Source organism: Antedon mediterranea, chromosome 2 (assembly GCF_964355755.1).
Source record: "Antedon mediterranea chromosome 2, ecAntMedi1.1, whole genome shotgun sequence".
In the NCBI taxonomy this organism is placed as follows: Eukaryota; Metazoa; Echinodermata; class Crinoidea; order Comatulida; family Antedonidae; genus Antedon; species Antedon mediterranea.
Window position 1 is genome coordinate 24,376,869 of NC_092671.1, and position 60,948 is coordinate 24,437,816.

Sequence of the window (60,948 nt, forward strand, 5' to 3'; positions counted from 1 at the left end):
AACACACATGGCGTGTCATACATATTCAAGAATAATTACAATTCTGGCGACCGAAATTAACAATACATATTTTGTCCTTTTTGGCGTTTCATGAATTTGGCAATTCCATAACCGGCGGCCGAAATGACTGGCGGCCGAAATGATCAGACACCAGATCGAAGACCGAAGACCTCGAAAGCGAAGACCCTACGAAATGGTAGTGTGCACAAAATCCGACCAAAATCATACAAAATCGTGATAACACCTTGAATTTACAGATCCTGAAAAAATATTTCAATTTTAATCGTTATATTAAAAAAAATCATGACTTTATCTATGAACAAGCTCACATGTTTTCGCCAATGGAGTTAATATGTGATATAGTTTTACGAACAAACACATCGTGCTATTTGCAAGGCGACGGACGCACAAGAAGGACCTCGCACATGAAATGTCACTTGTTCCGATAACAATTTAAAATCATAGCCAATTGTTTATAAGTATAGAAATAAACTACAGTAAGTAAATTGTAAGAAGTAAAGGATGGCGGTAGGCCCGGTATTTAGGTTTATTTTAGAGCCTATAGGCCTATAAAAAGTGTCCGTATCATAGATTTTACACTTGCTTTTAAATGTTAGGTACAGAGATCTTTTTTGCATTTAAATACTGATGTTGCTATGTGTTTTTTATCTATAATATTTGCCTATTGTTTATTATCTAAATGTATGAATAAATACAATAAGATATTCATTTTCCTGTATTGTATTTAAACTTTTACATTTTCCCATTGTAACTATTGCTATTTTACTTAATCGCCAGTTTCAAAATGTTTTCTAATGTATTCATAATAGACAAATAATAGGGCCTACAGGTATATCAGTATCAGAATATTTAGTGTGGTTGGAGAAGCGACAGATGATGTAAAGAAAAATGTAAATTTTTTTTTGGTTAATGAAATATTTATTTTCCTTAAAAGGAAAATAAATATTTCATTAACCAACGTATGAACCACTAAACCAAAAAAATTCTGCCGCAACGTATCGTTGGCGCGCGCAACAGAAAATCTATCCATCTATCTTCTATCTATTTTGCATCCCCTCTTACTGTACGATCGAGAATCATGATGAACGTAATAAAGCAGAAATAGTGTTGAACACATCGGTTTCCACTTGTGATGACACGCAACGTTATTTTCTTACGGCGCACTTTGCGTCGATCTGAAAACCAATTACAGCTCTTAAAATATTTCCCGGGCCAATGACAGTTCGTCCCAATAGCTTACCGTGAACTAACGGAACTTTATTTTATATCTTTGTATTGTCAAAGTAAAAAATAATACTGTATTCAAATTATGATTTGACAAAAGGCTAATACTGTAGAACGAACGATAGACATCACACTCTGAAAATTTTTCTTGATCGTTAACCCGTTATAATAGTATAATTCTGTTAGATTTGTTTGTATTAGTGTCAATTCTATATTTAAATGGTCAACAACCGGTAACCTGTTTCTTAATTAAAATTTTATGTTTTCTTTTTTTAATGGACACTCATGGCAGGGATGCAAACATTTAGAAGCGGGACGTCGACAATCTGTTGAAAATCGGGAGACTGTTGAATAGTCGTCTCAACCACAAGCCTGTGAGATAGAAGGTTGGGGGTTAGAGTGGTTAAGCCCGATAAACATTCACCATCACTTAATAAAGATTTATAGAGAGTATCTCTTTTTGTATTCACCACGGGCAATGCTTGAAAACAAAAGTCAGTTTTTTATTTGATGATGAGGAAAATTGTGGTTGGCGGGACTGGAACTTAATTAAACTAATCTTTTGACAGTGTCGGTAAACGTAATACCGATATGAATAAACACCCGTTTTAATATTTAAAAAAAATTAAACGTGAACACACTATCGTCACTAATCACATTGCAACCGTAACAAAATCGGCAACTTGTAATTTTGGAGGGAATATTTTTTATTTCAATCTTTGTTTTGAATGGCTTTTGTCTTTGTGAACGTTGACATAATGGCATAATTATTCGGAATTATGGAAGCCGTGAAACAGATGATATGTCGCAGGAAACGACCGATTTATAACCAAAATTTGCAGAACGCTGATGCCTATATCGTTCGTTCTTTTTACTTCTTGTCAAATCATAATTTGAATATATTCTGACAAATTTGGCCCGGGAAATATTTTAAGAGCTGGAATTAGTTTCCAGATCGACGCAAAGTGCGCCTTAAGAACAAACTTGCGTGTCAACATAAGTGGGAACCGACGTGTTCAACACCGACTGCTTTACGTTCATCATGATTCTCGATCGTAAGAGGGGATGCAAAAATAGATAGAAGAGTATTTTCTGATGTTGCGCGCGCGTCAATACAATACGTTGCGGTAGGATGTTTTCGTTTAGTAGTTCACGTTGGTTAATGAAATATTTATTTTACATTTTTCTTCTTTACATAGTACTGTCGCTTCGCCAACCACACTAACCGATACTGATAATATTATTTGTCCATTATGAATACATTAGAAAAACATTTTTAAACTGGCGAATAATTAAATCAGTAATACTGTAGTATTGGCTACAATGGGGAAAATGTACAAGTTTAAAATACTATAGGCCTATACAGAATAACTAAAGGAAAATAAATATCTTATTGTATTTATTCATACATTTAGACAATAGGCAAATATTATAGATAATAAACATACATCAACATAATAATATTTAAATGCAAAAAAAAAAGATCTCTAAGTTGTATTCACGCGTACGTATAACATTTTTAAAAACAAGTGTAAAATCTATGATACGGACACTTTTTATAGGCCTAGGCCTATAGGCTCTAAAATTAGGCTAAATAAGCATATGGCCATCCTTTACTTCTTACAATTTACTTACTTTAATTTATTTACTTTACTGTAGTTTATTTCTATACTTTTCTATACAGTTGGCTATGGCTTTAAATTGTAGGGGACGTGTGCTACAATGCTAAGTTATCGGAAAAAGTGACATTTAATATTGCATTCAATTCGAGGTCCTTCTTGTGTGTCCGTCGCCTTGCAAATAGCGCGATGTGTTTGTTCGTAAAACTATATCACATATTAACTCCATTAGCGAAAACACGTGAGCTTGTTCATAGCTAGATAAAGTCATGTTTTTTGATAACATAACGATTAAAATCGAAATATTTTTTTAGAATCTGTAAATTCAAGGTGTTATCATCGATTTTGGTCGGATTTTGTGCACACTACCATTTCGTAGGGTCTTCGCTTTCGAGGTCTTCGGTCTTAGATCTTCGCTTTCGAGGTCTTCGCTTTCGACACACCCCCCGTGGATGGGCGACGCGGGAAGCCACCCAACTGGCTACGATGATAAACAGTCCGAGTACCACATCGGCTAGTCTGACTCTCCAGGTAGGAGAGTTAGACAAACGAGTCGAAGCTTTGGACGCCCTCCAGAGCCAGGTAGAAGAAAAGCTATCGGACGATCAATTAAATGACAACATTGGTGAGGCCTACGATTTTCGTTCTCGTTTGTTAAGGACAAAACTGGAAGCAATAAATAGAATAGCTGAACCTTCCGAGCAGTCACAGTTACACGTGAGCTCGAGTAACGATAATAATGACACTACCAACGGTATTGGCAGTCGTCTTAATAATACAACAAAGCTACCTAAATTGGAAATAAAGAAATTTTGTGGTGAAATATCTGAATGGCAGACATTTTGGGATCAATTTTGTGCTGCAGTGGATAGCACTACCATTCCCAAAGTTAATAAATTCACATATTTAAAAAACCTTTTGTCAGGAGAAGCTTTGAACAGCATTGCAGGTTTAGCGCTGACAGACATAAATTATGATATTGCAATTCAATCACTAAAAGCTCGGTTTGGTCGACCGGAGCGTATAATCTTTTTACATATTCAGGCACTCATTAATATCAATGTCAATACAAGTCAGGCTTCAACCGCAGCGGAGTTGTGGTCTATTCGAGATGAACTTAATGGACATGTCCAATCATTAGAAGCACTAGGGGTCAATGGAGAAAAATATGGCATAATACTGACTCCCCTTATTTTATCACGCTTACCTCCAGAAATCCGCCTTGAATGGGCAAGATCAGGAATCGGTAAGGAAGCAGACTTAAAATATTTACTGGAATTTCTTTACACGATAAGTAGCGCTTCTCAATTGTGAGTGCGTAAACTTTCGGACGTTGCACCACTTTCCATCTACAGAAACAACGAGATAGCGATCTCGTGCACAGGTCTTGCGACGATCTGTCCACAGGTAGACTAAATCACCAACCGTAATAGAAACGACAGGTGCTGCACACGCGACGGGTGCCTTAGACTTTTCACTGTGCGCGTGACTAGAGGCTCTGGGGTGCTGTTGGCTGATAATCAACTTGCGGTCAGAAATAAAGATTTGGTCATGAGTGAACTGATCTCGCTGTGTCCACATTTTGCGAGACGACAATCCTCGTGTTCGGATACGGGAGTTAAGATGAGATGTGGCGACAGCAAGCACTGTCGATGAGATTGGACCGCCACCAGGCTCTTGCCGAAGTAACTCTTCTGACAATTCGCGTACAGCTTTCTCTCCAACCGGGTTTTTGTTGATGTTCTTAACTCTGCCAATTTCGATCGAAATCCTATGTTTCAGTAAGACGGGATCGTGGACGAGTGCCATGAAGCCCGGGGCAGGGTCTGTGCGGATGGTTGCTGAAGGGCCCTCCACGGGGCACATGCCAATGCATAAGAGAATTAAGGTATCACGGAGAGTATTGTGCTTCTCATCGCTGATTAAACACGAAAGGGTGTAAGACGTCACCGTCTCTCTGACAACAAGAATAAGTTGACGCTCGCGTTTTAGGACATCGGCGGCAAAGGTGACTCCGAGCTTCGACGGAGGATCATCAGTGGACTGTTCAATTGCGGTGGTGGGTACAGTACGGATCGAGGCACAGTGATGACACAATTCTGACACCTGTTCGATGGTTTTGTCCAAGTCAAGCGCAAAGAAGTGGTGGCGAACGGATAACTTAAGTTGGTGGCTAGTTGGGTGATCTAGCCGGACGTGATGTCAGCAGTCCGTTTAATACGGGGCGAGGGACAATGATACATTCATGCTTAAATGAGAGTGGTTCAGTGCGGTTGACTACAAGGAGACCATCTCTTCCAATGGAACAACAGTTAAGGTACCGTTTAATGTCCCTGACATTGGTTAACTTTTTAGATGGACGCGTTCCTTGAATAAGATGAGCTTTTACACGCCGAAGGTCTGGACACTCGGATTGGATGGCTAGCCAAGCTGGCCGACTGGTGAACGGAAGTTTGACGTCTCCAGTAATGAAATCACGTATCGATGAACGTAGTACCATTGACTCTATCGCGCCGTTGACAAATGAGCAAACCTGACAGTTGTCAACTGAGCATGGTGGAGCGTTGCGACTAGCAAAGTCGGATGTGACGTTGGCTGAGCCTGCCAGGTGCCGAATAGAAATCTGGTACCTGCTAGCGGTGGACAGGAAGGTGGACACACGGGGACTGACTGAGAATTCTCCCCTGCATAGCTTTTCGAGCGCTTGGACGCATGGCTTACTGTCAGTTAGGACACATGTGTTATGTCGAGACTGGAAAATAAAAGGACTAAAATGTTTAATGGCTGCCGCGATAGCCAAAGCTTCGATCTCGCAGGGTAGCCATGTGACCTGACGTGCACGGAGTTTGGCACTAAAAAAACCGGCTAACTGTGGTTTGGATTCACGAGTAACGTATAAGGTTGCGCCTAGACCATGACTTTTAACAGCACCATCCGTAACGATCCACAGTTGGTCATCGGGTGAGGTAAAACTATGACCTTGTTTGAGTCAAGTGCGTTCTGTGCTACTTTAAATGCTTCATGTAAGGCATCGTACCAATGTATTGCTTCTTTGGACTGTAAGCCGGCTATGGCTTCTTCCAGTGGAGCGATGAGAGATGCGCACTGAGGTAAAACGCGTGCTAGCACCTTATATGCCCCGATAAAGGAGCGTAAACCTCTTACCGTCGGTGGTGGAGTGTATGCCTTTAACGTTGAAATACGATGAGTATTTGCGCGAATAGAATGGTTGTAGTTTGTGGACAAATCACCGTTTTGCTAGCAGACAATCGCAGACCACACTTGTAAATGCATTGGAGTAGACGCCGCCAATTGTAAATTAACTCCTCTAAACTGTTCCCTCCACAATAAAGGTCATCCGCAAGCTTTGCTACTACTCCCTCCTTAATCAAATCCCCCAGTACCCTACAAGTCAGTTCTTCGAGGGCGGTCTCTGAACCAGGCATACCCATGGCACACCGGGCATAAACTCTGACACCTCGAAATGGTGTGGCAACGCCGCAGTACTTCATAGAACCGCGAGACAAAGGAATCTGGTAAAATGCCTTTGTGAGGTCAGTAGTGATTAAGTGCTTCCATTTTGCGATGTTACGTAGAACGGAGTTGACATCCGGCATAAGGGAGGGTTGGGGTTTCGCATATCGTCCGACCTCGGCGAATGCTGTAACCAGACGGTAACCACCACTCTCTTTTTTGACAAGGAAAGATGGGTTAAGATATTCGACTTGGACACCGACGTCCTCGGGGCGAACAAATACTCCCACTTCCTCAAGCTCATCACATTTGTCCTGTAGCTCAACCAGTTTATCTCTGGAGTACTGAGGAACTCGACCCTTCCCCTGAGGAGGCTGTACAGGTCCCATGTTAACAACAGCCTGGAATGGGCCAACAGAGCCGTTGTAGGCTTTAATCATAGGATCGAAAACAACATCGTATTCAGTAAGAATGGATTGAAATTGGGATTTCACATTCTGTGGGAGGATATGGTCTAGATCTAGCTTGACATAATCAGAAAATGCGACAGAGGAAGGAGGCTTACAGGGCTTAGATGGCGACTTTTGGGGAATAGCATTTTTGGCCGACAATGGCACAAAGGTGGGTCGGACTTGGCAAAAATGTTCGTGTCGTTTGATGACCTGAGGTGTGTCGGTGGAGTTTGGGATACGTACCCTTCCCGCAACACTAGAGACCAAGTCAAACTTTGGCCAGGTTCGAGGAAACGTACCCTTACTATGTGGTTCGAGAGCAAACACGTTATCTTGTTGGATGAAGTCAGACGGAATGGCTACCTCGATAAATTCTCCCGGCCATATAGTGGTCTCCCCTTCAGGAGCACGAAGCACACAAGGACGACGAACCGTGTTATGGTGAAGGCCTTGTACCTGGGAACCATAGATGTACGTGGTACCGTCACCCAATTTAATTTCCCGCTTCGCGGGTCGGAGGGCGATATCATTTACTGTAGCTCCATAAAAAAAAATGTCGACGTCAAGTTTTTCGACAACGAGACCCTCAAATTTGAATTTCCTGTCGTCCCTTGTGAAAATAATTGTTGTTTCGCCTACGACCGAAAATGGAGAAGATCCCTCAGCCTGGTGGGCAGACTGAGAGCTACTTTTAATGGTGGCGCCAATGGCAGTGGCAGCAGTAAAGGCAATCATGTTTCCTGTAGCCCCACTGTCGAGTGTGATTCTGGCTGTGTGGTGTTGGTGAAATGTGTCAAGGTATGGGGACTGGCGAACTTGGACTCGTAAAGCTGTCGACGGTGCACTATTATCACCAGGCTCATCCGAGGTGTTATCACCATCGATGATGCCAACGATTTGTCGGGCCTTAGCCATGTATTTCCTGTCTGACTCGGGCAAATGAGGGCATTCACTGAGGAAATGCTTGTCGTCCGATCGGCCGCTCTGTTTACAGATAGGACTTGTGTTGGGAAAACTGTGGTCGAGAGAATGACTGCCGAGTATTGGAATTTCGGCGTGAATCAGTGGAGCGGGGTGTGAAAGCTGAAGGAGAGCGAAATGTGGATGACCGAAAAACACGCGCATCATCCGCAGTTCGTAACTCTTCTAAGAGAGAGTCTAAAGCCTGAGAAATCTCCGGTTTCACTGACGCCAGTGTTCGAGTGCGGAGCTCGGTACCATACCTTTGCTTAACTAACTTAGGAAGGCCTTTGTGGATGAGAGAGAGCCAAGTAAGAACTACCAAATTTTCCAACGAGGGTGAAAGTTCTTCGTCCTCCTGTATTTGGGCATCATGGTGGGAAATGCCCCCGTCTTGACGTAGTAAATTATCATGGACGAAAGCAACTAAGCGCTGATAGAGATCTTCAGGCTTTTCATTATCTTGTAAATGTATATCAGCAAAATCAATAAAATGGGCGCCGGTTGACTGGAATCCACAATGCAGTCGGATAGTTTGCCAAATTTGTGAAAGTGAGGAGGAGCTTTTAACAATGGTATTCCGGGAAATTATAGGGCAAAAATTAGCGATCTGACCGAGCATGAGTTCAAGGATAGTGAGTTTTTGTTGGGCGGTATGACGACGTGCAACAGGTACCTCCTCATTGTCGTCAGTTAAGCCACGAAGGGGGGATGCCCTGGTTTTGGAACGCCAAACAGAACCATCTAGGAGAAATGGGGCAAAATTTGCATCAAGTGAGAGTGTGTAGATAAGGTTTTGCTTCCAGTTTTCGAAGGTATTTATAGTTTCATTCTTGGTTAAGCACCATTGCTTGGGTGCTCTAGTACCGGCCATGGTAAGAAATGTATACAGAAGTCTAGGTGTTGTCAGTTGCACGTGTGAAGCAACAACCGATCGGTGCCTGTGAAAGCGTAGAGTATGTGATGATATGCTAGCTCGATTTGTTGGGCTAGGCCTACTAGATTGGGTAGGCTACTCACCAGTACTAGTCGAATAATGGTGGATGGGCTCGTAATCGTATAGCTGCCACCACGCCAGTAAGGCAAAAGGCACACCACAATAAAGACGACCGGACACGTAAGACTCAAGTAGAATAAGATCTTTATTCGTCAAAACCTTAAAGCCCCATTCCCTACGTTTTTTAGATCTAATTTAAGATCACAAACTATATTTAATGTAAAAATAATACTATATGGTCCTATTGCGATAACTTTTTTCGTCTTTAAACGGTTAAAAATGTGAAAAATAAATCGATTCTAATAATTATAGCGGCCCGCTATAAATCCCAAAATGCATTGCGCGTGGATTGATATTTTTGTTTTTCACCTGTAATTCGCCCACTTTTCGATCGATCGTGGAGCCAAAACAAATGGAAGACTCCTAACTTTTCAGCGAAAATACCGGGTTTTCCCCAATTTGTATCAACGGAGTCTGGCAAAAATAGAAAGACAATTAATGCAGCAACTATACAACGTCAGGCTAGGTATATAGCTAGCGTACGATGTTCGTACGTTATCGATGTTTACCAGCTAGGCCTACAAAACTAAGCCTAGCTAGGCTAGGCCTAAGACCGTCCACGAGAGGTCGATCGCCGCGAGCTACTTAGGTAGTGCATTGTTTCTCACTTTTTATCATAATTTACCATAAAACGTACATTTAAGACAAGGAATGACATGGTTTAATGTTTTTAAAGTGATATATATGTATTATTTTCCAAAAAACGTCCAAAATTGCAGGGAAGGGGTCTTTAATATCACAACAATAACATAACAACCAGCGGCCATGATATGAGAGTCAATCCAGGTAGGAGGCGCTAGACTGGCGCAATTATTACTTCGAAAACTTTGTTTTATTCGTGCAATCGCCAAGCAGCCAACAGAGACAAATATTGCTACAGTATATAGTACTAATTTTAATTTTAATTAGCTTAAGTATCCGTATCCGTCATTTTATGTCAGTTGTGTTCAATATGGATGCACCACTTCCTGTGTGTGCCACCGATGTAAAGGTGCAATTTCCAAATAAATTTATTATTATTAGAGGGCGTAACTTGTTTACATCGTTCGCGTGACTAAAAAATAATCATTTTCGACAATGTTTTCAAATTGTTTGCTTTATTGCATCTTTATCCCTAGTAGTACTACACCATCGTCTCAGGGCCGAATCGTCCTGGGCCGAAAAGTCCCGGGCCGAATCGTCCCAGGAATCGGGCCGAATCGTCTCAGGGCCGAATCGTCCCGCTAACACACACGTACGCGAACGCTTGTCATTGAAAAAATGTTAAAAAATAATGAGTAAATTAGAGTAGGCTATTCCGAATATTTTCAAAAATTGTATACATACCTACATACCCGTATGCATATATTTGCGCAAACTACTTCATTTAGTTTTTGACGGGAATCGGATCCGGATCACATTTTATTTCCTGGCGGAGGTCACAACTCTTTTATTGCCCTCGTTGTCATTTTTAACAATGTAACAACAATTTTAAGGTAATGGTAGTTCTAAAACAAATAAACATAAAACCATTGACCATAAATAATTGCATATTATTAAATAATAAACCTTACATAAGCACATTTTATTGCAACATTATACTTTTATACATTTACTTGTTTACTGTCTCTATAATTCTATTTTTTGCTGTCTCACATAAGCAAATATATCTACTGTATATCTAAAACTTTCTAAAACTGCCTAGAACAAAAAATCATAAAACATAGTTTTCTATAGTACGATTTGATTTCCTTTATTTCGATGCATCGTTAGTTCTAAGTAAACTTAACACAAGAATTTTCTTACATAACATTAAGATTGTTGGCGTAATCTTGTCAAATCTGGCAATGCCATGGGTGAAAAAAGCTTCTCTTCCAAGTTTGCCAGTGGATTATTTTTTTGTTTCAGAAAGATAAAAAATAATTTGTTAATAATATTATTATTTATACTATACTGGCTAAATCATAAAACATGTGTATTTTCTACTTTTACATGTACAATTAACTGGGAATAGCACTGCTTCTAGATATATTAGCCGTATTACACTAATCGGAAAGCATGTAAGCCTGCGAAGTGTGACAACTTTCCAGACTGAAAACAGAGCAAGCATCTTCTGAACATTTCTGGCGTGTTTTTGTAAATACGCCCTCTATCCAACTTCATGGAAATTAATTTATCATCTACATAAATTAATAAGGCGGTATTGGAAATTTGCGTGTTTTACGGATGTCCTTAGCTAATTTTTATCCATGGTTTCTATAAGGCCTAATCTAAAAACTATAAGCCTAATAATTCAGTCTGTAACAAATTACATTTTATATGTTTGTATGATAGGACTACTGTAACCTTCCACGTGACTTACTGTTTCTCAAAATTCCCATTTCAAAAAAAGAAGTCACAACGAATAACATATTTTTTAAATAACACAAATAATGAAGAGTTTCGGCAGCATCCTAGTATTACCTAACCAATACTATTTGGATTCAACGTATTTGTAACCATTAATATATTAAGTAGGCTACATTAATCAGAGCGCAGACCCTGTTTAGCACCGTTAATATATTACATCATGAGTTTAATTGCTCAGAGTACTCGTACGATACAAAATTCAACCCAACGGCAAAATAAGGATGATGCAGAATGATCAATTCAAGACCACATAATTACAATTAATGGGCTTTGCAACACCATTGCGTCATTATTAATTAAAGCCAGTACCAAGATAATATTTGCTCTATAATGTCAAATAGGACATAATATCACGTATAATTGAAAGTCGCGATTAAATAAGTTAATGGTTAACCTGTAGTATGGTGATAATAATGTAATCAGATTCCTGTTGTTGTAATTGTGCTACATTTAGTCATTGCGGCTATAACACCTAATTATCTGGTAATAAATCATCAATATAATTTGGGATCAAATCAAATCAACATGGTTAACCAATGTATAATCTACTTGTGGAATGTTAATATATTATTATTATAATTTGAAATTTTGTTTAAATGATTTCTTTATTTATGATCTATTGTTATAGCACTTGGACACTAAAGGTCCAAACCGACCAACACATCCCTTTCTTCTATTGAATTTCTTTTTGCTCTTCATCGGTTTTGCTCGCTTTCGTAGTTGTCCTGAAAGAACAAATAGTAACAGTAAACATGGTCATCATTATAATCACAATACTGGTAATAAGCCCAAATCATTTGGTTTGTTCGAATAAAGATCCTTCCCATTCGATTAACTTCATATTTTATTTATGTCATAGTTATTTTACTGTAATGTTTGTTTAACTAGAGCAATACTAGCCATATTGTAAATCCGTCTAATGTAATAGCTCATGCATTTTCTTAAAACACAATATGATCAATAATTAATCTCTTTAATAATATTATCAATAAGAATAATATTTCGAGACATAAGAGACAATTACAACACGAACACGAAACAAGTAGGTCCAGAAAAGTCAGACGGTTGATTGATTGTATACTCAGAGCATGAGTACCTATCAGCCGGCTAGGTTATATTACTGAACACCATATTATTGGTGTTTGCAATTACCTCATTTGTTCATATTGATATTAGATTTAGATGCAGACAAACTTTTATTTTGTAGAGAATGATAAATTTGCTTTGTTTCAATTATAAAATAGGAAAATTATAATATACAGTTATTTAAAATAGTTAATAATCAATAAATTAAAATATCAAAAGCCTTATAGTATATAAATCTGTGTCAAAAATGTAAGTGAATGTCTATCGTTTCGTTTAGTTAGTAATACTGGATGTTTCAGTCGAACATGCAGGAATCGTGCCAGTTCGTACAAAGATGATCAAAATGTGTGTTTATTTTTATCTATATATAAATTATGGTTAATTCTGACATAGGCGAGCACAATGCAAAAACTTCGGTACAAATATCCGCCTTGGATACCTACCTTATCTATCCGAGATGTACCGCGAAACGTAGATTTGATAACATTAGTGTGCACGCCGACGCTATTGTTCCATATTTATATCTTAGGAAGATATTATAAAGAGTTTTTTAACAACATTTATGATTTCAACATTGGATTTTCCTCTCAATTTCAATTCTTCCCGGTCAAAGTAATTTCCGGGTTTAAGATAAGTTCACCTTAGTTTCAAATATTTTCTCTCTTTTATACACAAGGGAGCAGTTAAAATAATAGATTTGACCCTAAAGGTGACTTGAAACAGGCACTTTCCATCAATCAAATCAATACAGTGTCCCTTTGGAAGACGAAAAAAAAAATTGGCCATTAATCATAGCCATTTCAGTTTTTTTAATTTTAAAACATACCGCACTGTGTGAAGGTACAGTAGTTAAATAATAGGAATTATACTGCAAATTAATAGAGATCAAATTAAATATACGCCATAAAGAATCAGAATATATTGTGGGGAATAGTATTATAAAATTACATAGGGAGATTTGATAAGACATTTTTCGAGTGAAATCCCGATAGCTGAGTTTTATTGAGTAAGCTTGCAGGAATAACTGTAGGCTATCTTCCTGTGTCCCGTTAGGAACGAGATGTTTGCCCATGTTGCAAGCCGTAATGTCTTCTTTCTTGGGCCCACTCTGTCATGGCAGTTAGTTTCAAAAGATGATTAAATTAAATAATGTATTAATAATTATTAGGATGGTATTCATTTGAATAAACGCCTCTCCAATAAAACATCACTTTGAATAATAACACCCCCCCCCCCCCAACCCATCTAATAAACGTCCATCCACATATTTATAATAACACAATTATACTACTGTATTTGTAGTAGAATTCACCGCACTGTTATCTGCAATTTACCAAGCATTTGTTATTCTTTTTTACCACTTTTCATATCTATGAGAGGATTTCATTTGATTATAAATGTTACCATATTATTAGAACTAAAAAATTTAACATATATCCCTCGAATAAGCACCTCCCTCAAATGACCTCCGCCTCGCCAAAGGGTTCTACCAAACAATAAAAACTATACTTTAAAATGTTATTAATCATCTAAAACACTGTGAAACAAAGTAGTTTAGTTTTACGAATGTCAAGCATTTTCAATAATGGTAACCGACAGAAAATGTATAAGGAGAACATTATCATTCCGAGAACCATCGTCTACACTTCCTAGAGGGGGAGCGAGCGAAGCGAGCTCACCCTCTAGTATATGTAATTATGATAAAGTAAAAAATAATTTTTGTTGGCGTACTAATCTATAAGCTAGAATGGAATAAGACTAGGCCTAGTTTTAAAACATTCAATTCTCAGTTTTTGAATTGCGGGAACCAATGACAAAACCGTCGACAATATTTTTTACAGCAAATTTCTCCTCAAATAATGGCAGAAATCATAAATTAGGACACAATATAAAGCGTTTGAAGCCCTGACGATATTAGACATTTAAGGGTAGTTTTGGTCGCCAATAAAAATGAAAGTTGATTGGACCTTCAGGTTTGTTTTATTTTATCTAGAAATATTTTTTCATATACTATTGATAAATAATCCATCAGACAGGGCGATTATTAATATCATGCTGCGTCTGTCAGTACTATATGCAGATCTGTTACGTAATAACTAAGTAGAGAGATGGGCCATTAAAAGGTGATGATTTGTAATGGTACAATTACCATGCATATGAACATCTCACAATTTTGTGCAATACTGTACACGATCAAAATGTGATATATAGGTATGTTTAAGTTACTGTACGAGATTATTCAATTATTCAGAGTCGACACACATTTATGACAGTTTTTATGCTGCATGTCATTTTTATTGCAGTACGGTATCCATAATAGTAACTATCAAACTAATTATTTTTATTATTAGTTAAAGTTATATTTATAAATGCAACTTATATTGTGGTGAAAATAAACTCGATATATAACCATAATAAACGTTTGATTAAAGTAAAGTAACAAAAGTAAAATGGTGCCTATTTTCTGAGCAACCAATTTAATTAAATACTACATACAATGTATACAACTTCCCTAAAATAATGGTATTGAAACTTTGGGAAATAATGTATTAGAATGTTCAGATATTAATCACTATTAACAATTGTAAGTAACTGTTGCCAACACAAATTACACATGACACATAACTACGTGGAAAAAAAACCCCAAGAGACTATTCATGTCAAAGTAAGCGCTAAATAAAGTTAATTTTAATAACAAGCCAATATATTTATAAATACATAGCAGGCCACTCCATTCCCTCGTAATTAATCATTTAAGATGGCACAAGGCTACTTATGTTTATAATTATAATTATTAACAAAAATCAATGTAAATGGTCGATAAATAGCCTACATTTATACTGAACTTTGTGAGTGAGTGCATTGGTTCAGCAATGCGGAAAACATCAGTCTGGATATTGTTTTTGTCTGATTCCATAGAATGTATAGATAGAATAGATACTTATCCCAAAATCAAATCAAAAGGATGCTAAACCTGATTTAAACTACAATGACGCTCCCAATTAAAATTATTTCACGCTTATTATCTATTTGACGGAACAGAAGACGGTGTATGAGAAAATTAAACCCCGTCTTCCGTCTCCTGAAACCAAAGTTTAGCTTTATCCGGATAATCCATTAATCTGAATAGAATAAAATACGCACTGTAGAATAAATATGTTAAATACGCTTTTTGGAATTTAATATGCATATGTATAGATGTTGTTATTATAATAATAATGATGTTCAATCTAATATAGCGCAAAGGGGCTCCTGATAGCGCTTATCAATCAACAGAAAATGTTATAAAAGAATGTGGCGATTTAAACAATGACATTTGATTCGTTTCTTTGAGTACACATTTTACTTTCCAATACAGGTTAATATTACGTAAACATATTGATTGACTGTTGCTAACAGAAAAAGCAACGGAAGTTATTTATGTCACACTACTCAATACTCGACCCACGCCAAAATCTATTTGTTGTAAATAATAACGCTGGATTTAACATAACGTTAATTATTATATAACTACTTGAGAAAATTACAGCACCGATATCATAAAGTTGATCAAGAGATCTTAGACGCCGTCGGACCAAAAGAATGATGGAATTTTACACCCTAACTCTGTTTGCATAGCAGCATATAAAAGTTTCAATGAACGTGAGGAGTAGGCCTACCGAGAAGATTCCGATAGACCCAATAGTAACTCTCTCTCTATATTAGAAACCCGTCATTCAATATATTCTATAACAATACCCACTACTCTGAATCATTATGATGACGTGAGTAATGATAACACGATCTAGTTTTATTGTCAAAATCTCAGTTTGTTTGTTCGTTTAATTTTGATATTATTTTACCGACTACTATCGTGTAAAACCTCGAACCTCTTTTTTAACACCCTTGTTTTGGCTTCTTTTAGCGATCGGCTTCTTTTCGAGGTGTTGACTATAAAAAATGAATCTAAAGAAATGATATTGAGTACATACTAAACAAGAAATATTTCTTACAAAAAACGCCGCTCGACATAAAATTAATCATTGTTCTTTCTTCAGATATATTAATAATTTATATAATCATTGTTCTTTCTTCAGATTTTATTATAATTTATGAAAATACGTTTTTGTTACCATTAAAACGTGCAAAATAAACTTTTGTTGGTTAATCGCAAAAATACAAAAAATCTAACATATTTATTTAATTATAAATCACATCATGCCCATTTTGGTGGGTGTTAGTAATCTAGTTGTATTTCATTGAATAATTGATATTTCTGCTAATTTTAAACAGAATTTGAAAGAAGACCCGTGTACCTTTCCAACAATGTATTATTTGCCAACAAATATTAATCTACTAATTAAAAAATGGCATTTAAAAATGATCAATTTTGAACTTTAATGTGCTGTGTGTGTGACCTCAACCTGTAGGCATGCAACTGAATACCCTCTAGAGAAAACGTGACTTCACGGTGGTACAAGTGAGACAATTCTTCCGCAGACTGTTGATTCGCGTCAACCAATCAAAGGGCGAGAATCCAAAATCGTTCACTTGACTTCTGTAAAGTTAATGGTTATAATTATGATGAAATGGGATCTAAATTATAATTTAGTGGCAAAAGAAACATTTAGTATGAAATTAGGGTGTTGCCCGGTCAACTCGGGCAACACCCCTGCGTCCGCCCCTGTGTTCGATACACTACCGTACTAAGATAACACAAGTACAGAACAATTTTACATTTTTAAAATAGGCCTACAATACAATGAGATTTATCAGTGATTAAAATTGATTTTAAGATGTAAAAAGATGAGGCGATTTAGTTAATTAATTTATATTATAGTTTTATTACAATAAAACTTGATGTTTTTCTAGATCATGTTATTAACATTACATTTGGCACTCTTCGTCATGGGATACATTTTATGATGGGTTCTTAATAAGGAGAGAGTAAATATGTATACTATATCATGGTAATGAACATAATACGAAATCCCGTTCGGGTCACTAGTTTATTAGATTTTATAGAATTTGTTATTAGGAGATTGAGTGTTATAGGCAATGATATGAGTTAGGTTACCGTACGTAGGCCTACCGAATTGATACGTTTGAAAATATGTGTTCTGTCAATGGTAGGCCTACAGTGTACGCTCCAAACCAATTGTTACCCTGTGTCAGCACTGCTGCACTGTGTAATGAGTAATAGTGTCCTTATTTTGATGACGTCACAAATATCACATTTTAAATTTTAAATTTAAAAAAACAGATAAAGAAACACAATGTCGGCTTAAATTTAACAACTGCAATTTGTTGAAAACGTCACCTGAAGTGGTAGAGTAATTGTTTAAACATTTGACATACACCCATCTTGTTTATTTTTGTAAATAAAACACATTAATAGGGTCTAATGTAATAATTGATTAGTACTAAGGCTTATATAGTTTCTTATGAATAATGCAATTTAACATTCCACTACAACATCTTTATTGGTGGGTGGTCTATGTTATGATGGATATTTACTTTAGGATATTTGTATTATTTAATGTTAATATTTTGTTAACTTGATTATTATTAAAAAAAATTACCTTGAAATTAATAATGCCTCTGGTTCTACTAAGTTAGATAGGATATACTGCTGAACTTTAACTAAATCTATTAAGACACCTATTGCTGACAACATCACGTTCTTTTATGAATTTCCCGCAACTACTGGCCATTTCACTTAAAATGTAAGTCAATTGTTTAATTTGACAGCTTGACTATCTATCCCAAGAGAGACATTATTATGAAAATTCATTTAAAAAACGCATAAGTTTATTATTAATTTATTCATATATGAGGGTTTAAATGTTATTGTCAGTCCCAATTGTAACATTGAGGCTTGCCGATTTATTGAAATGACACTTTAATCCTAATCACGCGTTTACTCCGAGTAAACAATTTTTGTAATTCTGTACTCCTTCTGAATGATATCGTTCTAATGCGCAGACTATGTATATAAACATTATGTCTAGTGTTTAGTATTAATCAATTATATAACAAATTCATAGTACGTGGTTCATGCCTAAAGAATGTTTACCTATTTCTGTTATTTTTATAAGTAAAGGCATGGTAGGCCTACAGTATACCAGTCAGAATTTAGTAACTCTCAGAATATTGTATAAGTTGGATAAGTTTAACCCGTTGAAGACGTTGCCGTGGCCCCATATGAGTAATTTACTGTCCCATGACGAGAGGCCCGTATATGTAGCCTACGGGTTGATATTTTGGGGTCACTGAATTGCACTTTTTGAGCATTTGACCTTTGACCTAGGTCAAACAAAAAAATTAAGTTTTTCGGAAAGCCAATATTAAACTTAATATTATAATATGCGCTAGTCTTTTGATTATCAGTAATAGTGAAACAAATAATACATAAAATAATGGCATCAGAAGAAATGAGAATCGGTATGTTTAATATTTTGGAACACATGAAAAACATGTTTTGGTTTTGTAGTAGGCTACTTTTTAATATCCATGCCATTAGTAGACTAGACTGTTATTATTGTACTAATGTAAAATGTGTTATATAGTATTTTAGTGGTAAACAGATTGAGTGTTATGCGAAATGCAATAATATGAATTTGAATTTTAGATTTTTTTTTTTTCATTTTAGAATTTTATTAGGTTGTACAGGTAGTTGAAACAGTAATATTACGTACTGAATTAGAAACGTTTGAAAATTCGGCGGCATGTAAGTGAAATCACACCCGAAATGGGGCAAAATAGATAAAGAAACATATTCTCGGCCTCAATTTAACATTGAATGATTAATGATAGGAAATCCTCCCTCGCTGCAATTTTTAGCTCCGGGTGAGTCGTCAAACAAAATTTACAGAGAATTTTTATAAATTATTCGATACTCTGTAGTTATTGTTTGATTGCTGTGCGTAGGTCTCTCCGATATCCGGGAAAATTGCGTCGTGTGAACAACAAACCTATGTTTGCGCCATTTTGTGAATTCACATCGGCATTCAATAAAAAATAATTTCATAACTGCTTGTCAGATATCAATTGAATTCACTGTATATAAACTTCAGCTCATTCAGGACATTATTTGCACATTAAATATAATAATAATATATAAAATAATGTTATCATCAAACAAGCAATGACATTTTATAAGAACAAAAAACAACAAACATTTTTACTTGTTTTCTTCACATGTTGAAATTAAAAGTATACACTTTCACAATATGTTACTTTTTAAAATGTTTTGAAAAATTCACCATTGTAAACATTATGATTTAATACGGTTTGTAATAATCTCTCTATATCAAGGGGTTCAGGACATACCGAATGCACGAGGAATCTTTCTTCGGATTTTGTTCGTGCAGCGCAACGTTAGTTCAACCGACTTTGCGCTGATTACTAGCTGCATTAAGGGAGTATGTTTCCATACGGGTTTGATCCAAAAAATTGTTTAACAGCATAAGGCGCTATATAGTCCAGGATATTATCTACCGTATCAATTATTATGCTACTAATTTTTTTCGTGTATTTCTCCTCCAAAACCACTGAACTGTACGTGCCCACATTTGGCACACTGATGTTTATTGATGTACCGCACACGATAGACTATGTCACTTTCCTGAATTTTAAGGATAGACACAAAAAAAAGGCAAAAAATAGCAGTAATTTGACGTCTCAGCGACAATATTATGTCACTGTATAAACTACGCAACCTCCTCTATTGTGTACCGCCATGGCTGGATCTACAAATACCATGCCGGGCCACCAAAAAACAATCTTTAGTCAACCGTATCGAATGATCGGTTTTTTTTTTAATTACACCTATTCTTTGAACAGAATGATTTTCGGTTTGGTTCAGTGAGTAAAACGCCATGGCCATTGATATCAATGATTAGTACGTTCGAGTTCGAATCCGTGACACGTGCAATAATTGAGTATCACCGCTTAAAGCTAAAAATCAAAACCAGACCAAAGTGTAATGACAAAACTAGCAAAAAAATATACGAAACCTCTTACAAAAACACATTTTAATGAACAATAAAAAACCATGAAAAAAATTTTTTAAATGAACAATAAAAAAAAACCACACACAAATAAAACGAATCCAAATGGGTGTCGTGTTTCCGCTAAATATCAAATCAACGAAAAATACACTAAAATGTAAAAGTTTGTGTGCGAGCACATCATATCATTTCGACTACTTTTTGTGTTGATTACACTGGTTAAACTTTACACTGGTTACACTTTACACTGGTTACACTTTACACTGGTTACACTTTACACTGGTTACACTTTACACTGGTTACACTTTATACTGGTTACACTTTATATTGGTTACACTTTATACTGGTTACACTTTATACTGGTTACACTTTATACTGGTTACACTTTATACTGGTTACACTTTATACTGGTTACACTTTATACTGGTTACACTTTATACTGGTTACACTTTATACTGGTTACACTTTATACTGGTTATACTTTATACTGGTTACACTTTATACTGGTTACACTTTATACTGGTTACACTTTATACTGGTTACACTTTATACTGGTTACACTTTATACTGGTTACACTTTACACTTTGTACTGGTTACACTTTATACTGGTTACACTTTATACTGGTTACACTTTATACTGGTTACACTTTATACTGGTTACACTTTATACTGGTTACACTTTATACTGGTTACACTTTATACTGGTTACACTTTATACTGGTTACACTTTATACTGGTTACACTTTATACTGGTTACACTTTATTTTCAAAAGTAGCAAGTAGGTAACAAATCAGTGAAACAAAAATTAGATGTAAATAAAAAAACTTAACAATTCGTGTTTCCGCAGCAATGTGTTTTTGATTCGATTTTTGTCCACTTTTTTATTTTATCTGTAATGTATCAACTAATTAAATACACCACGAAAAACACCCAAAATAATATAGTTTGACATTTTATACTTTCGTTCTTATTATTATAATTTCGTAAAGTCTGAACAGTAAAAAGTAAAGTCTAAAGTTCCATATCCACTATTGCATTAATTTGTTTATATTTTAAAGTAAAGTAATAGTGTATAAAAAATCAATGGCCGTAAATACAGTAGGCCTAGTTTATTTAATTCGTGATACAATTTGTTTTTATTTTAATAATTTGTCAAAGTACTTTTATCAGATTGCGCTTTTATTATACTTGCCCTGCAAAGTATATAACCACATTATTAAGGCAGAAAAAGACTGTGCGGAGCACGGATTACTGCTATTGTTATTATCACAGGTACTGTGATCGAATATCCCATCATATCAAACAAAATTAATCAAAAGGATTTATTAATTTATTTAGTACACTGGATTAATAGTATATTTTTTAATGAGCATGGAAAAGCAAAAATGAAAGTGCATTACGTTGCGGGCGGATAACCAAACTCGTCCTAGTGAAAGCGCTTAAAAATTGCCATGAGTGCACAGCATTTTTCAAGCGCAATGCGCACTATTTTTTATATCCGTATTATTTGTTCAATTTTATTTCTTAGTGTAGGCCTATAGAATATACGCATGATTTATAAAGAAATATAGAGAAAAAAACTTATGTTTATGATATTATACGCAGATGGATCTTTGATCGGATTGTGATACCGGCTATTGTATTTACGTTAGCAAGATCCTAGACTTGCCCCAAGTCTGTATTATCTTTTTTTTAAATTTATTTGTTTTTATTTCGACCGCGATTTTTGTATGTAAATAATCAAGTAGTATACGTATGAAACGCCATATGTGCCAAAATATTTATCTTTTTACTAATATTAAGACAAAACTCCGTCTGGAACCCAGACTAGCAAGATCCTATCTTTCATATATTATAAATAATTAAATATTCTGACAAAATCAATCAATCAATAGATCAATTATCTTTATCTAAATCAATGCATATAACCTATAATTCGTCATAGTAACGAATTAAATCTAGTTCAAATTTGATTGCTTGTTTTCCTTTATGCAAGAAATGGAAGTACAATATTATACAACAATTTATTGAACTAAAATACATGCCACCATTCCACTCCACTTTGTTTACCATACTAATAATAAATTAACAAGACATATTTAATTAACCAGTGCCATTAAATAATTTTATTCACAAAAAAAGTATTTTACATAAAGTATAACATGTAATATCTTATATTGTTTGAAGGTTTGCATAGGGAAATCAAATGTTGGTATAAAGTGTGAGGTACACCACGTATGTTAGATCTGAAAAGAACTGTTGAGTTTCTCGACGTATCGATCAATAAGCGTTGATCGTCCTCAGGAGTGAGAATGACCTCGTTCTTTTCAGAACTAATATACGTGGTGTACCGCAAACTTTATATCAACATTTGTAATATCTTGTTTTATATATCAATATTTGAGTTTAAATTATCGCGATAATAAAAACGGTTTTGATGTTTTTAACTTTTAAAGACATCTGCTACAAACATCAATTTACAAGTATCATAGTAGGGATGTTTTGCTGCACAAGATGAATCGTCAGTTTTGTTGCCATCAATACTGTATATTACATTAGAAATCATAATATCTTACTACGACCATCCAAATTACCTCCTCCTACCTACATTATTATTCCATAGTCCTTTCTTTGATATACATTGAGGGAAACCCAGTATTTTAGCTGAAACGTTAAGAGTCCTCTATTTGTTTTGGCCACACGGTCGATCGAAAAGTGGGTGAATTACAAAAGAAAACAAAAATATCAATCCGGGTGCAATGCACACATTTTTAATCATTTAAAGACGAAAAAAGTTACCTAAATAGAACCATAACAATTTTTTTTTCATTAAATGTAGTTTGTGACCTTAAATTAGATCTACTAAACGTAGGGAATATGACTTTAAACTTTCAGAAAAGATAGATTAATATAACCTATACCCAACCCCTAAGTTTTCGTGCTGATGAGAAAATTTCCGGATTTCCTTACGAAACCATTTCATGTTTATTTTATGCCTAATAAAATAATAAAAAGAACACCATGTTTCTCGTTTGTTTTTATCGTTTATACTGCATACCATAATATTATACAAAAAACTTTCATGCGCGAGAAAAAAGTTCCCGATATTACACTCCACTCAGAGGTGTAAATATACCACGCTAACGCTTGCACACACGGACCAGGGCGGCGGAAATTAACTTCAATGGAAAATGGTGTATTTTGGAGAGTGATGACGTCAGCATTCACACGAGTAGCGAGCTTGACAACGTGACTCTGGTAGTTTTAGGAGTGCGTGTGTTTTGAAAATGGGTATTTTCCGAAGATTGTAAAACTCTTGAATTCATAATAGTAATTGAGCTCTTTCACTGTGTAGGCCTATTTACACACAACTATTAATGCTAACCCTAACCCTAGCTCTAGTAGGGCCTAGCTAGGCCTACTCTTCTTAATTAAAAGATTAATCCACGTCTAGCGACGGTCAATCGCGATTAGGTTGCATCTTTTTTTCTTTTTTTTTGAGAAATAAGCGGGGTGGCTAGCCACCCTATTCACCCCCACCTAGATTCGCCACTGCGTGGTCTAATCTGCAAGCGGTCTTTAAATTATTTAAAGCCTACTCGAGTCTTAAAACAGTCTCAAACATCTATCTTTTTGTTTCTTATACGTATTCGTGAAAGAAAACCAGTTTTAAGTGTTAAATCAAATAATAACGGTGATTTAATTCTTACATTATAGGCATAGAATAGATTTTCTCGCGTATAATTGTACATATTGTTATGATTGTGAATAATTGAGCAAGCGTGGCCAACATTACCTTATTTGGTATTCTACGCGTAAAGTACACCTTCAACACTGTAAAAATACTGTTTAGATCTTATCTATATCTTGTACCCACTTTTCCTACACATTTAGCTTTTAAACACGCAGTTACATGCATATAGCGTGTTTAAAACATAAACGTGTTTATAGCTATGTTGTTTTCCTCCACTCGTTTAGCAGTCAACATGTCACTATTATATTCAGTCAACATGTTAAGGTACGTGTTTAGCGTTGTGTGCATATGATTTTACTGTGGCGGAAAAGAGCTCCACACATGAGCTCCACAAATGGCAAATTAATCACGTTTAAAACCTAAACGTGTCTTTATATTGTTTCAAATGTTTATCAATCAAAACGTCAGTGATTTGTTGTGTTAAGTTGGATACAGACTACATGTTTAGAATGTATTTAGAACCTGAACATGTTTATATCTAAACATGTTAAAGGTTAAATATGTGGAAAAAATGGGTACAAATTAGATGTTTAAGATCTAAACACTATTTTTACAGTGAAGTTGTTACTGTACGCGGTCTTAGCTAAGACTGTTGCATTGCAATTGGTCTATATGGCTTTAATCAGTTACGACTGTTTTATAGCAACATAAGACAGGTTTAGGCAAATAAGAAAAGAAACATAAATTCCTAACGAAAGATATTTATAAAGATAAAATAATAACGCAGAATATTAAATATATTTTGAATAAAAATTGTAAAGATGAGTGAATCTAGTCACTGAATTTAAAAATGAATGTTTTGGCCTACGGGACGGTAGTGATCCCAATAATATCATGCTCGTTCTTATCCAATTTTCACTCTTGTGTAAGGTACTCTGATCTTAAATCAATAGCCTCGACGTTTATCACCACTTTATATTCATTTTTTTTTAAATCAAAGAAAACATAGAAGTTTTATAGTACCGGTATATTCAATTATTAGATTTTTTTCTCAAAATGTTAAGGATTTATAATCTTAATTATTAGAATTATGGCCTTTGATGCAAATTGAATTTCTTAACAAATGGACCGAATATTAAAAGCAACATCGATGAATAATCTAATAATAGAATGCTTTATGATTTTATATTTTCAGGTACACGTGTGGTGATAGTCGGAGCCTTTTAATATGATATTTCATACAATGGAATTAATAGAATTGAGCTGTTGTTACACCAGTCGGCGCTTTGACATTTATAATAACTTTAATGATATTGAGTAGGCCTAGTTTTACAATTGACATTTCAATAATATTTTGTGATTTATCTTCGCTATAATAGCAATTATATCATGGTATGCTACATCCATTTTATTCCTTTTCATTTTATATTACTTGTGTTCAATGTTCAATTATTTGGCTTGATGAGCAAAGAGCTGTATATAGTATATACATACAAATACAACACGATTGTACAACTTAAAATGCCACCCCCCCCCACTCCTCAAAAAAAAAAAACACAAATAAAAACAAACAAATACAATTAATATTAAGACATTACCGTACCTGTTCGCCTTGATGTTGCTGTTAATTCACGTTGAACGTAACCTCTTTGTTCATTTATCAAATACTGTTCTTCTCTATTGTTTTGGTCTGGCCGACTTCTTAGAAAATCTAAAACCTTTTTTGGAATAAAAAAAAGTTGTTAATAGATATATCTGTGTTATTATTTGGACACAATTAAAAAATAGCACAATATAGGCCTACTCGTTTTCTTTTTACAGCAGACTGATAATCAAAAGTGTCATTATCTATAGTTTACCATTTTCATGGACAAATTTTCTAAATCTATATATGCCATTAAAATGAAAAAGACGAGTATTTAAAATGCATAATGTATACGTACACATATTAATTACTATTACTGTTTTAAACTCAAATCACCTTTACCCAATTAATAGTCATTATGTAGGTCTAACATAGATACGGTAAATCGAGATCCATAATAATATCTAATAATCCAACATTGGAATAGCATATTATATTCCAATTAAGCTTTTCATATTAAATTACGAAGAAAATCTAGATACCTCCTCTATCTTATTTTATAAAATAACCAAAAAGATATGATAAAGTAAAACAGCCTGAAACAAGGCCATAGAGATGGCTGCAGTCGCGTGCTTAGTGTTTACCGACCGACCGACCAACCTACCAACTGACCGAAATTACTGAACATGTTTAAAAATGTTGAAATGTTTAAAAACAGTTATATTTTTTAAATTTACACGTGCGTAGCCTGTCACTTTTGACGTGCTCGTATATAACGTAATTTCGAGTTGAAAAGTAAGTCAAGAAAACAGAAATCGGGCAAAAACAGTGCGCAATAACATTTAACGTGCAGTGCGCGCGCAAAAATCTGCGCACTCATGGCAATTTTGTAAATGCTTAAAATTGCCTGAAACGTACTCTTATTTCATCAAAAATAAATTGTGAAAATTTTAAGCGCGCGTACGCATGCGTTACATGCGCTAAGCACGTAATTGTATTGCCATATGATGATTTATGCCCTGAAATTTATGAGTACCAAATTTTATTTAATTGTGATTCATGGTTGTGAAGATATGATTACAAACGTGATTTCGTTAAATCGTGCGTAGACCGCGTAATTTTTTATTGCGCACCGTGAAAACATAACCACATCGATTCCTGGCCATAAGGAATATACTGTGAAAAATTGACTTAGCTAGATTAAACTGATATCAAGATAAGGTCAGAAAGCGGTAAAACGCATAGTGATACCGGACCGACAGACAGACCGACAGACCGACAGACCGACAGACCAACCGACCGACATAGTGAACTATAGAGTCGCTGCCGGCCACGCGACTAAAAAAGTAGCAGAGCTTTCGGGCAACACTAGCACTTTATCAGTGTATATATTTTATATTATTTTTCGCAGGAGGCGTTATTATTTATAAGGTGCATTTGCTGCTTCAAAATAAAATGAAATACGTCATAATTAGCCACAACGCGATTTGAAAATGTAAAAGTAGAATTGATATTGAGACATTGAAAACCGCTGTTTATGTTGCAGCTAAAACCGGCACCATTGTAATAGGCTAAACGGCCTCGCTGCTAATTACGTTCATTTTCAGCGGAATTTAAGTAATTATTTGACATTGATTCAGTTTCTAGCAACGCGTTATTCTCCTCTTAGATAAACAGGTCCATACTGTTGAACTTATCTGTAATAAAGACTAACTTTCAAAATAACACTGTACCATTGAGTGATACAAATAATCAATATATACATTTAGGGCGAAATTCAGTAAATCGCGCGTTACATCTATAATTTTCACTTGATGGTATAATTATAAAGTTGGTTCATATACTTTCGGTACTGATTTTAACCACTTGATGTAAACCTGTTTACTAATCAAATTGACATAGAATTTAGGTTCAACGATTTTCCCCGCCCGCACACAATACTACGAGGATGCTTCTACAATACAGTAATTGTTTTATTGGGTGAAAACCGGTCAAACAGCTTGTGTACAGCATCATAATGTTGAAGACAGACCGAATTTCTTAATACATTCGGTAAATCGCGCGTTACTTCTAGAATTTTTACTCGATGGTATATAAAGTTGGTTTAGGCATTCGGTACTGATTTTAACCACCTAACGTAACCATCTTTACTAATTAAGTTGAATTGATAATTGTTATTGACGATTAAAACGAATTTAGGTTCAACGATTTGCTCTAAATAGGGATGTTTTCCAATCGTGGTATACACTCTCTAATGGAAGTCAATGCTGAAAAATACCCGCACACAATAATACGCGTTTACCTATCTTCTTCTACAATACAGTAATTGTTTTTATTGGCTGAAAACCGGTCAAACAGCTTGAGTACAGCATCATAATGTTGAAGACAGACCGAATTTCTTAATATATACATTCGGTAAATCGCGCGTTACCTATCTCCTTCTACGATAACTGTTTTTGATAACTGAAAACCGGTTAAACCAACTTTATTTTTAAAATATACTATTTTGATTGAATTATTATTTATATAAACGTATTCGTTGTCGATGAATGGAACATTCCAATCTCTCAGTCTCTCACCATAATTATTTGGTATTACACAAGTAGGTAAATTTATGGGCCCTTTGAGGATAAACTTAAAACCTATATTTTAAAAGTATTGCAAAGGTATAAAATACCATTTTTTGTCCCTATTTGAATCGCAAATGAGTGTGGGTATTGATACATAAAAACATTATTACTGACAGTTGCTTATCAACGTTTATTAATTTTAATTATAACTATTAATATATAACTATATATTTTTTAATTATTAAAATAATTAAAAAAATATAAAAACGTCGTAGTTAAATTGCCGTAGCATGAACCGTTCCTTTCTGCTGCAAATACTAGCACAGGTAGAATCAATCATCAGTAAATAATGTTACTCTTTTTTCCAATTGATATTGTGAAAGACAATAATTATTTTGACCAAATAACAGGATATAGGGATGAAGTGTTGTAATAACACACTTCTCTGATTTGATACAAAATCACGTGTCTATAAACTTGAAACCGTTGTAACTTGGTGACACTCAATGATCTACATTTCAATTATAATGATTATTAAAATTACTGTCTTGTTAGTTTGTATTGTCTTGTAAGCTTACTGTTACGATACCAGCTATTTTTCTGTAACAAATATTCTTATTGTAACGCTAGCATTATTTTACTTTAACAATAGGCCTTTGACAATATTTTGACTGTAACAATACTACAATGTTCTTACTGTAACAACACTGGCAACAATCTTACGGCAATATTTTTCTGTACCAATATTTGCATGATTTACTATTATTGTCGTTCGTATTATTATGAAACTACCGAAAATAAAAACCTTCATTAGTAAACTAATAATAATTTTATTTAGAAGGACAATTGGAGTTTAAATATGATGCAGGTGTTCTCTCTTTGGTTATACGTATTCTCTCCGTAAAATACCTTTTTTATAATGAATACACTTTTCTTTATCAAAAACTTATCCGTCGACTCGAAATCGTATCAAAAAATCGTTCTACAATCTACTGTTAGGCCTACTTAATAAATATGTTGTAAGATAATTACTCATGAAGAGATCTGGATCATAAAATAATGTGTATACTTTCTAAATCTGGATCTCTTTTTATACTGTAACATAAGGAATAATATATATGCCTTTATATGTTTGAACCTTTTTTTCTTCTGCAGACAAACAAAGATTTTCCGATTTTTTAATTAGACCAATAAAGATGGAATTTAATTGAAAATTATCCTTCATTATCCACTTAAAATATGTAAGTAAAATAAAATCTAATATTAGAACAAAGATATTATGCTCAATGAGTCATGCTCCATAAGGCATTTAAAAAGTGTGTGGAAATAATAATGATGATCTGTCGGAGTTTTTTCCGTCAATTATTTTACACGTTATTGAAAGTTGTGGTATATTTTGATTAAAGTACATAGGAAAGGAGTGTATACAAATGGGTACATGGAATATTATTGGTCTACAATATCATAATAATATAGAAAAGTTTACATAATATACCGTACCGTACATGATCAATGCAGGTGCGATAACGGAAAGAAAACTGTTAGTGAACATTTCAAATAACATTATTAAGCCGAAAATAAGATGTCGTCTAAACCTTTACATCATTAGAATATTACTAGGCGTATGACTTTGTTATGGTAATCAAAATATATGAGAGCTCATCAAATCAATCACATGGTTTCTTTGCGTTGATTTAGTGTCCGGATATGCGCTATTTCAATAATATATTGCTATGTGGATTAAATAGCATCAATTCTTTACCGTTTAGTGTATGTTAGTTAGCAAAGTGAAAAACATGTTTGAATAAATTCTACATCAGCCAACAATAAAAGAAGGTAATTGCAGGTTATGACATTTGTTTCGCTCACCCTAAAATTTTAAATATTCTGGCGGAATTGTCTCTAAATGTTTTCTTTTTCAAAATCTATTTACATTATTGGAGTTGGATAGCTGAGTGGTTAGGACACTTGACTGTCATACAGATAGACCCGGGTTCAATTCCCGACAACTACCAGTCCACTTAGCTGTAAATGAGTACCTAGTTGAAAATACTAGGGAGAAAAAGGCGGCGTGGAAAGGAACTGGCCGCGATTTTTTTTTTCGTACATAAGTTGGGGACCCCCTCATGAAACGTCACAAAATAAACATGAATAATTCATCAGTTAAATGTTCTTGTTCCGTGTGCACCCAAGCGTATAGCAACAAGAAGTGATTACACAAGTGCGGTACGATTCTAGGCCTATCTCCGCGCTGTTGTTGTTGTTTCATAGTAGAATAGCGGCGTTTTGTGTGGATTGTCGAAATAATCAGCCTTTAGTTTATGATAGTGTTTTTAATATAATTTACTAAAGAATTACGTGTTAAAATTATAGTTTCTATTAATACTATTAGGCCTAGGCCTAATTATTAGTCTCTAGACATATGTCTATTCTAGTAGAGCTGTGTGTGTACTGTGTGTTATAGGTATGACACAATCCGAGTAATAAGTCAACAAAATTAAACAATAAACATTACACAAAAATACATTTTTTATTCTCGTGGGTCTAATCTTCCCATCTCATGTGTTCATATACGCGCATTTTTAAAGTTCCTTTGAGTACATGCATTGTTTGATAATAAAATAGCAGAATAAAAAAAAAATACAGTACACAAATTATACACATTCTTTATTCTTGTGGGTCTAAGCTTTCTTTGGGCTATGTCCAATGAATTACTACTTAGTTTAATGTCTTGCCTAGCTGTCGATTAGCCTCGACTCGACACATTTTGTGTGAAGAAGAGTGCGCGAAGGCAATCGCGTGAATTGACTTACCTAGGCCTACTGTAGAAAGTATCGTATCGCAGTTGTGTAATCGCTTCCTTTGTTGCTATACGCTTGGGTGCACACGGAACAACAAATTTAACTGATGAATTATTCATGTTTATTTTGTGACGTTTCATGAGGGGGTCCCCAACTTATGTACGAAAAAAAAAATCGCGAACTGGCCACCCTACCACATAATTCCGAGGCTTAGTACAATGAGCTCCTAACAGCTTATTCCCCTAGGTTAAGAGAACACGGGACTCACCTTTACTTTTATTTAAATATTGGAAACCCTTTCCTATGAAAACAAGTTCCTATCTACTGATTTTGTTTTTGTAGGTTCATCCCGCTTTTATTTCTTTAAAACAACATTGATGACTTTAAAATCACACAATAATAGGCCTATAGACTAGATTTAAAAATTTAGGCTTTCTTGTTATTTTCTTAAAATTATAAAAAGTATAATGTTAACACCAAAAAAAACATAAATAAAAAAGCAAATGCTGTGGGTATCACTGGCTGGATCTCAATGGAGAAAAAACGATAGTAACGATTAGTAAAACAGCCGGAAAGAAGTTGCAGAGCTTTCGGATAACATTAACCCTTTCCCAGTGCAAAAAAGTCCCAAAACATAATAGTAGGGGCGCAGCCAGTGGGGGGGGGGGGGGGGGGGTCACGGGGGTCCTGACCCCCCCCCCCCTTTTTTTTAAAAAAATAAATAAAAACATGAGACAACAATACAGATCAAATCATCCTGGAGATACTGTGGAAGATTACTACCGAGCAGTATTACCAAATCAACTTCTTGATTACAAACCGAGTTAAAACCCCGTTTTTCTGCCGATAAAAGGCCATGCTTTAAAATATTTGGCGTAGCACCCGAGTCTATAGTGAAGTGTAATGTTGAAGAAGTCTTCAAGGAACTTGAATTTGGTACGATGATCTGCCAAGACACGAACATCTTCATTCCGAGCTTCAGTGATGGAAGCGACTGTGTAAAATTAGCGGATCCAGATGTGTTCCCGAATGTGCGTGCACTTCTTCTAATCGCGTAGGCCTATGCACGTAACGTCTGCTGAAGCTGAGCGGAGTTTTTCGACTTTATGGAGAACGAAAACCTGTTTGGGAAATCACATGTCTTATGAGCAGCTTTCGGGATTGTGCCTCATGAACATACACTTTAACATGAACATTAATACAGAGAATGTCATTCGCGAATTCTGTCTCCAAGCCAAGAAGAATATATGTTCCAAACTTATGTTTAAAGATGCATCACGCGATGTTAAGAGCGCCGTTATAGTAACTAACGTAAAATGTATGATAATAATTTAGAAGTTAGTTATTACAATTATGTATAAGCTATCACCTATACTATACATTCGAACAAAATAGGTATATTTTTAAACAAAATATTGTATGTACTGGGTATGATAAGCGTCTCACATACACACGGAGCCAAGATAGCTTCTTGGACTTGCACAGTGTATGAACTCTAACCTTACGGTTCTCATTTAATAATATCACTCCCTCCATGCTATCATTCTAATTTCTTTTTTCAAACTTTTGCATCTCTACGTTCATTTCATGCAACTTTTGTATTGGTGAAAAGGGAGGAATTCAAATAATTTCTCCTCTGAGTTTACAGCCTCTCTACACAAATCAACAAACAAGCAAGAAAAAAAGTGTTTGTCTGTGGCAGCCTGGAATATAAAAATGTTCTGTAATGAAAATGAGAGTTGTTTTTTGTTTTCTTTGTTTCAGTTTATTAGTGTTAACATTGTCATATTTGTGTGTGCGTAAACCGATTCAAATGATCTAGATTGCCCTAGACCGCCAAAGCTTCCAGGGGGCTTCGCCCCCTGGACCCCAACCGGTGGCCCCCAGCCCATGGTTGCTCGCTTCGCTCGCAAAATACTCACATATTGGTTGACCCCCCCCTTTAATTCTTTGCTGGCTGCGCCCCTGAATACCTGTATAATTATGTAACTAATACATTCAAATGTGTATTATAACGTTTGATATACAGTGACACAATGATGAGTTAAGGCTAGATACAACAAAATCGTAGGCCTACCGGCTTAAAAATTTCTATTTCATTTTCGTTTTATTTGTATATTCAATTAATCCAATACAGTGGGTTTTGAATACCCCATAGGCCTATACCAAAATACCTTGATAAAAAACAATGACAATTTTAAACCAGTTAATAAAAATAAAGATAGTAACATGCTTAGGCCTACCAAATTTAGAGTGCCTTTGTGTTTAGAAAGCCGCTTAATAGTGAAGTTTCGCAGTTTTTAAGGTCCCCACTCGCTATGTTACGCTAGGCCAAGGAATCCAAGCAACATGTACCTGCGCTTCGTTCAAATTTACCGCAGTCATATTTTCGACGGCGCCCTCAATATTACGTTGCCATGCAAAAACAGATTTTTACTGGCTTACGAAAAACAATACATTTGCGTGACGTACCCGTTCTCGTTATCCTATTCGTATTGTTGCGAAACCTTCCGAATATCGGCACCTAAATCAACGGTTTCCAGTTTATTCGTTTAATGAATTTAATGAACATCTTAGATAAATTCAAAAGCGTCTTGCTTACATAAAATATTAAAAGATAATGTTTTGAATAATAATTTTTATAATAATATTCTATTCCGTTTTTTTTATCTTATAACTGCGACCGGACACATGTCCAGATAATGATGATTTGTGGACAGGTGGCAAGACGTGCTAAGCAGCTGAAAAATCAAATACCACAGCATCAAACTATTGGTGGTTTATCTGTATAAAAGCAATTGTCTTGTAAGGATATTATTCCATCATACAGATTTTTAACTCAACTTAAAATACTGATTATTTTTAGACGATGAAAACGGCACATCGTCAACCAAAAGTATAACTTCGTTTAAGGAGACTTTAATTACGGGATTTTCCTTCCCAGAATAATGTTGATCAAAGCTGTTCTTACCAACGTGAACAGTGTGTTATTTATGCATTATGTTTAAACCACCATTAAACAAAAAGGTTTCATCTAAAATCTACTATGAACATTTCTAAACAGTCTTCGGCCATAAACAAAATGGAAGTAAAATTTTATGTGGTAGTGATTAGATGGACACATCACATCAGATTGATGGTTAGTGCGTGAGCTCATGACTAACAAATATATATATATAGTTCATTAAAAGCTCAGGAAACTGTTGTGATGAATTCATCTTAATTTACAGTATAATTTTTATTGAGATATACCTAATGCCAATATTTAAAGACTTCATCAATAGTAATATCAAGATGAATATTTATGAATAGCTACTTCGTCAGTGACACCGAAGAGAGGAATAATATCTGATGCACGCGCAATTCAGACTTAACAATGTAGAAAATCCAGATTGTTTTACATAACTATTGCAAGTAAATTTCGTTACATAATTGTAGAACAAATGTATTTTAAAGATGTATTGTCCACCTGGAAAAATATTGAATTTTTATCAATAATTGTTATTAATAATTGTTATCCACTTTAACCAAAATTTAGATCGAAAAAAAAAATTACCTGTAAAAACTGTAATTTAAAGCAAACAAGGCCATTATGGAGTCAACATGCAGTCGCGTGCTCAAATTTGAGTTAGTGTTTACCGACCGACCGACCAACCGACCGACATAGCGAGCTTTAGTCAAAAGTTGGCTGCCAGTTATAGATTTTTTGTTGAATTTAACCATTTATTTTGTCATTCTATAAGTGGAACATTATTTTTTTTCTGCGGAAGTGATTAATTAATTAATTTAAACTACAAAATAACCTATTCGAAGTCTGATTTTTTAATCTTCATGTTTTTGGAGACAATACATCTTTAATGAGTAATTATGTATTAACTTGGATCAAACTATAGTGTATAAAGTGATATTTTATTTATGCAATACTTTCTTTCAAATGTGCCGAAATTGAAAGGCCGGTTAACTTGACTAATTTTAAACCATTCAGACGTTCTTGTAAATTGACTAGCGGTAATTTGGATTAATAAAATAATGATCATAAATCGAGCAAACTGGAACAATTAATAAATTTTAAACTTTTAAATATAATATTTCAAAGGGCAGCCAAGTTCAATTGTAAAGGCCTCCTTTATAAAATACAGATACTATTGCAGTCTTCATTTTGTCTTTTATATTTTAGAAAAATTACACGCCATATTTAAATAGAATATTGCTACTAGCCATAATATAGACATATAATAACGTGGTATAATCGAAAATAATATATTTTTAATTCGGGTTCACTGTTTTTTAAAATACAATAAGTCTTTCGCAGACAAACCACTTACGTTCTTTAAGTAAACGTACGTGTTTTGTACGACAGTGCATTGTATTCATTTACTATATTTAAAGTGTCTTGGTAATTGAAGTTAAGTTGATTGAATCAATAGGTCTGTATAACACCAGCAAAAACAGCCCATCTATTGCTGACGTAACGCGTCTCATACATTCGCCCAAGATAAGTACTAAATGAATTTCTATTTAACGCCTTTGTGTAGTGTTAAAATTAATTACTTAACACTTGCGTCTAAAAATAACCATATAGATGTTAAACCATAACGTAAAAAGGACAATTTTGGAAATATTGATGAAATGGAACTGAACTATAGGCCTAATTATTTATCGCTATAAAAACAAACTACAATTGTAATTGTGTAACTCGAGATTGCGCATGCGTTTAGATAGTTGCCTACTGATACGTGAATTACGTGCAAATTGTTTTTTTTTCCATTGATTAGTATTATTTATAGGCCTATCATCATATTAAGGGCTTATTAAGTATAAGTACACATATCGAAACTCACGAAATCCACGAATGGAAAACCCGGACCTGTTTCTCATCGTATAATAATGTTTTGATTAGAATGACACCAGCTGCTCCCCTGTCAGATCGCGTGGGTTTTAACAGCTATACCCCTTACTGGCGTAATTACAGTATCATGTAACTTGATAATACCGCTGTTTAACTATTCAAACATGCTTAAAAACTTGGAAAGCTTAAGTGTCAGTGTTAGTCATTTAAGCCTTAAATCGATATGTACATAAAACACATGTGTACTCGATATGCGATATTAATTTGCCAACAACAGTTATAATATTTGAGTATTACAACTACGGTATGCGATATTAAACTATCAGTAACTTTTAATCATTAGCGAATAAATTCATATTAAGATATTGTGATAAACACAGTACATTGCTGTCACTCTTGTAGACATACAATGATAACATTAATTTGTTATTTACATTATTAGAAAATAGAATGTTAGCATTTTCAACAACAATGATAGTCACAAATAAGTTATTTAATTACCAACGTCAACCATATACTTACTACGGACAATTTATGTCCAAGTCACACATTGCTTTAACATTATGTAAAATGCATCATTGTAGAAAAAGACAAAAAAAGAATTCACATGCACTAAATTGCATACAAACAATATCGAAATTACAACCTTACTATTACAAATATCTCCTGGCTAAATATTTCATAGGCTACTTTAAATTTGGTAAAATTTATCCTAACTAGCACCCGAATCCCAGTGCTGTATCTCCACATACTATCTATTTCCGAAGTATCATAGGAATAGTTGGTAATACAGCATCACATGTGGTGCCTGTATCATGTAAGGTTAAGTTAAGGGTTAGGTTACTCTAGATACATGTGAAACACATGTAATGTTGTATTACCAAATATTCCTATGATACTTCGGAAATAGATACAGTACCGAGAATCGGCTGTACCAAGTAATTATAGTAGTACTTTTCTGGACTGGTCTTGTCAGGAAAACAAACATTTATATTTAGGTTAAAAAGGTTGCCTACCTGTTTTGTTAATAAGCTAACGTGTCTATTCCAATCTGAACTCGCATCAACAAAATAATCCGCCGTCTCTGAAGAAGGGTCTTGTAGGACAAACGCTTGGTGCGTGTTGAAAAAGAAAATTAAAATAAAAGAAAGAACTAAGAATTGTCTATTCATTTTGTTATTAGTTATATAAATGGCCGAGTTAACAGATACACTGCGCTTAAAATTGTCCAGTTGATGTTATATAACTGCTACAAAAGATTCAAAAGAAAATATCTCAGTAGTTAGAGATACAGCGTCATAATTATCATGTATACACTAATAGAACTATATATTCCCATTACTTTTGGATCTACAATGCAATCGAATATGTATGTATAGTGACGGGCTGGTCGATAAGTGATGAAAACCCACCCGGCAAAAGTATAGGTGGGTTGGACGATCGGTTAGAGCACTCGGCGGCAGTGAGACACGATATTATTGATTGCGACTGCGTGTGTTGACGAATAAGATGAAATGTGACCAAATGAAAATCCTCTTGTAAACAACACTTGGTAGTATGTTGGACATCAAGCTTTACTAAACTGTTGAACGAATCAATTATCTACATAATGTTACCATGACAATTTCCAAACGCATGCGTTGAAAAGACGATGTTTATATTACGGTGTAGTAGGTCTATGTAAGTTAATACTTAGCTTTTGTTTTCATTCAAGCGAACATTACTAAAAAGTGGTCGTGTGATATCTTATACTTACGTGTCGTTAACTCCGATTTATGTCATATACAAATATATTTCTTTGGTATGGTAACATCGTCACACATGTATCACTCGCAGGCAGACAACTCACCGAAGACAGACTTCCATTTGCTGATAGTAGGCCTACTACCCTTCTAGCATCGTTTATAAATCTACATTATTTCTGAAATACAATTTTCAATTATGAACGTGTTCGTAGTATATCCAATAATTAAACATATATGTTGAGTTTAATTAGCCTATTTTGCATATTTTTTTTCATGTTATAATAGTATATTATAATAAATATAATCAATTACATAATCTTGAAAAAAATGCTTGTAGGCAGTACCAGCCATCCGTCACAGTATATAATCAAGTTTGAATGAATAAACCAGTCCACATTCATCCTCATGTCTTTCTATACTTATACTTAAAATATACTCAGAATTCACATTCAAGACAATTGATTCAATATTTATATAGGACACAAGATGATTCGAATACTAATAATAAGCTGCTTGCTGAAATTAACATAATCTCATATTTTATTGGAAGAAGGAGAGGAGGGAGTTGTTTAAATTATAAAATACATAAGAAAACATTACACTTCTGCAAAATGACATCAAGGACGCATTTTACCAGAGAATAAAAGAAGAAGAAACCGGTGGATTATATTTTTCCAACAGATCTGTGAGAAAAGAGCTTTGCACAAATCACACCAGCAGACACTACATTGCCATACATAACACCCATTGTAACATACACTACCGAACACCCACGTGGCAACCCCCTCCATCCCATACCCTCCCTCACACATCCCCCCCCCCCCCAACACAGACACACATCACAAGCCTGTTTGAAACACATACGTATGCTATCAACTCACATCAATTTGTGAGTTAAAATATCACGAATGTTTGCTTTATAGGCCAATACGAAAACACGCCAATTCCGAAAGGATTGGATGCTATTTCTATAATGAAAACTGTAAATGGAAAAATGTCAATTGATGTAATGACACAATGGAATTGTTCCGTCACTAAAAGATCGGTTGAACTTGGCAACGAGTCAAGATGATACAATGTATCAATAAGTTGTATCGATTATGACTTGAAATTGATGAATGAAAGCAAGCATGTAACATGAACATAAATATTCACTTGTAAACCCCGTTATTCCACTACTTGTCCCAAATAATCTATTTATACTACTGTTACCTTACATATATAGATACCTTTTTTTAATCATGTATTCATTGTATTCATGTAACACATGACGTGTCTACAAGTTTTGTATTATTATTATTGAATTATTATTGTAAACGTAAAGAAAACACAAACTCCAAACCATCATGATTAAATAATTTTTTTTGTTCATTTTTTAAAGATATAGTCACCGATTATTACATATGCTGAAGTATATGGATACAATTGAGTGTTAAGTCTGATTCACTCTTTTCTCCACAATATTATGAATCCATTGTTTTAAAGAAATTGACCTATTTTTATCTAGTTATACTTAATTTACTTAACTTTACATACATTTCTGCCGAAGCTGTTCAAACCCTGAAAACAAACTTATGACGTAATTCTGCTTACATCATTAGAATCTTTAGTTTAATTATTCATATTTCTAATTTACAAGTAGGAATAATTCTTATTAAACACACTTTGAACTAAGCTCAGTTGGCCGTTACATGAAGATATTTATAGGTACCGCTAAAGCATATTGACACGTCATGTACAGGAGTGGTGTAATTCAAAGATCAAACGGTAATCTTTTAAAAAAATAATCAAGATTCTCTGACTTGATTGCCAATCCCATTAAGTTGTGATAAACTAAGAATATTTTATTGTAAATGCACAATGTACGTAGATTGTGTAAAGCAAATACTACACACAATACTACATAATAACTTTTAACATTTCAGGGGCGCAGCCATTGGGGGGGGGGGGGGAGGAAGGTCACGGGGTCCTGACCCCCCCCCCCCTTTTTTTTTAGAAAAAATAAATAAAAACATGAGACAACAATACAGATCAAATCATCCTGGAGATACTGTGGAAGATTACTAACGAGCAGTATTACCAAATCAACTTCTTGATCATTTACAAACCGAGTTAAAAACCCGTTTTTCTGCCGATAACAGGCCATGCTTTAAAATATTTGGCGTAGCACCCGAGTCTATCGTGAAGTGTAATGTTGAAGAAGTCTTCAAAGAACTTGAATTTGGTACGATGATCTGGCAAGACACGAACATCTTCATTCCGAGCTTCAGTGATGGAAGCGACTGTGTAAAATTAGCGGATCCAGATGTGTTCCCGAATGTGCGTTCACTTCTTCTAATCGCGTAGGCCAATTCCCGTAACGTCTGCTGAAGCTGAGCGGAGTTTTTCGACTTTGTGGAGAACGAAAACCTGTTTGCGAAATCACATGTCTTATGAGCAGCTTTCGGGATTGTGCCTCATGAACATACACTTTAACATGAACATTAATACAGAGAATATCATTCGCGAATTCTGTTTCCAAGCCGAGAAGAATGTTCCAAACTTTTGTTTAAAGATGCATCACGTGATGTCTAGAGCGCCGTTATAGTAACTAACGTAAAATGTATGATAATAATTTAGAAGTTAGTTATTAAAATTATGTATAAGCTATCACCTATACTAAACGAACAAAATATGTGTATTTTTAAACAAAATATTGTATGTACTGGGTATGATAAGCGTCTCACATACACACGGAGCCAAGATAGCTTCTTGGACTTGCACATTGTATGAACTCTAACCTTACGGTTCTCATTTAATAATATCACTCCATGCTATCATTCTAATTTCTTTTTTCAAACTTTTGCAACTCTACGTTCATTTCATGCAACTTTTGTATTGGTGAAAAGGAAGGAATTCAAATAATTCCTCCTCTGAGTTTACAGCCGCTCTACACAAATCATCAAACAAGCAAGAAAAAAAGTGTTTGTCTGTGGCCCCCTGGAATATAAAAATGTTCTGTAATGAAAATGAGAGTTGTTTTTTGTCTTCTTTGTTTCAGTTTATTAGTGTTAACATTGTCATATTTGTGTGTACGTAAACCGATTCAAATGATCTAGATTGCGCTAGACCGCCAAAGCTTCCAGGGGGCGATGCCCCCTGGACCCCAACCGAGGGCCCTTGGCGGCCCCTGGCCCCCAGCCCATGGTTGCTCGCTTCGCTCGCAAAATACTCACATATTGGTTCACCCCCCCCCCATTAATTCTTTGCTGGCTGCGCCCCTGCATTTTTACACAGAAGACTTGTCCTCTGTCATGGGAATATTGCGAGTTTAAGAAACAAGCCGTTTTCGCAAGTTATTGGTGATAATGAAAATTGGCATCAATGAAATTGTCATCGATGATGAAAATTACAAGATGATAAAAATTGCATAAATGAAATTGTCATCGATGATGAACATTTTAAGATGATGCAAATTGATGAAATTGTCATCGATGATGAAAATTACAAGATGATGAACATTTCATTGACGTTTTTATCGAGGATGAAAATTGCATCGTGTGAGGGCAGGCTACTTAAAAGTCCACTCCATGTCCATTCTTTAGTTCATTTTATTTGGTGTGACCCGATGAAAGTAAACTACTGAGGTCGCTTCCCAACGAACTTTTCCGAGATTTTTAAAAACTTTTAATGTTCAAAATATGGCTAAATATTTTTCCTGACTAGTAAAATATATAGGCCTACGTCGTGAACTTTAGTTTAGTGTTATTATCAAAAAAACATTGCACGCTTTTTTTTTTAAAATATTGATGTGCCATGACCATACAACAAGAGCTAGTTTTTCAGGATGCTGGTCAACCCGTACCCAAACCAAGCCGTACCCATGCCAACTCGTACAACTTGGCTAACTCGTACCCAAATAATTGGTCAACTCGTACCCACTTTGGCTAACCCGTACCCAAACCAACCCGTACCCATGAACAGTGGCGTATCCAGGATTTTGAAGTTGGGGGGGGGGGGGGGGGGCCGGGAATTGCCAATTTGCCGACAAAATTGGTGTACATACACGACGTCTCTGATCAAGCATTACATAGTCATATTGTCTTATATCCGGGGATAACGATGCAAAATTAAAACCAAACCAACATTATCTGTTAGTATGTTGTATTCATATTACAATAAAGAAAGAATTAGGAAAATCTGATTTGTAGTTTTCGAAATATAGGGTCTAAAACATCGCCGAAAATGATCGTTTTTAGCCACGAAAGAAGTACATGTAAAACAATTTGCGGCCTCAGTCGACAATTCTATTAACTACGTCATTTTTGGTTAAAATAATTACATATAATTACGTTTTTTAGTAATTTATTTTATATATCACCATTGAAAATATCAATAAAACATGTTATTAAATGCTTATAAAATATATAAAGTTGTTTACTTAACGGAATTCGGACAAATGCATTGCTCTAACTTTGTGTAGTAACGATCAGAGAGATTCATGGTACACGCGCGAGAGAAAACATTCCGCTACGGGTGATTCGCATCCACCAATCAAATCAGCCGAGAGCAATGCCAATCGCGAGAAAGCTCAGCTTTGATTGGCTTACGATGACATCATATCACAAAATGGTGGTTTTGTAGTTGAGCCTCACGGAATATTCTGTTCCAAAAATGAAATACATGGATATTTTTTATGGTATATGTGCTTTTTCTTTAAACATTTTGAATAATAAAGGCCTCATATCGAGAAAAAAAACGTTTTTTTTGCACTTATAATAGATATATCTTAGACAAAAAAGCACATGGCATGTGGAACTATATAATCTCTTAGCGTAGGAAGACATACAAATCCCAGGTCATGAGAGGCTCAACTGCATGCAAAAACAAGGTTTTAGGGTAAGGTCAAAGACTTTTGAGTAAACAATCTACCGCGTACGGCCGTACGTACGTGCTACACATTTTTTACGTGTTTCGTTGTTAGATGTAATGAAAATAAAAAATAGTTGATCTGAAGGGATCAATGATGATATGATATGTAAATAAACAAACACTCAAAAGAATTATGTTTACAGTTCAATTATTGTCAGAATAAATAGTTTATTTTTTTTCCCGGCACCTTTGTTTGCCGACGGCCGCGATGATGTGCCGACGGAAACGAAATCAGGGGGGGCCCGGGCCCCCCCGGCCCCCCTACTGGATACGCCACTGCCCATGAAAACTCGTACCTAATTATTTTACTTACTCATACCTAAGTATTTTGCATACTCGTACCAAGCTTTTATAGATTCTTATGTTCGAAGAATACGTGCACTTTAATGTTTTGAATATTTATAACCATTTTGTTTTTGCTTACTTGACTGCTTTTCATTACACGCTTGTAATAAAGTATACAACAGATACTCGTGCGACATGTTGTAGTCAATCGGAGATATACAGTGCATTGTAGTCAGGCATATGATGCGCAGATTATGTAAACCGAAATTAATATAATTTATCAGAAAATGAAATTAAACAGTTCATTAATTGTTTTTACAGTTATTGATCATAGTAAATTAATCCGCATGAATTGTGCTTGAAACGCCTGTAATAGATGTATCGATTGCAGACACTTTAGTTTGCTGTTGACTGTTGGACTAACAGCGACTCTACAGCTCACTATGTCGGTCGGTTGGTCGGTAAACACTAACTTGAGCACCCGACTACAACCATGTATATGGCCTTGTTAGATATCAGCTTTCTGAAACACAAGGTATTTTAGTATTGTAGTTATCTACATATAAATTATGATTCTGGAATAGGTAGGCCCTAGACACAATGTCTGTTTCATGTCACAAACTCCATCCTAGCTGTTTCATGTGTACCGCGATGGGTAGATTCGACCACATTTTAGCAGGCCTATACGATATTGTTAAATATTTCTCTCTTAAGAAGATATTATTAGGATTTTAAAACAACATTTTCTGAAACAAAGTATCTAAGCATTGTCTACATTTAATGAAACAGGTATTTGGAAAAGAGTCTTGTGTACGTAATATCCATTCAATCATTCATTCAATCTTTTATTTCGGAATCTCTGGTCCATAGAAAGTAAAAATTACATTTAAATGAAATAAAATAAACAAGACTAATAATACTAGGCCTACTACTCATCTCAGGATGAAATTCCACCTGGAGAGCATCTTCGACTTAACTAAGACGTTCCTTATTATCGTTGAGTCTAAACATTTTCTCTTACATTTAGTCTACCCATATATTGATTGATTTCTTAACAATCCATCTATGATTAATTACACTTACAGTATATAGTTTTAGTGCTGTTAATGAAATCACTACCGTTTCAAGTCTATTTTACCTTTTTAAATTAAATTTATTTGAGAATACTTTTAACAACTCGATTAATGTTCACATTTTAATTGATTTTTACATTAAGTAAAATTACTTTAATGCTGACAGTTGTTGCCGAAAGTATTTTGTTGTACGGCTATTTGGTGTGGTTCAGAGGAGTTCAATGTTTAGTAAATAAGGCGTGCGAAAAGATTAATCTAATTGATGATGTTAGTATTAAAGATCTCATGGTAAGCGATTGAGGTTTGCTCGATGTGGAAAACACATCCTTAATATTCTGTTTTTTTTAATATTTTATTTCATCATCACCCTACAGTGACCAAACGTCACCATTAACAGGGCTGAAAGTCGTAAAATATAACATATAATATACAAGCAAAAATCAACAGATAACAAGACAACATTTAAATATCACTGACATTAGACAAAACCTTGTGACGGTAACAAGCAAGGGAATCAAAGAAAATATCAACAGATCCATCAATTTTACATAGTGAGTGGTATAACTTAGGCAAACGATTAACAAAACCAATTTTAGTAATATTTACCCTCCCTCTTGATATAGAAAATAAAGCAGGATAACGCAATGTTATTTCATATTCTAATAGGCTTCAACTAAGTTAATTCATTGGTGTAATGTTGTAGCTCTTATAATATTATCATTACAGTTTAGGTTGATTTGAATAGGATAAAGGAAAGTTATGACGTTGCAAACATAATATCTTTTAAAAAGATATATTGTTTGCATTTTAATGTCACTTAATAGTTATTCATTTTGACCATAAATTGGATCGAAAAACAACTATTTACCGGAAAAATGTAATTTAAAGCAAAAAATAGTTAAGTCAATAGGTTTTTGGTTGGATTTAACTGTTTATTTTGTCTTTTATAAGTGACAAAGGTTTTTTCTACAAAAGTGATTTTCAGATTCACTTCAGCAAAAACTAGATCGGAAGAAAAAATGGCCTTACTATTAAAATTGCATACTCAATATTGTAAGGCAATTATCAATTAAGAGGATATATATATATATATATTTTTAAAGTCAATATACAATACTTACATTACAGTACACTATTGATTTGAAATTCGAATCCATTAATGGAACCAGTGCTATTACTTTCTTATTTCTATTTTAAAATATCCGTTCGTTCACACCCAAAGTGCAAAATGAGATGGTCACACGCACGACAAATTGTTTTCAATTTTGTGAATGGTGTTTTTTGATTGAGAATTACCAGTTTATGAATAGGTTGCTTTGGCAAATAAAACCAATTTGTATCGACATTTTCTATGGCATTTCAATCAAGGTAAACTAGTTACGTCATCCACCCTTTAATGAATTTTTCCATGACAATAATACAGCACTCAACTGTTACCATTACTACTGTTTCATGAAAAAGCAATTAGTATCCCTATTATAAGTCTAAAAACGGCCAATCTAAAAAAAAATATAAAAAAAGTGTTTCTCAACTGATTTGTGCTATATAGGGGCTATATATCCACCCAAAAAGTTCCAGCTCTTCTGTACTGGGGAAAGCCGCCATGTATATGTTTTGAGGGTCAAGGATTTCAATTACAGCATTATTTGGATGTTCACTTCATGGCCACCATTTGTTTTTCAAAATGGCCACCATAAAGTACAGGTTTTGCTAATTTACTATATTAGTATTTCCTATACGTAATGAAGACATGTTTTGATAAAATACAGAGTCGGAAGTGATCAGATTTTCTTCTTATTCCATTTAGGAGCAAACTTATTTGTTGAAGGCTACTGCTCCACTGGCTTTAGCTGTTGCATTTTTGTTTGCATACAGTGTGTGGTGCATACAATGTTAAATACAGCAATAGTTTTAAAATTCCAAATCAAACTGGCACAATAATTAGTAACATTTATGTACAATCCCTTTCGTCTAGTCTCTGAGAGATCACCACCTGATCTGTTGCTATCACGATCCTCAGTATGTACTATCGATCATACTGATTACGATTAAGGAGGTTCACAAGAAGATACCAGAGTAACTATCATTCTCATTAAGAGAAGCATGGCCATCTTGCAATTTAAAGTATAAAAACTTATGGATAAAGCAAGTAACAGATCTTATGTCAATGAATACATGGTGATACACTGGGAGATCAACACTAGTCACCCAAACTGGTCTGCATTTATGCACACATTTGTATCTAGCTGCTCATCTGCCAGTCATAATAACCTTCGATCAAGGAGTTAAATTAATGCAAATAGTTAGAGAAAGAAAACTTCAATTTGTCGGAAGATTCGTAAGACACAATTTTACAATATCAAGCTCCAGGTTCAGATATCATATTTGCAGCAGCTGGTCATGGCAAAATGGCGAAAGTGGAATTGGAAATTTTTTAGCTGAAACACAAACGTCAAGATACATAGGGTTTTCTATATTGTGATCATGTCTGATAACTGATTCTTCTGGAAAATCTTGTATTGTATGTACTGTATGTGGAAATTTGTCGTTCATGCATGTTGGCCATGATCAATTGTTCTATACTGTATCTGGAGACAAAATGGTACATCCTCATCTCGTGTCATCATTATGATACATAGTTGCATCCTCTAAGAGCTCCATACAGCTCTTTTAAAGCAGGTTGGTATGCACATTTTTATTTGGTAAAATGGCTAAGGTAGATAAAATTCTTTGCTTATCTTTTATGGGTCTCTACCATCTTTATTCATACATTAATGTAAATACAAAAATTCATTATTTATATAATATAATAAAATAATATTATAGAACAAGTTGTTAATATAAGACAGCACACAAACAATCTTTTTATAGTACTGTATATAAATATTGCACATACATTAAAATATACTTTATAATATTATACCTTATGGATAGTGTTCAAACCAGTTTTTCAGGTAAGTAATACGTTTCATTATTTTTATACATAATTGTTGTTTATAGCATTGATAATATGTATTTTTTTATATTTTTTTCATTTATAAAGAGATGATTTTAGGCATATTTCCATTTATTTAGTTGTTTTAATACATTAGCTTTGTATATGATTAGCAAACCAATTGAAAACACATGATCTACATATGTATTTTCAGTGCCAAGTATTATATTTTTGAAATTTACCTCGATATGGAATTTAGTTAGTGTATGCTCATTTATTGACCTTTATACTACTGGTGATGTTAGTTAATGATGGTGGTCTTCACAGAAATAAGGTGGTATTTGTGAATTTCCAATTAAATTCCGTTTTATCTTCACATGTTGTTAGGTCTAGGAACCATAAGTTTTCTAAAACTAGGATCCTATATAATATATCCTCATATAATATAGATCTTACTGAATGTAGTGACAACCTAACCCAGACCTACAGAACATCCAACTAGTGAAATCAATTATGTTATGCCAATTCATTGTCAAGTTTGTGACTCTAAGATTACTAGGAATAGACAGCAACTACAGTGTTACATTTGTCTTAGACATTTTCATGCTAGTTGCCAATCAATTGATGCATTTAGTTTTAGGAATTTTTTCAAATGTAGACCGTCAGACTGGGTATGCCACTTATGTGCTCTTCCGCAACTAAACAATTCTCTTTTTAGTACCAATTCAGAAACAAACGAGATCACTGTCCATGTAAATGAAAATGATAAAATGAAAACTACTATAAAGAGAAGAAAGTTGAGGAATTCTACTTGAATTCAATTGACTCTGACATTTTTAAAAAGGAATTATCGAGTCTCAGTGGCAACAAAAGTACCGGTCCTGATCTTTGGTGATTGCAGGCCCATTAACCCATGTTATAAATGTATCTATTATTAAGGAATGTTGTCCCTGTGCCATGAAAAATGCAAGAGTGAGACCCATTTATAAAAAGAAAAGTAAACTTAATACAGCCAACTATAGACCTGTTAACATTTTACCAGTGGCTTCGAAAATACTGGAAAGAACTGTACATTCCCAACTTAATATGTACAGTATCTTGAAAATAATGAACTTTTACACTGCTTTCAATCAGGTTGAATCACTGCTAATGGTATGTACACAGTTATGTTACTACTTGACATACAAAAAGCCTTTGATTGTGTAAATCACGAGATACTGTGTGAAAAATAGGAAAGCTTGGTATAAGATCAGTGCAATGGTTTAAATCATATTTAGAGAATAGGTTTCAAACAGGTTGTATTAGTGGTGGAGTCTCAGACAAAATGGATGTCGTTTGCGGAGTACCACAGTGGAGTATCCTCGGTCCTCTCCTGTTCTTGTGCTATGTGAATGATGGTATTAAGATCTCTTTCAGTAAGTCTGTGAAGTACTTGGGTGTTGAGCTCGATCAAAATCTAAACGAAGACCTTATTGTCTCAAACATTTTAAAGACTGTAGGCCTAAATTCCAGATTAAAATTTGCTATGTTATACATTTAGTTTACTAATTAGAAAAACTATTCTTGACTCACTGGCCCTGAGTATTAATAATAATGCTGTGTCCTCATGGTATTGGGGCATCAAAGCAGAGTATTAATAATAATGCTGTGTCCTCATGGTATTGGGGCATCAAAGCAGAGTATTATTAACTATGCTGTGTCCTCATGGTATTGGGGCATCAAAGCAGAAGTAAGACTACAGAGAGCACAGAACAGAATAATTAGGTTCATACTTTGGAAGCACAACATGTATCATATTACTAAGCAGGATTTTTTAAGGTTAAAAATGTTAAATATTGAAACTATACCCCTTTCACACCAAAAGCAAAACTCCGGAGACACCCCGGAGTTGACGCCCCGCTGTTTGGCGTGAAAGGTAAAATCAAGCAACTCCGGAGTTTAAAACTGCGGGGTTGAACAGCTGAACATTCTCCGGAGAGCGAACTGTGGGGACACCCCGGTGTTTTTGTGTGAAAAGGTACCAACATCAAACTCCGGAGTGTTTTGGGTCAAAAGGTCATCCTCACACGATCACTCATTGCTTTAGTTTTATTTCAAAACACTTTAAATATTTGTACAAAATATATAGCAGGTTTAAAAAATAATAAGTAGTATCAATAAAACATTATATTACTTCTGAGACTTTTAAAAGTAATTATTAAATTTAAAAAAATTGTGAATTAAAATTATTCTAATTATCGTCGCTATGTAAAAAAAAATAATAGAGGGCGACATTTACAATTTTATTTTATTAACCTCGGTGTTGCTAGGTTGGTGTGAAAGGGGTATCTCCGGAGTTTCTCGACGTTTTGAATGGTCATAAACCCCGGGGTGTCTCCGGAGACACTCCGGAGTTTTGGTGTGAAAGGGGTACTAGAGTAAAACAAATGTCACTCAGCCAGACATATAATATTAGTCCACAATTTATGTCAACTAATTTCGATAAATTTAAACATCAATACGGTACCAGGGGAAGGGATTTCAATTTTGTGTAGCCAAAAAAGAATTATGTTATTAGTAAAACATTCTTTTTTAATGCCATTTTACTTTGGAATAAACTTTCAAAGAACTTGAAGGATATTACCTTTCATATTGTCTTCAAGGTAGCTCTAAAGAAACATCTTGCTTCACAAATGACAATTTAGTACCAATAGTCAATATTTAATTCAATTTTAATTGTAAAATAACAATTTAATTACATTGTCAATACTGAAATTAATTAAATAATAATTAAATAATGAGTAAAATATTTTTCTATAAAATGTCGTTTTATAAACAAAACCTAAATTACCAATTTATATTTTCTCTAAAACCTTTTACTTATAAACTATCTGTATAATATCTAAATTATAATTTTTATACTTTATATTTGAATTTTTATGTTAATATAATTTGTTTTTATGTTGAGAACCCGTTCTGAAACAAGCCCTTTATCCATAAAGTATTTGATTGGAATATTCTTAGCTGAAAGTTGGCCATGCTTCATATCTTACAATGTCTACGTCTAACGAACTTTTTTATAATATTTTATTTTTTAGGTTCTTCACGCGAATGATAGTTACAGTACATCGCCGATATCTTCTTGTGTACAGTACCTCCTGGGGTAATAATAATTGTGGTTCCCATATTATATTATCACCAGCATGTTGATGTATTCTCGTCATTACTTTCCAAAAGCCGAATTTTGTTTTTATTCTGTAACCTCCAAAACGTAGGCTTAGCAAAATCATAATTATAAATTAACAAAGCATGTAGCCTATGGTGGCCATTTTGACAATTAAAATGGTGGCCCTTGAATGAACTTCAAAAAGCTGCATTTAGATTATCTTGACCCTCAAAACATACATTTTCCGCCAAAATTACTTTCATACACGATTCGAAAAAAAACGTTCATATGATGATTTGGAAATGACAAATAATAAAAGAATGGACTTGGTGTCTTTACTGCTGTGCTTCTTTATTTTCAGTAGTAAAACCTACAGCATAAAAGTAAACGAACAATCAAAAAACAGAACAGACCGAAAGTCATTAACTACACTTTTCACAATCGGTTGATATCATGAAACTAATGTTACAATTACATTAGAAACCTAGCTAATAGTAGGCCTAGCCTAGCACACAATGGTTAGCGAATACGCAATATAACATGTCACTGCAAAGTAATTATATTTATTCATATGGTTAACTTAAGGCTAGATAATTTAACTCACACGGTCATCCAACAAAAGATGAATATTGTCAAATCCAAAATAAAGTAAAGTAACTTCTGTTTAAAACTATGAATCTATGTCAACTATTTAACACTGTAAACTTTGTATTGTTTCTCGATCTCTACTTCTCTGACTTCATTTTCTAATCTATGACACGCAAATCATGCATAAATCTAAACTCCTAATTCCAATTCACTCCTGCCTAGAGGCTCTTTATGAGTCTCGGTATGCAAGCCATGTTCTAATTCCTTGGCAGTTGCAATCAAGCACATCTTGTGTATCGGCCTTTCTTTCAGAGTAACAGTTTTCAATCTATCTGACATCACAGTCTTTACCGTAACCTTGCGCACCAAACCATCTTCTCCGGGGTGCAGCTTATGTATGAGTGCACGTTTCCACCTTCCACGAGGGGCTACGCCGCCTTTTAGACCTGGCTCTAGTAGCAATACCAAGTCTCCAATGCTTAGGTTTGATCTGGGATGAAACCACTTGGATCTCTGAATCAACTGTGGTGGCATATGAAGGATCCCAGAATACTTGGACGTGACACGTTGGTAAGCCACATCCATTAAATTTCTAGGGTCAATCACGCTTTTGCTCTCGGGTTGTAAGACAACCGGCTGTCCGTGAGGATGTAGGATGTCATTTGCTGTGATGGGAGGTGAATTTAGAGGGTCAGAACCTTCTGGAAATAGAGGTCTAGAATTTATCAAGTATGCAACTTCTGCCAATACAGTCTGCCATTCAAGAGCTCTAAACTTTCGATGATGATAATTAACTAAGGCATCGAGACCTTTTCTGCAACTCCTGATAAGCGACTCTACAACACCGTGCGATATGTGATGCCAGAGGAGTGTTGAATTTCCAGATAAATTGAGTTTTCACCTTTAAAAACTCTGATTCAATTTGTTTTAAGTTCCAATTATCTATCCACTTCTTCAGTACACTCTGTGCTCCTGTAAAGTTACGACCTCTATCACTAAACACAATACAGTGGGAAAGCCACTTCGCGTTTTGACCGTTAAATCGTGTAAAATCGACTTACTTCCGCATTGACGATTTTGAAGCGCCACCTATCGTTGAAAACTGAAACCACGATTTTTCGTCGCCTAGCAAATAAGTGCTGTTTTATTTTAAGCTCTCATGAATATTTAAGAACCGCCCAACATTACCTATTATGGTAAAAGCATTTCCTAATAAGTATTATTGAATAACCAATCGGTTTCCTTCAAAGAAACCGAAGCTAATACAATACATTCGGCGACTGAAGTCGGGACTCGTGAAATTTATAAATGTGGTACGATTTGACTACTGTTTTGTTGTCCATTTTCTGAATAGTCGGAGGTGCATCCCAACAAATTAAAAAGATTATAATCAATTGTTTTATCAAGAATAATATTAGTTTAATCGAGTATGATATATTTCTATCCTGTTCAAAATTTGTTGGTGTATTCTCAGGCCTCGAAAGGTAGGTACATTTTCTAGCTGTGAGCGTGGTTTCGGCAACGCGAGACACGTGTGTTAGTATAGGCGATAGCGAGACGTGTGTTGTACTGTGTTGATGCTGATCCGATAGTCGTTAAGTTGTACTGATTACGAGTATCATTGGTCCTGGCCGGCCTAGCCTGGTGATCTGATCCCCGCAAAAAAAATACTTTTTTTCAATCAGTATTAATATTATTATTTTATTTTTCATTTATTATTTGATTTATTAGGCTGAATAGATGCCTAGCAGGCTGCTAGTACTAGTAGGCCTAGATTATATAAATAATAATAGTAAATAAATACTGTAATTTAATTAATAAAATACAGCTTCCATTTGCCTTACTTTTATGTCATTGTTTCGGATTTCGAACTTTGACGTTGGTGGCGTAAAGATTTGTTTTGGTGGTAAACAGAATTGTCAGCAAGATCACGCTTATTATCTAATAGTAGATACTGTATTTATCTTATTTCCGACAGTGATACGTGGGAGTACTACGTACGTTTTATAACATTTAAGTTGTGTTAATGTTCTTGACTTTGAATATTAAAATTATTAGTTAGGCTATTTAGTTAAGTGTTTCGATCGGCTAATTGGCCATAAGCCTGACTAGCCCTCGTGTAGTAGTTTGACTGTATGTATCTGCTACGCTGTATTTTGGGGTTGTTTGCACACGCAGCTGTGCTGCCTTGTGCGTGTTTTCACTGAGTTTATTTGTGTTTCAGACTTTACCGAAGAATAAAGAACGGTTAAAGTAACTACCACGAGTTTGTGTATCATTGTCCGGATTAGTAAAGTGTATTCCCTTAATAATGGAGGAAAATACGTTCATCGACCTCAGCTTCGAAGAGCTCGAGGTCAAACACCGTTCGTTTAAAGGTCACCTAACGAGGGCAAGGGACCGTTTTACCCGTGTTCTCGACCGAGACGAACCGGAACTGGTTAAAGTGGCATTCGACCATATTCAAAAGAAAATTCGAAAGATAACCGACTTACTTGATGCTATGGATGTTGTCAAACCACCTGATGAGACTGACACTACTACACGTCTACATGCAGAGCTAATGTCAGCAGCTGATGACGTGGAGCGAAAATATCAAGAATACAGAAGGTTTTCAAGGAATGAGCAAACCGCTCATTCTTCCCAAGGTGAGCCAACTGCAGCAGGAAAAGATGAAGAGATGATAAAATTAATTAAAGCTCAGTCTGAAATGGTGGCACAGCATACAATAAAATTGAACGGAAACTGCTCAGACAACAAACGGCCTTCGATTAAAACACCAGGACTCCCAGCCCTCGGTGGGATGGATCTCCAAGAAACTTCCATTCTTGGCATGTACGAATTGACCAATACTTCGAATCTTCTGGTATTAAAGGTGACCAAGAAAAATTGATGGTTTTGCTCAATGGCGATGCATTACCCAAATCTATTCAAGATCATATTGCTGATTGCTGCTCGGTTGAAGGTGATAATGGAGCTTGGGCTCGTCTGAAGGAAAAGGTCCCGACTTCAGCTATTGTTCGTGATGTTATTCTGACACTTCAGATGATGAAGCCAATGAAGTCAGCAACAGCAAAGGAAATGCGACCTGTTTTAAATGGACTCACAGACTTTGCAAGACGAATGCGTGAACTTGGAAAAGAATTAGAACTCTCATCGTCAGTAGTGGTTGAACTAGTGAGTCAGAAAATCGATGCTGAATTAAGCTTCGAATACATGCGGCAGATAAAGCAAGATGAGCCGACAATACCATGTTTGATCTCATTCTTACGAAGTGAAACGGAAGCAAGGGAACGCCGAGAGCAACCTCATATGTTTGGCGATCAAAATGCATCTACTCATCACATTACAGGGCAAATTAGTACACTTAAAAATACTACCCAATTTTTACCGAAATCTAATTTTAAAGGTGCTGAAACTAGCGCGGATGATTGTCCTTTCTGCACTGACCACTCACGTCACTTAATTATAAAGTGCCCTATCTTTAACTCAAAATCTAATGAAGAGAGACGGTTAATGATAATGAAAGCTAGAAGATGTTTCCTATGTTTCCGTACAAATCACAGTGCGTTCAGATGCCCCAGACATGACAAAAAACGCTGCTCTGTGTGTCAGCTATTTCACCACCGACTGATTTCTTGCCCACCCAATCGCACTTTCAGAACTAACAACAACACAGATGGTTTCTGTCAAAGTCAAATGTCACCTAAAACACAGGCGGGAGCGAACACAAATCTACGGCCAATTGTACGCCACGAAACCCAGGTAGGAACCAACTTAGGTCAGAATCCATTCTTATATTTGCCAGCATCAACCAACCAAACTGTTTCAAATATGAATTTAGATCAAACCTCAATAAATTCACCTCAGATAGCTCAAGCGGGAGCAAGCCCAAGTCTACGTCAGACTGTAGCAGGACCCAGTCAAAATCCATTCGTGTCTTTGCCTCCATCAACAAATCAGACAATTTCGAAAATGAATTCGACGAAGCATGCCGAACGCCGTCGCTATTCCCCGACTACATATGTCGAGATACAAGACAACGAGGGCAATTGGCAAAAAGCTGTCGCATTCTTTGATAGTGGTGCTGATACCACTCTGGTCAAGTGCTCCATCGCTGAAAGTCTAGGCTTAAACGGACTGCCCTTTGTATTTACTTATGGTGTGGCTGGAGGAGGCATCGTACAAGAAAACAGTGCAAGGTATCAACTTCGAGTCAGACCACTACGGGAATTGAAAGCATACGACTTGGTCGCAATTAGTGTACAAAAGCCTGCCCATGATAGCCCATCTGTTGGAGAAGATATCTTTGACGAACACTCTCACTTAACGGTAGTTAAAGAACATTTGCCTGTGGAGGAAGCCGAGATTGACCTACTCATTGGATACGACTATCAATGTCTTACTACACCACTGAAAACAATACGTTCATTAACTGATCCTGATACATCACCAACTGCAGCAAAAAGTGCTCTAGGTTGGACAATTATCGGACAAACCATTCCAAAGCCAATTTCCAATGTCATCAGCCACATCACAAACGTAAATTTCATGGATGACTCCCAGCTTTTATATACATCCGATGTCATTGGAGTTAAACCAACAACCTTGTGTACATGTACAGATAAGGAAATTGCTGAATCTCAGTTTATCAATCATTGTAGAAAAAATCGCCAAATAAATGAGAAGGGCCACATTACCATGGAAATGCCATGGAAAGATGGATTTCCTGAGTCTCTAGACTGTAATAGAGTACAAGCCGTGACGGGGATGATTTCACATGAGGCTAGGTTGCTAAAAAACAAGCAAATCAATGAATACAATGATGAAATTCGAGCTCTCCTTGACAATGGATTTACGCGTGAGCTCACGCCAAGTGAAGACAGAAACGTTCGTTTACTTGCTGAGGCTAACACCGGTTCAGATCCTATAGGGGCTCTTAGGATCAAAGATTGTGTGTACATGGATGATATAACCGACTCATTTACAAAACCGAATGAGGCAGTTGAGGCAGTTGAGCAGGTTACTCGTTTTCTAAGAATGGGATCGTTTGAAATCAAAGTGTGGCATTCTAACCATCCGATGGTAGACCAGTGCCCTGAAGAGAAACACACACGTGTTCTAGGCCATTTGTGGAATAAGCTAGATGACACGGTAACAATTCAGCTTGATAAGTTCGATGAAGAACAGACTCCACTTACCAAAAGAAAAGTTTCCAGTCTTGTTGCCAGGTTGTGGGATCCATTACGAATGTTGAGCCCTGTGATTATTCGTTATAAAATCGGACTCCAGGAGATTTGGGCAGCTAGGCTTGATTGGGACGACGTGTTTGATGATGAGCAAACAGCTATGTGGAAGGTTTTTATAAAGGAGATGAATCATCTTTTGGGATTTGAAATTCCACGTCAGCTAACGCCTGAGGATTCTATTGCTTACCCCCAGTTACACTGTTTCAGTGATGCTAGTGAAGCTGCATTTGGTTCTGTCATCTGGCTGCGTTGGGATACCCCAGTAGGAGTTAAATTGACATACGTTATAGCAAAGGCTCTAGTTGGACCGTTAAAGAAAAGATCAAATATAAGTATTAAGGAAAGGCCTGTACATAAGTTGTGTTTGATTGCAACTGTGGGAGAACTTAAACACGAGTTTTCTTCTAAACAAGGAATGCTTTTATTATGTAACTACTTGAGTTGTGAACATTTAATTACTGTATTTTAATTAAGATTCACTTTGTTGTGGTTATTTTTCGAAATCCTTTATGTACTGTGACTCATGTCAATTTGTCACGAGGCGGGAGTGTTTCGAATTTCGAACTTTGACGTTGGTGGCGTAAAGATTTGTTTTGGTGGTAAACAGAATTGTCAGCAAGATCACGCTTATTATCTAATAGTAGATACTGTATTTATCTTATTTCCGACAGTGATACGTGGGAGTACTACGTACGTTTTATAACATTTAAGTTGTGTTAATGTTCTTGACTTTGAATATTAAAATTATTAGTTAGGCTATTTAGTTAAGTGTTTCGATCGGCTAATTGGCCATAAGCCTGACTAGCCCTCGTGTAGTAGTTTGACTGTATGTATCTGCTACGCTGTATTTTGGGGTTGTTTGCACACGCAGCTGTGCTGCCTTGTGCGTGTTTTCACTGAGTTTATTTGTGTTTCAGACTTTACCGAAGAATAAAGAACGGTTAAAGTAACTACCACGAGTTTGTGTATCATTGTCCGGATTAGTCATCATATAATATTATAATTATATATACAACCAGACATTAACATTTTTTTTAAATAATATTTATTATTTTTTCTGACACTTTCAGGAATCGTTGATGATGCAGAGTTCTTTGTCTTTGTGACTTCAAACTGAGAGTGAAGTGGATAAAAAGATGACACCGGTACCTACCGACATTGTCATACCCAAACTATAATTTAATTATTTAAAACAAAATGTTGAATTACAAATATTTATGTTGAATGCAAACCTACTACACTATACTCTGTAAATTATGTTATTGTCATGTGGTAGACCTTAAAAATTGAATATTTATTGTATGTTAGGCCTATTTTATATTTTATTAATACTGTATTAGTTTAATATTACTAATATTATAATTTATATTATACAGTACTAGTTTGTACATGTTTTTACCCAAAAAAAATGAATAAATAATTTGTTATTCAATCTAATTGCTTGTTTGTTCATCAATAATAAAACAATTGTAAGCAAGTATATAACAGTTCTTGTTAGCCGCTTATTTCAGGTCATATTATTAATATTAGCTAGGCCCGACGCGCCCGATCACAACGTCACTAAGTGACTTTCCGCCCCTGGAACAATCGGTCGCTAATAGGGCTAGGCCTCGGACTCGTATAAAAGCTATTATAATAGTTATGATAAATATTCCTCAACTAAAATGTATACTGTGATAAATAAACAAGTAATAATATACGTTGTATTGGAATGTATTTATTTATATGAATTCTTATACGCGGACAATTATAAACATCGCGTATATCGTTCGATATAAATAAATTCATAAACACGATGACGATGTGTTTACAAAATGGCGGTTTCGCTAGTTTTCGATGGAACAAATAGTGGTACCTTTAGTTTGAATAGTCGGAGCTGCATCCCAACCACCGAATTTTGTATCTTAATATCGTATTCTGTAGATTATTAATTTTTCTAACAGGGATTTTAAATTCAGGACTGTTCAATTTTTCTAAATATTTTATTTTAATGATTTTCTAGGGTACAATTTCGAAAAAAAGACATTGGTTGATTTTGCCGTTAAATTACAGATTATCGTTTTGTTCAAATACATTTAATTTTACATGACAATATATTAAAACCATTTATGAATTTATTTCACTAACAATATTTTTCCGATAATCAGCTAAATTTACAAATATTATGTTTTTCCAACACCCTAAAATTTAGCAATTTTGAACTAAATTAGAAAAGTAGGGCGCCCTCTCCGAGTCGAAATTTGACACGATTTGTCGACTGGCTGTCTCACTGAATATGCGGATGAATTCCCCTATTGCAAGTAAATCTTCTAAATGCGCAAAGGAAAGATTCGGTTGTTAAAGACTCAACAAGCTCAAGAGAAATTGCTCGGGTAGTCATGCATGTTACGATTAGAATACTTCCTTCGACCACAGTGTTGCGTGTAAGTTTAACATTGACATGTCCGAAAAAGTCCATAGCAACGTGTAGGAACGGTAGAATATGAGGTTGACATCTGAAACTAGGAAGCTCGCCCATCTGTTGTGTAAGCAGCACTCGTCTTCTTGTACGACAAAATATGCATTTTGCTGCAACATCCTTGAATAACTTTGTTCCACCCGCAATATAAACTCCTTTCTTGAAAGCATAAGCAATTGCCACTCTGTAACCTTGATGATTCACAGCAAAATGGATGTGTCTCGCAAATGTGTCTGTTATTAGTGATCCTCTTCGCAGAAGGACTGGTTGCTTTTGACCCTCTTGGATGGTTAGTTTTCGTAATCTACCTTCTACTCTTATGATGCCTCTCTGATCAAACTTAGGGTTCAATTTTTTAATAGTTCTGCTGTTCAATTCTTCATCTTCCCATACTCTTTGACTTAAAAAGAACAGTGAATCTTCTTGTAATTCTTGATTAGTAGAAAGTTTTGGGGTTTTCCATTGGAGAAACCGTCGACATCTTGCAACAATCGATTTCAGCTGAAACCAATCTGAGGTCCCTTTTAGAAGATGCCTCTCAAAAGACTCCTGTACTACTACAGCACTTACTTGGTTGACGCTACGAAGAGCTTCTTGAGTATACTCCTTTACAAATACATGCTTGTGAGTAGTGTCGTAACTTGGTTCTTGTCGTGGCCATTTTTCTTCTGGCTCGCAGATGAATGCAGGACCTTTGTTCCAATTATGAAGCCCTTCCGGATGAATTGGTTTTGTCAACGCATCTGCGGGGTTCATGTTCGAGGGGACATAGTGAAAAATAAATAATTTTATGTAGGAAAAGTTTCTTGAATTTCCTGGACGCGGGCCGAAACAAATGGTTTGAAGGTTCTAAGTCGGTGACAACGTCCGAAACTATTGCAGCCAGTCGAGTGAGGATGACCACAGCTGTTAACTCGAGTCTGGGTATGGATCGTTTCTTTAAAGGAGCAACTAGAAATTTTGCCATTACAAATGACAGCTTTATACCATCAGTGGTTTTCCATCTCCACCATATTACTGCTCCCATAGCCAATTCACTTGCGTCACTAAAGCCATGAAGTTGTGGGTGACCTATCGAATTATGTGGTCGTAATCTACGGGGAACTTCAAATGCAACAAGTTGGTTGATTTCTTGTATGTACTCCTTCCATTTATGGGTTTGTTCTTCACTAAGTTTTTCGTCCTATCCAAGGCCTGATTCCCACATTTCCTGAAGTCCCATTCTGTAGCGTATGCTGACAGGTGCTAATAAACCAAACGGATCTCACAGCTTAGCAACTAAACTTGCAGCCTTTCTTTTAGTAAGTATTACTTGATCCTCACTGACCTTGTCCAGTTGAATGACCATCATATCTCTTGATTTGTCCCAAAGATGTCCCAATATCCTTGTCTTTAATTCATTAGATTGATCGATGTTCTGGAAATTTGAGTGCCACTCCTTGATTGTAAATGATCCCTTTTTAAGGATACGCTCTACCTGGTTGATCGTTTTTAAGGCTATTTCTTGGTCTTCAAAAGAGTCCGTAATATCATCCATGTACATTCGATTGGTTACACGGATATACCCTTCAGGATCAGTTTGGTTGGATTGCTCAGCTAGTAATTTAACTGCCATAATGGATATATCTGGAGCAGGCTTATCTCCAAATGGTAATCTTAGCCATTGAAAATGACTTATGTTGCCGGAACCACCAAGTCGCCACACAAATCTATGATATGCTTGGTCACAAGTAGCGAGAGCTATCTGGTTAAAAATTTTCTTCACCTCTCCCACAATTGCTACATTTTCCTTCCTAAAATGTAGTAAACATTTAACAAGGGAGTTGAGTAGGTCTGGCCCCTTGAGGAAGCCATCATTTAAGCATAAACCATTGTACCTAGCGGCAGAGTTCCAGACAATGCGGACCTTGGTTGATTTATGCTCTTGGTAAACTGCATGATGTGACAGGTACCACCCTTTGTCCTTATCTTCATCCAGAGTTAGCCTTCTCACAAACCCATTATCAATAAGTTTTTTAATTTCGTCATCATACTCTACCAGCTTTCCTTTTCTAATTAACATAGCTTCTTGTCGTAGCATGCAAGCTTCTGCCTGGGCACGATTGCACTTCAATATCTCAGGGAATCCTTCTTTCCATGGCATTTCAAAAGTCATTCTTCCTTCATTGTTTAGACATAATTTTTCTCGGCAATGTTTTATGAACTGAGCTTCTGCAATCTCATTATCGGTACAAGTGCAAAAAGTAGTCGGTTTAACACCAACAACATCTGAGGTGAAAAGCAGTTGCAGGTCATCCATATGTCAAAGGAAAGTAGCCCTTGATCTTAAATCTCCTATTGGCTTTGTGACTTGTGTACCAAAGAGTGTCTATCCTAAAAGGCTCTTGGCAGCCGCTGGATGTATTGTTGGGTCATCCGTGGAATACTTTACTTCCATTGGCATGGTCAGCGAGTGATAATCATATCCTATTAACAAGTCGATCGCTGCTCCCTCATAAGATGTATAATTCTGTGCAACAGCTAAATGCGAGTGTTTTTTAAAGACATCATTTTCTAGACTTGGACTGTCATGTGCTGGTTTTGTAACACTTGAAGCAATCAGCTTATAGCTTTGCGATCCTCCAAGTGCCTTAATGTCAATGTTATATCTGGAACTCTGTTCATTGACTGTTCCTCCACCTGCAACTCCAAAGGTGAAGACAAAAGGATCCCCGTGTAGTCCAAGTTGTTCAGCAGTAGCTCTGCGTATTATAGTTGTATCTGCTCCACTGTCAAAGAAAGCAACC

General features: G+C 35.3%; 4 protein-coding genes across 4 annotated transcripts; 1 reads left to right on the forward strand and 3 right to left on the reverse strand.

The window, feature by feature from the left end:
* Nucleotides 1-9,566: 9,566 nt before the first annotated feature.
* Nucleotides 9,567-37,394, reverse strand: LOC140040752 (uncharacterized). The gene is made up of 3 exons (XM_072086915.1): nt 36,790-37,394; nt 25,572-25,686; nt 9,567-11,920 (listed from the first exon to the last, which is right to left on the reverse strand). Exons 1-3 carry the CDS (start codon nt 36,943-36,945, stop codon nt 11,805-11,807), a joined length of 387 nt encoding a protein of 128 aa, XP_071943016.1. The 5' UTR covers nt 36,946-37,394; the 3' UTR covers nt 9,567-11,804.
* A 16,109-nt stretch (nt 37,395-53,503) lies between these two features.
* Nucleotides 53,504-56,173, forward strand: LOC140039371 (uncharacterized). Its single transcript, XM_072084974.1, has one exon. It carries the CDS (start codon nt 53,504-53,506, stop codon nt 56,171-56,173), a length of 2,670 nt encoding a protein of 889 aa, XP_071941075.1.
* Nucleotides 56,174-57,970: 1,797 nt separating this feature from the next.
* Nucleotides 57,971-58,918, reverse strand: LOC140039372 (uncharacterized). Its single transcript, XM_072084975.1, has one exon. The coding sequence runs from the start codon at nt 58,916-58,918 to the stop codon at nt 57,971-57,973; it is 948 nt and encodes a 315-aa protein (XP_071941076.1).
* Nucleotides 58,919-59,426: 508 nt separating this feature from the next.
* Nucleotides 59,427-60,461, reverse strand: LOC140039373 (uncharacterized). Its single transcript, XM_072084976.1, has one exon. The coding sequence runs from the start codon at nt 60,459-60,461 to the stop codon at nt 59,427-59,429; it is 1,035 nt and encodes a 344-aa protein (XP_071941077.1).
* Between the last annotated feature and the right edge of the window lie 487 nt (nt 60,462-60,948).

What these genes read in the sequence shown, in the direction of transcription:
- LOC140040752 (XM_072086915.1), bottom strand. Translation starts at nt 36,945, where the DNA reads ATGAATAGACAATTCTTAGTTCTTTCTTTTATTTTAATTTTCTTTTTC. An exon ending in TTAGCTTATTAACAAAACAG is followed by an intron (nt 25,687 to 36,789) that starts GTAGGCAACCTT and finishes ATTCCAAAAAAG; the next exon opens with GTTTTAGATTTTCTAAGAAG. An exon ending in AGCAACATCAAGGCGAACAG is followed by an intron (nt 11,921 to 25,571) that starts GTACGGTAATGT and finishes TTGTTCTTTCAG; the next exon opens with GACAACTACGAAAGCGAGCA.
- LOC140039371 (XM_072084974.1), top strand. Translation starts at nt 53,504, where the DNA reads ATGAAGCCAATGAAGTCAGCAACAGCAAAGGAAATGCGACCTGTTTTA.
- LOC140039372 (XM_072084975.1), bottom strand. Translation starts at nt 58,918, where the DNA reads ATGAACCCCGCAGATGCGTTGACAAAACCAATTCATCCGGAAGGGCTT.
- LOC140039373 (XM_072084976.1), bottom strand. Translation starts at nt 60,461, where the DNA reads ATGGATGACCTGCAACTGCTTTTCACCTCAGATGTTGTTGGTGTTAAA.